The sequence below is a fragment of the Heloderma suspectum genome, chromosome 3 (genome assembly GCF_057233095.1).
Source record: "Heloderma suspectum isolate Gila_16-S chromosome 3, 16-S_ref, whole genome shotgun sequence".
Lineage (NCBI taxonomy): Eukaryota > Metazoa > Chordata > Lepidosauria > Squamata > Helodermatidae > Heloderma > Heloderma suspectum.
Genome location: NC_139460.1, coordinates 196,808,533 through 196,872,422, shown reverse-complemented (window position 1 = coordinate 196,872,422; position 63,890 = coordinate 196,808,533). Strand labels below are relative to the sequence as shown.

General features: G+C 45.0%; 3 protein-coding genes across 5 annotated transcripts; 2 read left to right on the top strand and 1 right to left on the bottom strand.

Moving 5' to 3' along the window:
• Window positions 1-2,047: 2,047 nt before the first annotated feature.
• On the bottom strand, window positions 2,048-4,671 carry LOC146350603 (DPY30 domain-containing protein 1-like). 2 transcript variants are annotated; one of them, XM_084845277.1, is made up of 5 exons: window positions 4,484-4,671; window positions 3,749-3,795; window positions 2,544-2,709; window positions 2,309-2,431; window positions 2,048-2,109 (listed from the first exon to the last, which is right to left on the bottom strand). In XM_084845277.1, the coding sequence occupies exons 3-5, from the start codon at window positions 2,694-2,696 to the stop codon at window positions 2,095-2,097; spliced, it is 291 nt and encodes a 96-aa protein (XP_084701403.1). In that variant the 5' UTR covers window positions 2,697-2,709; window positions 3,749-3,795; window positions 4,484-4,671; the 3' UTR covers window positions 2,048-2,094. The 2 variants fall into 2 exon arrangements, with proteins under 2 accessions (XP_084701403.1, XP_084701402.1); XM_084845276.1 differs by lacking the exon at window positions 4,484-4,671 and adding an exon at window positions 4,199-4,326.
• Window positions 4,672-4,695: 24 nt separating this feature from the next.
• On the top strand, window positions 4,696-18,296 carry DYDC1 (DPY30 domain containing 1). Of its 2 annotated transcripts, none has more exons than XM_084845275.1 (7): window positions 4,696-4,806; window positions 8,873-8,959; window positions 9,447-9,640; window positions 11,279-11,401; window positions 14,933-15,028; window positions 17,224-17,340; window positions 18,074-18,296. In XM_084845275.1, exons 3-7 carry the CDS (start codon window positions 9,494-9,496, stop codon window positions 18,128-18,130), a joined length of 540 nt encoding a protein of 179 aa, XP_084701401.1. In that variant the 5' UTR covers window positions 4,696-4,806; window positions 8,873-8,959; window positions 9,447-9,493; the 3' UTR covers window positions 18,131-18,296. The 2 variants fall into 2 exon arrangements, with proteins under 2 accessions (XP_084701401.1, XP_084701399.1); XM_084845273.1 differs by lacking the exon at window positions 4,696-4,806 and adding an exon at window positions 4,865-5,040.
• Window positions 18,297-34,945: 16,649 nt separating this feature from the next.
• MAT1A (methionine adenosyltransferase 1A) lies at window positions 34,946-63,575 on the top strand. Its single transcript, XM_084845272.1, has 9 exons — window positions 34,946-35,359; window positions 47,724-47,801; window positions 49,013-49,135; window positions 50,176-50,288; window positions 53,110-53,253; window positions 55,575-55,793; window positions 58,385-58,567; window positions 59,634-59,767; window positions 61,005-63,575. The coding sequence occupies exons 1-9, from the start codon at window positions 35,263-35,265 to the stop codon at window positions 61,105-61,107; spliced, it is 1,194 nt and encodes a 397-aa protein (XP_084701398.1). The 5' UTR covers window positions 34,946-35,262; the 3' UTR covers window positions 61,108-63,575.
• The last annotated feature ends 315 nt before the right edge of the window (window positions 63,576-63,890 follow it).

The window sequence follows — 63,890 nt, the reverse complement described above, 5'->3', positions numbered from 1 at the left end:
TCCACCTCTCTGTATGAACTCAATGATCAATTTTAAAAGTAGTTGGTAAGAGGAGCTTATTGGCCTAGCCCTTGGGTCTCCCAAGCAGCACATGTGGGTACAAAAGTATACATGAACACCTCCCCCAGTCCCTGCTGACTGCCTTTACCCCACTTCGGAAGTAGGAAGAGAGCAGTCGTGTCATTGTAAGAGTGGAGAGGAAGTGAGAAGAGATCACTCCTTTCTACTTTCTCTTTTATCTCTAAGTTCTTTTCTAGGCTGACATGAGCAGCTTGGCAAGAGTTAAAGTGATCAGGATTCACATTGCAAAAATACTGAAAAAGAAATTGGGGGTTGGGGGGAAGAGTGGAGCAGCTCAATGGGGGCGGGGGTGTGATGAGAGAAGGAAAAAGCAGAGCGTGTCTGTTTTCTTTTTCTTTCTTTGTGTCGCTGTGGTGCCCCATCCCGTGTGTGCCGTTTCCTACCCCACAATTCCCTCTCTGGGTCTGTGTGCTTGAAACTCCCCTTTTGGAAACAAGCTTTTTAGAGATGTGCACATTTTGGACATTAGATGCTGACCATCTGCAATCGGACATTAATGTTCAAATTACCCAGACCCATATAATTCACAAACAAAAAGGAATTGGCTTAAAAGTAGTTTTAGTTCTTACTGCTTCTTCGCATCAATAATCAATGTATTATTTCATAATACATTTCATAAATATATTTCCCTCCCAGGGAGGTACTGCTAATTTACATCTCAACAAGGAATATTCCATCCACAAAGACAGAAAACAAACCTAGTGAAAGTTCTTCTTATGGACAGGGAGCCATTCTGCGCACCCCTGTTGTTTACTCAAATTCTAACTTTTTCTCTCCTTATGTTAACTGTTTTTAACTGCTGGAAGGCTGGCTTGATGTTGCACTGACTGCCCTCTATAAATTTGGCCTATTTGTTACATCTTTCCTGTTTCAGGGTGGCCTGACAACCACTTTGTTCTGTTCTGTGTCCATTACAGATGTTTCCTCTCTGACTCAGCCATCCTGGAGATTGCTCAGGAGTTCCCACCTTACCGGAAGTGGCTTTTCAGCCCTACCTTCCTGATCCACAGGTTAAACCTAACCCAACAAGGAATGTCCTCCTATCTGCAATAACAACAGAGAAGCTCACTGGATAGAGGGTTTTGTTTTTCCCCAGACTTGTAACATTTCAGAATACAAGTAGAAAAGTTGCATGCAGTAAGCCTCCTTGCGCATACAAGGCTACCATGTTGAGAAGAGTTCCCCCTAGTCTTCCCCTAAACATGTTATTCTGCTATGTGCAGAAAACAAGCAATATTTATGAAGCAGGGACCCACAACACAAAGTTGCAAATGCAATATATTCCCATTGATCTCTGTGTATCATATGCATACATCATAAATATACCTATATCTCAGAATAAAGTTGACTTGTCTGCACTGCTGCTTTTATGTCCTAATTTTTTAACCTGTAGTTGGGGGACATTTGATAATGTTGTGTACTTGGAGGGCAACAGTAGATTAAAGGTTAAAACCCATTGCGTTAGACCACTACCAACCCACCGCCTTAGGGTGGAATTGAGCGATACCCACAGAAAACAATGGAGAAATCCAGGATTTTAGCATAGCCATGTGTCTCCCCACCACCCCAAACAAAAAGTAGCAATAAAAACAGGAACACTGAGCTTTCAGCGTGAAGACTGAAATTCCTTCTTCAAGCAATGAGCTCCTGTAATATTTTCTTATCTCTATACCCACAACATTCTGTAGGTTTTGAAAGTTCACAGATCCTGGAAGTTCACAGGGCCATTCTTTTTATTTTAAAATATTTTTCTTTCACAGTTTTTTATTCCTAGAGAGTCTCTGGGGTACACAGAAACCACTCCCTTGGTTTGGGGTGGGTTGGTTTTATTCCAAACTGACATTCAGCCACCCAAGTTTACTATTAGAGGGAATTATAACACGATATATTCACATACATGTTGTTCTGTTTGGTACTCACTTCATTTAAACTCTTTTCATCCCTTTCTTTAACAGTCAGCAGATCTGGTGCATCATGTGTCTCAGTTAATTTCGCAATAGTATTTTCTGGTTGTCACTTTGCAAAGTTCTTTATAAGTAAAAATGTGAATTTAGTTAACTAAAACGAATTACCAAAACGGTGACTCGTCTATCTGGTTTAAAATCCAATGGCCGTAGACTACAGTGGTATTGGTCTATTTTTGGCACTCTACCTATAACTACACCTCACATTCAAATGGTGAATCGAATATTACTTTAAAAAAAGTTTAAGGTTAGAAGACTCAAACCTGCTGCTGCTCTTCAAATTTCTGGGAAACCAGAAGTTGTTCTGCTTTCAGCTTCTCTGTCCTCTCCAATTCTGCAAGGACTTCTTCATGTTCACATTCCAGCTGGGCCTTTTCTATCTTCCTCTAAAAAAGCACAAAGCACAAGAAAATTGGGAGAAAGATGGATTAAAATTCAGTCACTTTGAGACTGACTTGCTTCAACTTTTGTTTTTTTTAAAAAGGAAAGATGTATCACCTTTTCTTCTTCGTTTATTTTTTTCTTGTAGCTGTAAATCCAGTATGCTAGGAAATTGATTGGGTCCACCGGCTGACAGTCGGCTACCTCAGCAAGTCCCTCAGCCAAGCATTTTCCTAAGCATTCCTTGAGATATTCTACATCCATTCCCATCTTCTACCAAACTCTGCATTGATAGTATGCATCAGATTAGTTCTTACAATATTATATTAATGTCTACCATGTTAACAAGATAAAATCTCTTCAAATCATTCTGGGGAAAGAACCTCTGCTCTAACCAAGATTTTTTCCCCTGTTGCCATTGTAAACTTCTTTCAAAGAGAAACCTGTGCTGAAAATTACTTGTATTTTCAAAGCACACTTTTCATTTTGCATCTAACATAAACAACCACATTTAGGAGCCAAATCAGTTGGACTCCCTACATGCACTATTACACATATGCAGGCCTCCTACCTACACACCTCTCTATGCCCAAGAGAGCTGCTGGCAGGGGACTCCAACACAGACCTGGTTTGGATGATTAAACAAGCCACTGTTTGTTAAACAGCCCACAGTTTGTTAAGTGTGGTTTGTTTGCAAACAGTTGGGAGTGAGGGAGCTGGCTCCTGACCACTCACCTGCTTCTGCTTTGCTAAACAACCCAGGAACATTTTTGGGTTGTTCGCCTGATGTCCGAACTGGGCACTCTGGGCTGCTGAAGGAGAAACACCCCAGAGTTTTAACTCAAGATCAAGCCATGGCTTAAAACTCTGGATTGTTTCTCCCTCAACAGCCCAGAGTTCTGGGTTCAGACGTCATGGAGAACAACCCAGGAATGGGGCGTTTCCTGGGTTATTTACCAAAACAGAAGTGAGCAAGCAGTCAGGAACCAGTATATTTGCTTGCTCCTGCACACTTAAAACAACCCACGATTTGTTAACTGTGGGTTGTTTAATCATGTGAACTGGGTCACAGGGTAGCTCATGTGGAAAGGTAAAGGGAACTATATATGCAGGGGATGGGGAGGGCAGGGGAAGAGACTGGATCAGTGAATTAATATTTACACAGCAAATAGTATATATTATCTGAGACAGTAATACTTATAACAACCTTCCAAGGGAAAACAATATTATCCCCATATCATAGGTGAAGGACTCTACATACAGCGATATCATTGTTACATGGATGTCAGACATTAGGACATGCGAAACAGATAGCACCTTACCTTTTACCAGAAAAAATCTGTTGTAGTGCCACACAGTTGACAAAGAACTGTTGAGAAAGCAGAAAGAGTTTACAAAATTTCGCAAGGAACAACTTAACTAGGGGTGTTTCCAGACTGATGGAAATGCCACCCATCAAAAGACAGTGAGCAGCTACTTTCCCTCCTTAACAAATTTGGTGGGGGTGCAGAGAGAATGGAAGAAGCAGTAGGAAAACAGGGTAGGGTTACAAATAAAAGAGCACATCATCTGGACACTCACTCCCCCGCCCCCCCACGAGGCAGGGCAATTGCACAAGAAAAACCTGGACTAGAAGCATTGTCACCTCAGTATAATAATAATAAAAAAAGTAACGGTTTAGAACCTTTGTAGCGAAAAACTGGCCAACGTTTTTACAAACCAACCAACCAAGGGTGCTTCCAAAGCAGGCTTTTGTCGTGCCATCACCCTACCTTATCCACGGAGGCCAGACGATGACATCTCCCGCTCATAGTCCTCCATGCTTCTTCCACCGTTTTTCTTGCAGTGGAAAATCCGCTAAAATCAACAAGACGAAATACCTGCACAATGCCTTTTTGTGGGGGGCATTAGGGCCCCTCAGACTAGAAGCACCCTAAATAAATAAATCCCTTTGGGGGAAATTCAGAGGAAATGGTGGACCTTTATATATATATATATATATATATGTGTGTGTGTGTATACACACACACACACACACACACTGATATTTATATTACTCTTAGTCCAAGCTCAGCCCGGAGGGGCGGCGGGGAATTCACATGCCACGCAACCGGCTAGCCAAGCGCCCACCGCCTTTCCTTCAGGCGCTACCCCTCCGCCCTGGCCCGGGGGAGCAATGAGGACTACGCGCCTGCAGAAGCTTTCGACCGCTCTGAAAGCTCCGTCGCTCCCCGCCTCGATCCTCCCACCCCCGCGCGCCGCGTTGCGTAGGAACCGGGCGCCTCGCCCCACGCCGCCCCACCCACCGGCGCGCTGCGTCACAGACGCTTCGGCTCCGAGGGGGCACGCGGGAACCTGATTGGCTTAGGCAGCAACCCCCGTATGTGCCCTTACGCGGGCGCAAGCCCTACGGAAATCAGCGGGATTCCCTTTCGAGTGGCCTCGGGGAGGGTTGCGCTGTTAAGTCCCGCGCGCCCCCTCTTTCCGCCTCCGGCTCTCGGCTGCACGGCGGCGGAAGGAGAAAGGCAGCCTGTCTGCCGGTGGAGGCGCCGATGCCAGTGGGGCCGGGAAGCCGCTCTGGGTCTCCGTCCGAACTCTAAAGGAGCCATCCGAGGTGCTGGACCTATTTTGGGGATCCGGTTCAGCACCGTGGGCAGCTCCTTCAGAGGCCTGGCTGGTTCTGAGTGAAACCCAGCGCGGATGCACAGCCCCACTGACCACGGAGGCACCAGCCTCCACTGTCGTCTCGGCCTCGCTTGAGGTCTAGCGTTGGCCACAGAAAGGGAAAGGCAACCCCGACACCACCTTTCGAGTCCTGTTTGATTTGGGAATCTCCATCTTACACTGTTAGAGGGGTAAAAACACACACTGGCATGCAAGTGAATGGAGCACAAAAGTGTCTGCATTTAACTGAGCGCTGGCTTTGAGTTGAAGGAGCCATTTAATTAGCATTACTTTTGTTGCTAACTCAAGTGCGTATTTTTATTTTGCTGGAAATCCAGAACAGTCGCAGATGGAAGGTGCTAGGGTGGGAAGATAATTTTTCCAGTTAGATTCTCACTAACGATTTCATAAAAGAGAATGCTAAATGGCTGTGTGTTCAAAGCTCATGATTTCTAAGCCTGTCATGATTAAACGTTAGTGAGCAAACATTTCACTGCTGATACTTAATAAATGTGCCATTAATTTCAGTGGGGGAATTGAACATATGAGTAACTCCCATTGAAAGAGCTTTCTGCTTCCATCCTTCTCTCAGTCTGCAGCCGTCAAAAGGGTGCAATCTCTCGTAATTCTTGGAAGTGTTCTCCCAATGGGCATTTCTACATGATGCTTTTATCCCACACCTTTACCATGGCTTCCAGAGTCTTTGCAGGATTAAAATCTGCTATTTTATACCTGCTTTTTTTTCCAGGGGTTTCTTTCTCTGCCTTTCTGTATGTTTCACGATACAACCACTAGATGGTGCTGTGGTATAACAGAACTGCAAAATTCCGTGGAAAGTTTTATGGCACCATTCAGGATATACCAGACTTCATTAAGGAAAAAAAAAATGGTCACAAAACATGGGGGAGGCCCTAGAGCATAACTACAACATCATATAAAGGACCTGCAAACTACTATGAGTGAGCAGTTACCAGAGCACAATAAAAGCCTCATGTAGAAAGGCTCAAAGAGGTTTGCCTGACTGTAGCCAGGCCAGATTTTATGCTCCCTTCCCGTAAAGCTGGGAAAACACAGGCAGGGTGTGGCCAAGCCACAGCTGTTGTCAGTCTGGCAAATTACAGTAGCCAAGGTCCACCCAGATGTTAGCGTAGAACAAATAAATTAAAAATTCAAGGAGCACAAGACTATCAATAGCTACTAGTCATGGTGGCTATGTGTTACCTCCAGAATCAGAGGCAATATGCTTCTGAATACCTGTTGCTTGGGAGTACAAGCAGGAAGGTGTTTTGTACTTCTGGGTTGCCCACAGGCATCTGGTTGGCTGCTGTGGGGACAGAATGCTGGGCCAGGCAGGCTTTTGATCTGATCCTGTGTGGCTCTTTATGTTCTTATGTTCAGTAGCTGCAGTGAGGACGGCAAAAGGAAAGTTGTTCTTGCCCCCTGCTTTTGCTGAGATAGCTTATGTTCCCTGTGTTAGCAGCAGAGATGACAAATGGACGGGCGGCCAGCTTCTGATGCCTGGCACAGTTGACAGCTAATGGATGTTATATCCACTCTCTTGATTATATTGTGCAGACACTTTTAGTTAGTCATGAGGCATCTGGAAATATTATCTCCCTCTCTCCAATGCAATATATACATGCAACTAATAAGGGCAGAATCTACTACCAGAAGATTTTCTATCACCTGAAAGAGGGGCTTTTACATAGAGGGTTCAGTCCCCTCCAACCACTAGGTAATAGTCACAATTTGGCTTCAACTGATATTTTTTTTACTTAGTGCATGACCTAAAATTAATCTCTGGCTTTGCCAATATAAAGACAGTCACATTTCTCTGTACTTCTATTCCATGCCAACTTAGGAACTTGTGTGTTCACCCAAAGCAAGAGACAGATCTGAGTTGCAGTCAGTCTTTATGTTTTCCGAAATGGAGATCAGCCATTGCTTCTCTGTCCCAGAATCAGGGCTAGCATAAGATGTGGGAGGATGTGCCACCACCCTCTCTTCTCTTCCCTGCTGCTGACAATCACAATGGCAGTGGCAGCCGCCACCTTCCTTTCTTCCACCATCCCCAGATGTGCACCACCTGCCTCTCCCTCAATACATTCTTCAGGGCCAACTCCCCACCAGTGCCTCACTCTGAGGAAGGACCCCTCAGGGTGAGACAATTGTGTCAGGCAGACTTTCTTGAGCCATGCTGGCTGTTCCCCTGAGAGTCCCAGAGAGTTCACCCACCCAATGCCTTCTCTGAGGAGTCCTCAGAGTGAGTCATTGGGCAGCCGGTGCTCCAGAGACCTGTGCCGGCAGCTCTCCTGCTGAGGGAGGAGAGCGATCGACATGGCTTTCTGGAGCACAGAGTGGGCGGATGCCTTGCTCTGAGGGGTCTTCAAAGCATCAGCCCACCACTCCAGAGAGCTATGCCAGTCCCTCTCTTTCTTTGGAATTTGCTGTAGCAGGAGAGCAGCTGGCAAGGCTCTCTGGAGTGACCACCCAACCCTCCAGAATGGCTGCCCACCATGTTACTTACTCTGAGAGGTCCTCAGAGTGAGGTGTAGGGCAGATGACAATGGCCACTCTAGAAAACTGTGCTGGCTGCTTTCCCACTGTGGCATTTACGGCAGCAAGACAGCGCCCAGCAGGGCTCTCCAGAGTGGCCACCTACCGTATGCCTGACTCTGAGAAGTCCTCAGAATAAGGCATCAGGAGGCAGCAGGCAGGCCGCTCTCCCAGTGGCGGTAGAGCATGCAAGGTCTGCTGCCTGAGATGGGGGATTGACTCCACCTCATTGCTGGGACAGCTCTGCCCAGAATGCATTGCTAGGTGTAATCGAATACCTGCTACTCCTCCAATGCTTCATTTAGTCTGCAAATATCCATTTTGAGACTGGGTCTAAACTGCAGGCCCCATTGCCACAACATCTAGCCATTTGGGGGACTTTTCTGTTTCTTCCCCCATCCCCTCCTTTTTGTCCCACAAGACTTGATGAAGAGAATTCAAAAGCTCGTACACTTTTGTAGCATTTAGGTCCTATTAAATGTATTGCCCAGCAGTGGAATTAATAAGGGATGAGAGATAAGAAAAAAGTAAGGTACTTTACTTTCAACTCAAACCACATATAATTCCCCCTCCTATTATTATGGGCAAAATTGATCTTCTTTCTGTCTCTTGATTAAATAATTCTGTATCTCCCCCTCCTTCTTAGATATATATAATTCTTACCTTTTTATTTTCTTTGTTTTGCTTTATTAATTAGATTGAGACATCTTCGCAGCTATACATATACCAGAGGTTAAAATGTTTAAGTTGCATTAGTTTCTGGTTGGAAGCCTGTATAATGTGGGTAAAAACACATATCTGTCATTTTTTGTTGTAAGTGCAGTGCCTTATTGCATTATTAATATAGGTAATTTTAACCTACCTTTTTATTTCAACAAAGGTAGAGCTTTTAAAAAAATGTATTCCATTTACAAATATAGTAATGCACAAGTGAATTTATCAGTATTGCACTTATACCAGAAATAACAGATACATTTTTTTTAATCCACGTTATACAGATACCCGAGAAGAAACTAATGCAACATAAACATTTTAGTATGTATGTAACTATGAAGACTTATCTAGCCAATTAATCACACACACGCACAGGGTAGGAATAATGCCTGTCAAAAGAGGGCAGGGGAGGGAGATACAAATTCTTCAGGGAGATAGCTGCACAGAGATAGAACATTGGTCCGTTGCTAAGATACCAAACAGCATCCAGAATTAACTGTCTTCTTCTCTAGATACCCACAGAGCTTATTCTTATTGAAGAGGCTAGAGTGAAGAAAATACCTGTGCATCAGGAATAAAGCTGTTTTTCTCATATGAGCGTAAGTTTGTTTTTAGAGAAGTACTCTTTCCATGTTTGTAAATAGATCTCATAGTCAAATGGCAGCTGAGTAGCTTCTATTTGGAACAGGCCTCTGGAATTTGCACTGAGTGAATTCAACCGTGGTCCAGTTCACGCATCAATTTCTGACATGGTAAAACCACCACGGGTCCAATTCATCCCAATTGCTTTTTCTGTGCTATTGTGCAGCACTGAAGTAACAGGAAGATTTCAGGATGGATAGTGTTACATTAATACTCTGGTGTAATTCTTCTGAAATAATTGGAGCCTTTAAGTTCGAAAAAGCAAATCTTTAATTATGTTTTCCCCTCAAGTTAATGATAGCTACTAATTTCTTGGTTTATTTACTTAAGTGTCTCAGCAGCTTTTTTTGACCAACAATGGTCTTCAAAGCAGCTTGTAATAATTGAACAAATAGAAATATAATGGGAATCTACTGCTCAAAATGTGTTTTTTCCTCATTTTAGATCAATACGCACATTAATTCCTGACACAGATACTTTGGCAACAGGAAATGGAGACTGCATACCTCAAGAGATGCCTAGGGGCATGCTTAGCGGAGGGTCTCGCCCAGGTGGCAGAACATCGGCCAGCAGACCCAGTCCTGTACTTGGCCCACTGGATTTACAAATATAAGAAAAATATGATTGAAGAACTACAGGTGAGGCCTCTGCTTCTAAACTCACTGTGGTTAGGATCTTCAAAGATTAAATGCTAATACTGGTTGTTGTTGTTGTGGAAATGAGATTGTGTTGTGTGAGGTGAAACGATGACTACTCTAGCCTTTTGTTTTGCTTGATGCTTGCCATTAATGAGGGTTGAGGGCCTGAAATCAGTAGTTCCAAGTCCCAATGCGAATCTGAGGTGCTTCCAGACAGAGGGCTCTTCTGTCTTTTCTTTCTTAACAGCATGGCTGGCTGGGCCATGCTGGGAGTTGAAGGACTTTTTTTCTGTCTAAACATGCATAGTATTGTGCCTTCAGAGAAAAGACAGAAAAAACTGTGGGAAAATATGGGAGGGTTGACAATGGTTGAAGATGACAATGGGCTGGTGCCCACAATCGCAGCAAAGGAAATAAGCCGCAGAAATAACCCAACAGCAGCACATGGGTTATTTGAAGGTTGCTGCCGCCTCAAACAAACCATACCGTTTGGGTTTGGACAACATGGCAAGCCATGCCATTAAGGGTAATTAAGGATATTTGGCCAGCATGCAGCCAGCATGTGTGGTGGGGTTAACTGCTGAGGGATTTTATTATATTAGGGGTATATAAGTGTCACAAACAAACAAACAAAGACTCGTTAACTGTGCCACGATCATGCGAACCGGATCAATGTCTGCACCCTGTAAATTCTGTGAATGAGACAGGGTGATAGCGCCATAGAAAACTCATCTGGAGATACCCTTGGTTGGCACTTGCATTACTAAATTAAAAGGTGGTCACCACTTTCATTACTAACATCACTCATACAGTGAGCTTTGCAGAGATGTCAGGGCTGAGCTAGTGACCCTATGACCTGGTTCGCACAATCAAAAGAAGCATGCACTCTGTTTTAAATAAGCCACTGTGGTTTATTTAAATCATGGCATATGCCAGGTGTGTGCAGGGCATGATTTCCTTAATCACCACATGGCTTGTGTTGTCCCAAACTGGGTGTGTTGTAGGGTTATTGGAGTGTTGTTTCCCCCTCCAATTAGTCATGCTGCCTGGGTTCGAATGACACAACAAGGTGCACCTGAATGGTTATTATAGAAATCACAACCCACACACATCTGGCACGTGCTATGATTTATTTTGATTGTGTGAACTGGCCATATCTGTGTCCAGAGAAAGTCATAGGTAATTTCAATTTATACTGGAAATTCAACCTCTGTGAGAGTGTACTCTTTTTCTTAACCCTTTGTCTGGAATTATTGGGTGGAAGGCATTCAGGGGAGAAATAAACAAATATTTTGTAGATTGCAAAAGAGAAAAAAACTTGAGTTTTTGCAGCTGGTGATTAAGGTGCAGCCTTGGTGAACTCCAAGGGTATGCAGTTGCTTTTGGAGAACTGATATTGGTTTAAAAACTAGCACTATGTTTGGGTGGCTGTTTGATCTAATTCCCCTCACCCACTTTACCCCACTTTACTTGTACACAAACAGATATTACAAAAACACAATTCATTATCCAATACTCTCACTTAACAAGGCAGCTGAACCTCTAACAGGCTATCCCTGAAACTTTCTGCTACTCGGAGAAGTGGCAAATGTGAAAGTCCATATCTATTTTTCTGGGTTTTTTTAATTGGAACGCTAGAGGAAACTGGAGAGGGATGACCTGGAGCGAGAGCGTGAGGAAGCCCAAAAAGAAGTGGAAATGTTAGAAAAAATGAAAGAAGAAGAACTTTTGATTCAGCAGAAGCTTGAAGGAGAAAGACAGGTAGGACAATGCAAAAAAAAAAAAAAAAAAAGTGCACCAACCAACGTTGTTCTCTTTTTCTATGTTGGATTCCTCAGCTTTCAAATGAACTGAGGATTATTTGATTATATTATTTCAGATCAGTGACTGTTCCCTACAATAAAATATTTTATAAAATAATTATATACTGTTTTGGGCCCTCAAAAAGGCTCCCAAAGTGGTTTACAGCATTAAAATAACAATAAAACTACTATATAATCACAACGTTATTAAAATAAGCTAACAGAATAAGTCCACAGTAAGTAGGAATTAAAATCAGTTAAAAAAGGAAAGAAAGAAAAGTGATGTAATAAAAATGTCTTAGGGTGCAATCCTATCTGGGTAAGCAGCCACCTCCAAACTTGGAGGCAACCACCTATCCAATGCAGGGCAGGAGAAGCGCAGAGGGGATTGTCCCCTCCATGCTTCAGCTGTCCTGCATTTGCGGCTAGACAGCTGATTTCGGCTCTCTAGCTGCAGGAAGTTGGAGTGGGGAAAGCGGCGGCTGGATGACGCATTGGATGTGTCGAACATGCATTTCTGAGTTCCCCGCCCCGGCACACTCCCAGGAACTCCCCATTTTTGCTGCTCCGTGCTCCTCTTCCGAGCCGGGGCCATTCCACGCTGCCTGCAAGGCAGCGCGGAAGGAGGTGGAGGTCGGTTCTCTGGGAACTGACCTCGGAGCACGGGCTCTGAGGTCAGTTCCCGGGAACCGACCTATCCTATGCCGCTGACTAGCGGTCTAGCTGCTGACTAGCGGCATAGGATTGCTCCCTCTGTTGCCTGCCTAAGAATTAGGCCAAAAGACCCATATAGCTAAAAAGATTAAAAGAGCCCTCCATCTATAGAGGATCAATCCCTTAGGATTGTGCTCTGAATCTCTGTTGGGAAGGAGTTCCACAAACAGGGTGCCACAGCCAAGAAGGCCCTGTCTCTTAATGCACAAACCAAACTATATAGCCTTCTCCTTTTCTCCCTGTCAAAGCTAGAACTCATTATGCTAGTTTTGAAAATAGAAGGAATGTAGGCCAACAGGAAAATGTAGTCTAACAATTTCAGTAACAACAACAACAAATAAATTAATGCACTAATTATGATGATGTTATTTCTTCCTGCAAATGCTTAAAAGTTGAGAAATGACAAGTTCAGGTGTTATCAGCCAGACAGCTACACTAAGGGCTCCTTCACACTGAACTTTTATCCTGCTATTGAAATTGCTCACTCACAGAAGTTTGCGGGTCCTTTTCATGATGTCGTTAACCTCCAGGGCACACCCAGAGGTATTTCTTGGTTATTTTGCTCCAAAAAGAACTGGAATTAATGAACCATTTTTTAAAGTTGGAATGTAATGCGATTGAAACAGCCACTAGATGGCGCTGTTTCATTGTGTTCTACAGAACCTTGAAGATTAAAAGCTGCTCCTCTCAGCAATCACATGGTCGCTGTCTGGGAACCCACAATAAATGCGGAAAGTCTCCAGAATGGGGGCGGGGGAGATGTCTTTACTGTAAAGGCAGCCTAAATATACTTCATGGGATATAAGAGGGAAGGGAGTTTTAAAATCTAGGGTCTAGCTGGGAAATGGAATATGTATCTTACATATAAAAACACACAACCCCCCCCCCCGCCCCCAGTTCACTTATAGCTGTTATTAGAGGGAAATCTATGTGTTGCAACATTGTTTCCATCCTTGACATTCCAATACATTGCAAAGAAAGCCCAATTTTCCATAAACATATTGTCTAGCTGATTTCCTTCACCTCCTCTCACTTAATATGTCAATTTAATCATGAATGCCATTTCCACAGTTAAAAACAACCACCACCACCACCACCGTTCAGAGGTTGACAGATCACCACAACCCACCGTGGCTTATTTAATCCATGGTCGGGTGCCATGCATGAATATTCAAGCTGTGGCAGGCGGCCTCTGTGGCTTGTATTGTCATCTGAACCTGGCAAGGGTTGATTGTTGGTGTGGCTAACAAACCACCCAGAACCCTAAAACAGCCCATTGTGGTGGCATTTTTGCCCCCCCCCCTCGCTAGGAGTATCTACTTGGTTCACATGACATGGCAGCCCATTGTGGGTTAATTTACCCTTGAGGAGCTATGGCATTGTGCTGGCTGCCATTATGAACATGCAAGCACCAACTGCGGTGTGCCATGGCTTATCGTGTCATGCAAACCCAGCTGGCAGGGGTTATTTGAGGATTAAACAACCCTCTCATAACCTGCGGTCTGTTTTAGGGCTATGTGAGGGTTGTTTAACCCCAAATATCCCCTGCCGGCTAGGTTCAGCAACCTCTGGTCAGGGCTTGCATATTCATAATGGCAGTTGGCACATGCACTGCAATGCCTTGAGGGAAAATTAACCCATGTTAGGTTGCAGTCTCATGCGAACTGTCCCACTGATTACAATCTTCTGTTTTTCCTTTGCCTGTCATATTTATTGATCTCCATCCCAATTTAAAACTCATGACCTAAAGCCATGAGCTGTAACTTGGGAGAGCTAAATTGCTTGTTATATACAAATATCTATGACAAAATCCTGGCAGTCCCTTCTTCAAAGGAAAAGCAGTTTCAGGAGGAGAAATTTGCCTGACCATGCCCGTCTCACTGGAAAAAAAGAACAAAACACTGGGGGCGGGGGAGGAATGTGAAGCAGAGAATCAGCTCAGGAGGGGAGGAATATGAAGCAGAGAAACAACTGAGGAGGAAGAATGAGAAGTAGAGGTGTTTAACCCTGTTCTCCATCTGCCACTCCTCCATTCGAAAGTAACCTTCAAACCACTTTTCAAAGGCCAGCACTGTCCTATCCGCTACAAGAACGCTGTTTGAAATTAACCATCAAGTCTCTTATCACTCTTTCATTGCAAACCTCTTCTAGCAGGGTCCATTGCTTCTGTGTTTTCCATACTACCCAGCACACTAATATAGGTGAAGTACTAAAATCTCCTGGATAGGCTGTGAGTCTCGTCCATACATACAGCAGAATGAGATGATAAAATCTTAAACTGAAAAAGTCCCATTTCAGACTGCAGATGGAGGATCTCCTTTTTGAATGCTCCCCCACATTAAGAACTCTATGCAAGTTATTAAAAAAAAAAGTAGCACGTCAGGGAGCAAAGTTTTATCCTCACCACATCTTTTCTGTGTTAATTTTTTTACTTGCAGGGAGTTTTCTTTTACATAGGAAACATTGTTTTAAATGTGATCCTCTACCTGCAGTCTGTCGTGGTACAGTCCTTTTTGCCATCTCATTCCCACTTCATTCTGCTGCATGTCTACACCAGGCCTAAGTATGGAGCTTTTGGAGTTCAATTCCGCCTCTTTATTTCAGTAGCCATTTTTCTTTGTATTTTAGTTCTCTGTTCTCAGTTATTTGCTCTTCTCCCAAACAAGAGAAAACTCATAAACAAAACATCTGTAGTTTAAACTGTTCTACATTAGCTCGCATGGCTCTAAGGTAATGCCTTTTCACTAACTGGAACACTTGCATGAAATGGCTGCAGGCACAGATGGAACGAGAACGTGAAGAACGGGAGAGGGTAGAAAGAGAGAAAGCCGAAGAGCTCATATTGGAGCAGAAACGACTAGCAGACATGGAGGTAGGAGAAACATTATCAACAGTCCTTTTTACTGTATGTGTCAACACTCAAACAGCCTTCTCCCAAACCATGCTCCGCTTGAAGGATGGCTTATTTCAGATCTCACCTATCATTGTGTTCACCTGCTATTTCATTGACAGGTTATTATTTAAAAATCATATTTGTATTCCACTCTTCCTCCATGGTGATCACATCAGCACACACAGGTTTATCCCATTTCTACCTTCAAAATAATCCCATGAAGCTAGGCTGAAAGAGAAAGTGAGTGAGTGTGATTGGCCCAAAGTCACCCAAAAGCTTCGTGGCTGATTATGGACCTTCAAGCGATACTCCCAATCCTGTAAGAGCAGCAGACACGAGAGCATAGCCCAAATGGTGGACACCAACATGCAGATCACTAAGATGCATCTCTGCACGTACTGAGGATCCATGTTGGAATGGCTGCTCTGCACGTGACCAGGAAGTTTTCCCACATCTGCACAGGCCAGAAACCACCGGGGGGTGGGGGGAGTGGATCTCAGGCTACCTTTGGGATAGTCCGGGTTTTCAAGCATGGCGTGTCCCCAGACGGAGCAGATGAAACTTCGATAAAAAGAGCAACAAAGTAGAGAGCAAACTAAACCCGTCACCACGCAGATCCCTGCTAGATTTGCCTGGATATAAGTCTGAATGGTTCATTCACTACTACACTGCACTGGCTCCCCAGATATTGCATTCTAGAAGCAATTTGTCCAGAAGTGTAGTGATCAGTTCTGAAGTGCAGCCACACATCATGACAGTCCCCTGAGCTGCGTAGTCCACTATTACATATTGATTCCACTCCTTTCATGAGGCAGGGGAAGAAGAACGATACCACTGTTCTTATCTTTTCTGTTGTATGCTTCAAGCTTTGTTCTCAAGACCTTTACTCTGGCACACTTGACCCACATGTCCAGTAAGCCCAATAATACTGCTCCTGAAGAGAACGTTTTGAGGGTCAAACTAGGCATAATTGAAACAGCCACATTTGTTCTTCGTGTATCTGGCCTATTCACCCAGGAGTGTCTGATTTTTTTGAACATCAAAACTTTCCCCCTTCCTGCACCGTACCTCACTCTCTGTCACATAAGGGATTTTCTTGTTCAGACTGATTTGCTCCCGATATTGGAGCCACACTGGGAGAAAGGTGCCTGAAGTGACAACATATGTGGAGCAGGTACAGCTCCCCTCACCTACCTGCCTCTTTTGATGTTAAAAGTAGACACTTTCACACACCACTTTATAAATGAATGGCATTGGTATGTGAATAAGCAAACATCGCTGCCCCTACCGTATCTAATTTGGCCCCAAAATCTGTAGATTTAAAATACAATACTGGCCCTATTGAACTCAACACCCCCTGACGCTTCTACTTCAGGAGCAAATTCGTACTATATCCAGTATCCACAGGACTAGCCTGTATTTCAGTGTTGAGCAGTGGAAAAGAATTAGGTCACATCTTGACAATTTCTTTAAAATATTCCTAAAAGATATCTATGCTTTCATTAAAAAAAAAAAAAGAATCTAACTAGCAGGACTGGCCAGTACTGTCTATAGCAGGGATGGACAACCTCAGATCCGGCCTTCCTGGGGTCCCAATCCAGCCCTCTGGGATTGCCCAGACAGCCACACCCCCTTCTGCTGACCACCAGTCATTTGCTGGTGTTCTGGTTTTGTGCAGCTTTCTCCCCCTTCTAAAAGGTTGAAATGCCTCTCCTAAGGCTTAGGTACTGGCAGTCAGAGCTTTAAGTTAAAATATGTTGGTATTTTTGGCCCCACCCCTTTTGTCATTGGTCCCACCCACCACTGGAATGTGGCCCCCGAGAGCTTCTCGGAAATTCAATTTGGCCCTCAGCCTGAAAAGGGTTCCCCACCCTTAGTCTATAGTGTCTTACTCACAATGCAAAATTCAGTAGGTCGGTATAGGAACAATGAATGGGAACTAAATAAAGAGCGCTACTATGTTCACACACAGGTCCCATTCATTGCAGTGGGATTTAGAAAGGAGAACCTTTGTGTGCAGGAGATACTGCCCATTCAGCTCAATGACCTAAAATAGCTGGGGAATGGTTTGCGGTTTGACTTGATTAGTGTATGTCACGTCAGTTTTGTTCAGTTTAATATATGGTTGAATTGCTTAATTCATCATGGTCTTGAAAATGAATGTTGAATTCTAGGCAAAGGCAGCAGCCGAAAAGGAAGCAACTTCAAAGACATTAGCTGAACTGACAGATAAATATGGTGCTCCTCATTTGAGCAGAGTTGATGAGATAGATGAAATGGAACAATCTGAGGTAAGTACAACAAAATGACCAGTACAATTGACATATTCATAACCTGCTGGATCAGACCAAAGGCCCATCAAGTCCTCCAGCCTCCTATTTCCCACAGTAGCCAACCATATGCCCAGATAATGTTTGTTATTAGGCAGATTAATAACAATAAGAAATAAATAAGCCCACAAACAGGGCATGAAGGCAAGAGTCCCCAGCAATTAATTTTCAGTGGCATATTGCCTCTGAATCTGGAATCTCAAGATGAAATGTGGAAGGAGGTTGCCAACATTCAAATGATGCTCTGCCAAGCACTGTGATGGTTTCAGGTATCAGATAGTCCAACATATCTGGAGGGCACCAGGTTGGGGGAAGCTGTTTTAAATAGTTAAAATGGGCCCAATTCCTAGGTATTCATGCCAAAAGGCACAGATCAATTTGCTCCAAAGAAAATATGAAAGGTGCCTTCTGTTCTACCCTAATAACACTGCTAAAGTTTTTACCAAAGAAAAACAATAAATGTTCCCCCCCCCCGCCTTTAACCTTGAACGTATCTGAGTTCAGGCTGTTGGAAGTATTGATCAAGTCGAAGGAAAAAGCCCTGAAACACTCATGCGGAGTAGGAGCGTGTATTTGTTCGCTGAGCAGTCTGAAGGCCAATTAAACACTACGTGCCTTTTACAGATCACAAGTTCTAATAATCATAATGGTTAATGTATCTCTTTTCCTCCCTCTCCCTTTTCCTGGCTTCTAGCATGCACTGACTGCTATAACCGAGTCTGAGGATGAAGAGGAAGAGGTACCATTCTGATAAAAGAAGATCTTTTCCACCTGCTGCTTTGATTCAGTGCTTACTACAAACATGGATGATCCACGTCAAGAAGATTTACTGATATTTAGGGCTAACTGATACAATGAGTTAATGCAGTTAAATGGTAAAGCCAACCCCACCCCCATTGGAAAATAAAAGCAGGTACAATAAGGTAGTTCCTGGTTATTTATTTCCTGGTACTTCCATGGACAATATAGCCTAATCACTAGGTGGGATTAACATAGATGTAACTCCAGTGGCAGGATCTGGACCAAGTTAGGGTGGTCCTCTCTGTTGCCTTATCAATTACTGTGGTCGGACCCCATGTTGCCAAATCTTAGCTCTCAGAAATACTGGTCCCTGGGAAAGGGTCCGGAGGTAGACTCTGGTAGATAGAGGCTGAACCAGGATGGAATGTACTAGTCATGATGGTGATATATTATCTCTAATATTGGAGGTAGTGTTCCTCGAAACTGACATATCCTATGGCAGTCTAGCCACTGTCTAGCAGCCATAGGATTGCTTCCTTCCGTTCCTTAATTGTGCATTCCCCTCTCCAGTTCAGTACCTCTAGGAGTAGAGTTGCCATGTGTCATGATATGGCCCCAAATGTCAGGATTTTTGCTTCTTTTTCAGGTTCTCCAGGGGAAGGAATACAATATCAAGGCAAGCAGCTCAAATTAAGAGCCAGGCTATTTTCCACTTGGCTTGATGAGAGATTTAGTATAACTACATCCCCACATCCCAGCGGCTCCACTCCTGAGACAGCAGGCATAACCAGGCTCTGCCCCCTGCTTCTATGAAGTGGCAGGTGAACCCCACAAGGTTTCACTTGCCTCTTTGTCAGGCACAAGATGTAAAGCTCCAAGGCTGCTTCTCTTAAACTCATGATCTGCATTTCAGCAGACCTGGCATTCCATCCATCATAAACAACAACTCATTCTTGAAAGGCTAGCCCCTCCTTCTCCTAACAATTGTATCAGCATAAAGCACCTATTGTGGTGTTGTGCATTTTTATCATATTTGGGGTCATTTAGACCCCAATACTTTGGATGTGTTTTGTTTTTTGTCTTCATTCATTTGAGTCCAACTGACCTCAATTCCCTTTTAGTGCAATTCTGAAAAGAATACACACACACATGGGCAGGTGGATAAAATAACACAGAATAATTGGCCCCTTTATAGTAGTAAGAAAATAGATGGGAATATGAAATAGCACAAGAGAGAGAAAAAGTGTAAAATATTTCTTAAACCCCTAGGATGATGGGGTTAAATTTGGAGGAAAATGATATTACTGATGAAAACATATTTGATTTTTCCCTCCCTCCCTTTTTCTAAATGGTTCTTGCAGATTTATTTAGCTAAACCTGAGACCCCTTGTGCAGCCAGTGCAAAGAATGTGTTGATAGTAATATGCCTCTCACAGCTGTTGCCATCCTACCAGAGCTGAAGGGGGTGTATACGAATGAAAACAGATATGAGGCCCAGAATAAGGTCAAACTGGATTAAGCAGCGTAACCAGCCAGACTCCTATCAAAACTAGTTCATGTATATAGTGCAAAAGACTTATCTTCTATAAAAATGGATCATCTTTCTACGCAGCAAATCTTGTTGACCTACTGCTCTTTTGCTTAGCAACACATTTCCCAGTCAAGATTATTTTGCCTTAACTGTCTAAAGAATGTACTCTTTCTACCCATTAGGGATTGATATCGTAAACCTCACTAATGGCAATGGGAAGTACATGCATAAACCTGTTCTGTATCAGACTCAGTCTGTATGGTAGCAGCTTATATGGGCTGAGCAAACCTTTGCTGTTACAGTTGTGATCTTCCTTCTCACTTGTTGCACATGCTGGTATTTACTCTGCATTGCAGCTAAAGTTAAGCACTATTCATTGGGCAAAGTGGGTGCAATCAATGCATGGTTGGGCAGTGGGATTACTCCTGGGTCCATCTTGCTTCCATGTGCTAGATCCCACATGTGACTGATGCACTCTATAGGCATGGGCCTGATAACATGCAAACTTTACAAGATATCATGTTATGGGGCTATATGTGTTGGGATCTATATCCATACATGTCAGATTGATGTTATGTCCAACCCATAGAGACAAGGGGAACTTAGGGGTGGGATGGGTATGCCCAAGACCAGGACGGGTGGGCAGGCATGATTCTGCTGTGCCTGTGCCTCTGTGTGTTGGTTATAACTAGTTTGCTAGATGTTTGCACAGGGCTACAGTATAACCAGTGAACCACTGAGGATGTCCAAATTTACTTGTATAATCCGAAGTAAGATAAGCTGAAGTTCTACAGAGCTAGAACAAGTAATTTCCACTTCAAGGCTTATCTTCACAAGGAAATGTTTAAGAAAAACAATATATACATTGTACATGGTGAGTTTGTGTGTGAACTGGCCCCATGTGGGAAGCTGTTATTGTGGACCCCCACAACACCCACATTTCACTGACTGCATTAATTTGAATGAAATGTCAAATATACATAGGATCATGTCACAGACCCCAAAAAGGGCTTATCACCACATTACACAGCAGCTCCATGACGTATTTTTCATAACATTGGATAGGGAACCTAGGGTTATCAGCTTTTATCTTCAAAAAACTGGGTCTGGTGTGAAGAACCAGAACAAGCACAACCAGGGAAAAAGCTGATGGGGCCAGAGAGGAGCCTGGCGGTCAGGGATGGAGCCAGGATGGGTTTGGGTGGAGTATGGGTGGAGCCCAACATAATCAGAGAGAGCATGGGGCCACAGTGAGGAAAGTAATCTGCAGAACCCACAGTTTACTGTTTTCAGGATTTTCCTGTTCCAGTTACCTGGCAGAACCATGACTAGTTGCACCAAAAAAGTACTGACTGCTTGCCAGTGGTTGGCAACCCTATACACACACACGATTGCCAGAGGCTCTAAGGTATGCTTCCTCTCCATCTTTCAATACACAGCTCCCCCTTTCAAATGCCACATAAAAGCACTGCAAAATGCAGGGACTCTTCCTTTTTAGTAATATGTGAAGCAGATATCATAAATATTAGCAGATTACAAGTTAGTATCCTGCTTCATCAGGATTTGGGGCCTGAAAAGAAGAGGCAAACCGAGGTGAACAGATCTGGGTTGAAGTGAGTCAGTCCAGTCAAGTAAGGCAGGTGGAAGCCAGACAGATTATATGGCAGTTCAGAGTAGTCAAGTTACAGTAAGGCAGGTTCAGTCAAGTCAACTCAAAGTCAGGTTGAGGTAAATCAAGGTATGACAGACAGCTCAAGGTAAGTCACTGGCATAGCCACAGCAAATTTCAGTGAGGAGCAATCAGGACCCTGGATAGCTCCCAGTGTGTTCTACTAGCTGAGCTCTAGAAAACTGTTGTCTCAGCAAAAGACTAAAATCATCTGAAGCCTTAAGGAGGTTGGCAGGGCTTCAACATTATGTCTGTGCCCCCCACACGCACACACAGAAAAGATGTAGTCCTCAAAGGGGCCATGGCTGATTCTGCAGCCTCATGCAGAACTCTGCAGCCTGTATGGCTGTGGGGCAGGAGAGGCCACAGGGGAATCACCCTCAGAGGATGATGGGAAAGCCATGTCATCAGGCCAGGATGATATAGAGGAGGTAGTTAAGGGCCCCCCATGAGTGGGGTAATCCGAGATTTGTCCAAATCTGAATCCCCAGGGCAATGCTGGGATCTGGATGCAAGTGTCGTGACCGTTAGCACTTACAGGTTGCCATCCACAACCACTCATATGGCACTTTTGGGAAAGGAAACCTTTTCTCATCTCAATAAACATGAAATGCATAACTGTTACTCCCATTACTCAGATGAAGAACTGAGGCCCAAGACCATCTGATGCATCAGTGAGTCAGCAGGGACCTGAATATAGGTTTCCAAAGTTGGACTCCCAACACTTGACAACTACTTCATACTGGCATAACCATTGTGAGTTCATCACTTAGTATGGCACAAACCACAGATAACAGGGTTGCTCACACATGCTCTGTATGTAGGTTGTACATGCAGCTGGATATGGAAATGAGCCTGAGGTTTGTGCACCCTTCCCCATTGCCCATAGACGCTTTAGTGTGAAATGGAAGCACATGTATGGTTCCCCCCCCCCTACATGTTTAAATAAAATGCAACTCTTTGGTTCCTCACTAGGCTGTATGTGTCTGGTTAAATGCAAGAGCCTTGACTGAGAGGAGATCTGCATGGGAAGAAACTGCAGGATGAAAGTGAGATGAGTCAAGCAGTGAAAGCGGACACAGGTCACAGGAATAAATCACATTTGGATGCCAGCCAAACAATTCCAGTTCCCTGCAGTTCTGCCTCATAGGAGTTTCTGGGTGGGTGGCAAGAAGCTGTCCAACCACTCCTCTCCATTTTCACCCCACCTCCCAAGCCGGCTTTCTTGCAGAGGCTATTGGCTGCATTGCAACACACCTCTTTGGTTCATTATTATCTCAGACAATGTTGTTTTTGCCATTTGTATGTGGTTCAGAGAAAGACAAAGACCAAAAAGAGAGAGTGTAGAGTGGGTGGATTTATTTATTTAGCTGATAACTGCAAACTTGCAAAGAAACATGTACTGGTGACTTTTTATGATCCTGGCCTGCTTTGCAGAATGCTCATTTGTTACAGCAAATGTGCAAGTTAAGGGGAAGGGAAGGATGCTGATGCTATCAACAGCAGTTAGAACATCCACAGCCTGTGGGAAGGATCCAACAATGTCCTGCTGCTAGCACTATTGATGTTGCACTAATGGAAACCAACACTTGGACAACATCAATAGCGCTAGCAGCAAAGCATGGTTGGATCCTTCTCCATGCAACTGTCTCTTTATGCAGATAGATCTGTGTTCTCTATTTTGATTCTGAATATTGGGCACCTCTCCTTCTCAGGCCAAATAGCAAGTGGGGTCCACAAATAATCACGGTCTGAAAGGGTGGGCAGAAAGGGAGGCAAGAAAGAAAGATCCCTCCTGCCCACCACTGACGTCTCAGAGCCCTGTATACATTCCAAGGTGGCAGAGCAATACGTCTCCCTTGCTCTGCCTTGCTTTTTGGGAGAGATGGGTGCTGTTGTGTGGGAAAGGAATGCCCTCAGCAATCTGTTCAGAAGTGGAAGTTGGTTGAGTCTGCTCCTCCTTTGATCACCACCCCCAGAAAGCAATAACAGGGTCCGGACTGGGCTTAGGGGAAATGGTCCAGCAGGATGCACTTTTTCCCCCAAGCTGAACTCAGACATAGCCCCCAATGATCACTTTAGGGGTGGCTGTCAGCTGGATCCCCCACTTTTTAACTCTCCAGTTTGTATCCCCAGTCATCCACAGGGATGGAATTTCACAGATGCAATACAGATTTGGAAACAAGCACCTCAGATGTAATTAAAAAAAAGAGAGAGAGGGTTAAAACAGTGCCTGTCATATGCACCTCTTAAGAGTTAACACTTTTAACTCTTTAGAAAACATGTTGTCTGTCTCCAGTCAGGTACATCAGCAAAGAGTCACAAAAGGGGGCTGTCATCACCAGGAATGTTCAGGATTGGTGTGCCAGTATAGCAAGTGGTTCTTTCTCCCACTATATCTCCTCTTTGTCTTCTTTTCTATTTACATAGGATCCATATTGTTATGCAGTGGTATAGTGGTAAATTTGGAAGTGCAGGAGCTCATCATGACAGTCCCCATAGCCACGTCCCCAAGGAAAGTTCAAAAATGCAGGCAGCTCTGTTGATCCATATCAACAAACCATTACAACACAGATAGCTCACAACAATATATTGTTGCTGGGAAAATCCATTCATCCCCGCCCCACTGTGAAGATTGCAGCTAAGTTCAGAGGGACGAGGGACGCCATAAGCGGGTGGCAGATGACATCATCTCCACTAATCAAAAAATCCTGGTGCTTCAACCCTGTGAGCTCTGGCTTCACTATGCCACTGTTGCCACAGCTTGTAAACATTGCCCTTGAAGTTGTCCTGCTGCTCTGTTTTTCAGCTCACATCCAGAACACAGCAGTGCAAAGCACTGCCATGATGTAATCTGTTCAAAGTCTCCCTGTGCTGGATTTTAGAAAATAGCTGATTTTGCTTTATTGGACTTGCTGGGAAGACTATTGAGAAAATGCTAACCTGCCTGTCATAAAACAATATAGGATGTCTTATTATGAAATGCAAATGCCAAATGTTCAATGATACATATTTAAGAATTTGAAAATGTAAATAAGTAAAAAGTAATAATTGTATTAAAGGAAAGATACAGGTTAACAATGAATTTTGGGTAACTAGCATAAAAAATTGTCACGTTGACCTGGGTGGTATTGAATTAAAACCTGTAACTTGGGCTAAAGACTTACTTGAGTAATGAACAGGTGTAAGACGGTATTATTCCAGGCCAAAAGTGTACTTAAATTTTTCATTTATCAATTAATGAGCAAACAATATTGTGTGGGGTATATACATAAAAATGCTTGATATACAGATGTCTAGAAAAATGTACAGACTTCAGTTCAATTAGCAAATTTTGAGTAAGGAGTTATCTTCTCAAAGGTATAATTCAAAATTGATTATATCTAGCCTGAAAGGTGTATGTATAAGGCTTTTATATATGTTCTAATTTTTTTTAACCATGTTTAATAACAATGAAGTAATTAAGATTGTGAGCCCGAATTTATGAGACACAGATAATATTAGTTATCAGGTAATTTCTACACAAAAAGGTATACATATGTGCTGATTTTAGAATGTGAGAGCTTTTTATTAGAAGTTCACCAGGCCTGTGTACCTGTCAGCTGAATAGCCTATTCAGTATTGAATGGGGAACTTTGTATTTAGAATGAGATCTCTCCTGGTATGAGGACTAAAAGTCTAAGAACAAGGAATGTTTAGGAAATTCTATTTTCTTTTTAAGCTATTAAGGGTGCAATCCTATGCATGTTTAGACAGAGAACATGCATAGGATTGTACCCTAAGAGAACAATCTATGTCCCCTAGACAGCATCTGGGGGACATAGGATTCTTCGGTTTCTTGGATATGAGGTTGTAGACAGGGCTCCGACCTCGTAGCCAGAAAACTGCGCTCCCCGCCTGGCGATCGATCCACACTCTGTAAAGGGAGCATGGAGATGGGGAAGGGGGGCATTCCTGGGGGAGGGGAGGAGACCAGGGCGGCTGGCTTACACCTTTTCCTATTGCTGCCCCAACCTCCTTCCCTCCCCGTCCCTGAAGCCTCAGCTAGACAGGCAAAATCACCCATCTAGCTTAATGCAGCGTGGGAGGCAGGAGATGCCTCCCGCTCTGCAGAGGATACTTGTAAGCCTCCGCATTTGGTGGCTTACGAGTACCCAGGGTGCAACCCATAGGATGGTGCCCTAAGATCTCAAGGTTTTTTTTTTTAGCAACGCTCTGTTTAACAAAAAATGTTTTTATATGCACAATATATTTTTGATGTAATGCACAAGTACATTTCTAATCAACATGAAAAATCAGAAAGATTTTCCTTCACTAATTCTTGTTAGTACAAAACCAAAACTAAATCCACCTAAAGCAATTGTTGGTGTACACTTTGTTTGAAGTTAACTGCAGCCAAAGTTTGCCTAAATACTGGAACTATAGACAGATAGCTCAAACAAGGTATATCCGTAATATCCCTCCCACCCCCAGCTTTCTTTCTTTTTTTTTTGCCTCTGCCGCTATTGCTCATATTGATGGCCTGAACTTTTTTTAAAAAAAAAACCTAGTGTAATAGAAATTTATGGAAATTGCTCATTTTCTTCTCGATTCCCTTCTTGTCACTTATCAGTGTGTGTCGGTGGAGAAGTGCGGTCCCTCAGCACTTCTCCTCAGTTCAGTGAACAGTATGGCTATCAGCAAAGCACCCACATTGTGGAACTCCTTAACTAAGGACATCCATTGGGCTCCTTTATTGCCCAATGTTTAGTGGCAGGTATTTCAAAACGTTTTCTCCATCTGACATCCTGTGCCTTGATGTGAGGCTTTTCCAGTGATGCTGCTATTTGCTTTTGATTTTTTTATACTGCTTTTTAATTTACTTGATTGACAATGGTGGCTGATGCCCATTGGGGCTGGTGAGGTGAGGGCAAGGGCAGATGATTGCTCGAGGAGTATAGGAGAAGACCGCATAGGGCCCTTGTAAGCAGTGGAACAAATGTACCTGGTTGTGGGGAGATCTCTCTGCTATAAGTGCATGGGGGACAGGCACTTGGCCCAAATATAGAGCCGCCTCTGTTAATTATCTCTTTTTTATTCTTGTAAATTTCCTTTAATACTAGGTCATACAAAAATACATAAATAAACATAGTGGACAGTGCAACTCTTATATAATTATTAAAAGGGTTGCCATACTAGGATTCTTTTTTTCCTTAATGAGTGCCCTCTAGAATTTATTAACTTTATACAGCAAAGTCCTAGTAGTTTCACAACTTCCAATCATGGAGCAGTGGGCTGTATCCAATATTAGTCCTACTTAAGAGCAGACCCATTTAAATGAATGGGGCTTAGGTGAGACAGACATTGGATATAACCTCATCTTTTTTGTTTCTGTATTAAATTCGGAAACATCCTTGACTTTAATACCCCAAACAGTTAAGGGCTGCATTCCATCAGAGGCAAACGTTCAGAGGCTGGAATCAGGAGTGGATGGGGCTATCCCTTTGCGCTCTCTCTGCCATCCCATTCTTTCTTTCTCCCACTTTCTCCCTCCATCTCTCTGTCCATCTCCCTTTCTCACTAGCTATGCCACCTCCTCCAAATTTCCCCCTTGCATGGAAATTAGGCTTAAGGGGGGAAAAAGCCTAATTTATAAGCTGGGGGTGGGGGGCAAGGACAGGAGACAACGGGCCAGATTTGGCCCATGGGTTATTTGTTCTCTATCCTTGGTTATCACCACTCATTGTTCTAGACAAGCTTCCAGATTGGAAATGGGAACCCAGCAGGTGGATGATTCCATTGTATCTCTACACTGGGAGTGATTTAATGATTGCCCCTCCCTCCGATTACACGAGGATTAGGAGGCAAGAACAGTGAATTGTGCAGAAATGCAGTGGAGAAGGTAATTTACAAGAATTAAGAAATACAATTAAGTACAATAAAAATGGTATAAACAAGAATTAAAAGCAAAGCAGAAGCATCACTGAAAAAGTCATCACCACATCTTTGTGGTAGTAAATTCTGTTAGTTACACATTGTGTCTGCCCTTAAACTAGTGCTAATCACGTTTGTTGGCTGACACTGAATTAGAGCAGGGTTGGGAAACGTGTGCACCTCCAGATTTTGTGGAACTACAACTGCCATCATCCATGACCATTAGACATGCTGGCTGGGGATGATGAGAATTGCTGTCCAACAACATTTGGAGGGTCACCAGTTCTCCACCCCTGTTCTAGAGGTGTGTGTGTCTAAATCCTTCTTTCCATAGCATTCATACTTTGCCATCAAGCACCATTCTCCCTTTAGTACTTTCCCCTAAGCTAATATGCCCTAAACAATTCACCTGTCATTGTAAGGGCAGTGTTCCAATCCACGGATCCATTTAGGGAAGGATTCAAACATGATTTTTTTTTAAAGACCCCCTTGCCCCCCCTCTGCACAGAGAAATAAATGATATCCATATTCTTTGAAGTGACATTCCTGTATGTCTTTGCATTCTATATGCACATTTTAAAAAATGCAAACGGCAGCCACTGTGGGGGAGGGGGTGACAAGAATTATCAGGATTGCAGCAGATGGGGAAGGGGAGAGCGTAAACCATTCTCCCCTGCTGCAGTCCTGATGAAAACTGCACCTCAGAAGCTGGCCTTTTCATTGGGAGGACATATATCTTGTTAGGTCCCACTGAAAAGCACAGAAAAACAGAACTGAAAAGCATAGTTTCTCAGTATTGTAACTCAAAAGGCCCAACATTATGAAGCCTTAATTAAGGGCACAATGCCATGCATGTTTAGACAGAAAGAAGACCTGCGACTCGTGGCATTCCCCAGCCAGCCATATTGTATGACCTTTTCTGTCTAAACATGCATATGATTGTGCCCAAAGGCTGCCATCTTATACCCACTTATCTGGGAGTAAGGCCTATTTAACTCAATGGGACTTGCTTCTGAGTAGATATGTGTGGGATTGCACTTTGTTGTTGTTCAGTCATGTCCGACTCTTCGTGACCCCATGGACCATAGCGCGCCAGGCCTTCCTGTCCTGTGCTCTCTCCCGGAGTGTGCTCAAGTTCATATTCATTGCATCGGTGATGCTATCTAGCCATCTCATCCTCTGCCATCCCCTTCTCCTTCTTCGGGCGTCATATCTTTTAGCCTTGTGATATGTTCCATGGGGTTTTCTTGGCAGAAATACTGGAGTGGGTTGCCATTTCCTTCTCCAGTGGACCACATTTTGTCAGAACTCTCCACCATGACCTGTCCATCTTGGGTGGCCCTGCACAGCATAGCTTATGGCTTCACTGAGTTATGCAAGCCCCTTCGCCACAACAAGGCAGTGATCCATGAATGGGAGGATTGCACTTATAAGCATCTAAAATCTTCTGAATGATGCTACTTGCAAAAGTGCTGGATACATCCTTAAAAACACCCAACCAAGTGTCTTTAGTTTTTCTGAAGAATGCAGGACCTTGTAGGCTGAGATTATTATTACAGAATATCCATTCCCTTTACTTAGATGGCAGGGATGGAACACCAGTACCAACGGTCCGGTGGAGTGCAGCTTTGCTTTATTTCATAAATATTTAACAAACTGAAGAGTGAATCAGGATGAGAAGCCAAATTAAACATTTTGTTAGGAGTTCATGATTTCAGCAACAAAAGTCTCCAAGATGAGCAGGCCAAGAGATCCCAGATATGGATGGTTTTATCATTGTACCTGAGTGGAGGTCTCTCAGATTTTTTCCTTGAAGGCAAATTTCGCAGAGCACGCAGGGTCAACACTCCAGTTGTTGGTCTGGGGGTGGGGTGGCAGTTGTTGTTTTCCTCTAGAATGATCCATACTCAAACCCAGTTGACACATGCAGCCATATCACAGGATTACCATACACTTGATCAGCATGCAAATTCATTCAATTGAAATGCACTTTAGGGTGCAACCACAGCATCCCTGACTGAAGACCATCCAGCCTCTGCTTAAATACCTCCAGTGAAGAAGAACCCAACACCTGAAGATCCTGTCTGCAATGTCTTATCTGTGATGACCCATTCACACATACGAGTCATCCTTTGATGTTCCAGTCACCAAGGGACAAACATGTGTGAACTAGGGGTCAAGTATCTGCAGCACATCACTCTTGTTTCTGTTGAATGCAGACCACATATTGGGAGTCTGGGGTAAATTTGGATGCTCTAAAGGGAAGCACTGGAGGGCCTTTGCTTCAAATAACACACCTGGCCATATCCCCATATCCCTAGGACAACCACATCTTATCCACGATAGAAGCTTCGTGGTGGGATTGGAGGGTCGTGATGAATGAATGCCTATCAGAAACCTCAATGGCGTATGGAAGGGGCAGGATTGCAGCCTTCTTCACTCACATTGGGTTTCCAATGAGAAAGCTAAGGTATATAGTTAGCTCAAATCAACAGAATGTGAATGTGTATAATTTAGGGCACAATCCTATGCATATTTAGACAGAAAAAAAGTCCTACAACTCCCAGCATTCCCCAGCCAGTCTGTCTAGGGAAAGCTGGGAGTTGTAGGATTTTTTTTCTGTCTAAACATGCATAGGATTGAGCCCTTAATGTTTTGTATGCAGGGCTGCATTTGAAAAGTATCTGGAAATTGCTATTGGTGCAGAATGTGGTGGCCAGATCATTAACTGACCATCACGAACATATTACGCCTGAGTTAAAAACAGTTTACTAGCTGCCCTAAATGGCTTGGGCTTGAGGTATCTTATAGATTGCCTTCTGTCATACAAACTTTCCCATTAACTGAAACCTTCTTTAGAGGTTCTTCATGGTGGGACCTCCCACAGCCCACTCCAGGTTTGGGGAGGGGCTTGTTTTGGGAGGGGGCCTCTTGGGAGCCCCTAGCATGCCAGCCCCCCCCCCTCCACCAATGTAGGTGCATGGGCAGCTCCTTCCCCCTTTCTCTTTATTTCCATTGGATGTGTTGACAGCAGAGAGGGATGACAGCGCTGGTAGTGGTGATCCTCTAATTAATACTAGGCATTGATTATTGTGATTGCCTACAAGGCCCCACAGCAAGGTGGCATCAGTGTGGAGCACTGTGGGCACTCATTGAAAATGGGGGGCAGAGTAGCGGTATCAGCAAGTGATAGGTCCTCCCCCCAAATTATGAGCTCTCCCCACCCTGACTTGTTTGCCTGGTACCAACGGAGCTCTCCTCCTACTGCAAACAGCAGGCGCTGCCCCTCCATTTCTGATTAGGACCGTGGTGGGAGCAAAGCATTAAAGCCTGCTCCCAAGACCATACTTTGGTCTTCCCCATGGCAGTAATTTAATGAAGAAAAAATGCTGTAGGGGCAAACTATGTAACAAGCATCTAGTTTGGTCCATAGACTTCTGTTTCTTTAGTTGGCTACATTCTAACAGTCAAACTGTTTTCTCCACTAAGACCCAAGAAAGTGGAGCATGTCAAGTATATAGTACCCAGCAGCCACCAACGCTCATTTAAGCAAGCATGTACTAGCCATCTCTGCCTATTACTAATCTTTAGGTGCTATGTATACAAAAGACTAGAGAAAAGACCATCTCCTCTCTTGATAGCCATAACTACCACCCTTTTCAGCAAGCACTGTGAAAAGGGAGAGACCAATGTAAACTGGGAGTAATTACACTTACTGAAAGCAGTTAAAAGATGGATGAACTAATAGCAAAATAATTTCCAGAGAAATAAAATATCTTGTAAATATTGCCCCAAAAGAGGGAAGCTCAGACGAACCCTCGGTACCCAAGTGCAGAAGAGCCAACACAATCCACACTCCACTTTCATTAACTTAACAGCCAGATATCAGTTACATATCCATATCTTGTTTTCCCCCAATGAGTCCCTTACAGGTTCAGTCCAACTGCATTCCACAGCAGTCCAACCTTCATCCATAAAAATTCCTTTAGCTAGTCAAGGCCCTTTTAGAGGAGCTGGAACATTTCCTATATAGTTATCCTCCAATAATAATAATAATGATGATGATGATGATTAGAGGAGCACTGTGTCCAGTTCTGGGCACCACACTTTAAGAAGGATGCAGACAAGCTGGAGAGGGTTCAGAGGAGGGCAACAAAGATGATCAGGGGACTGGAAACAAAGCGCTGTGAAGAGAGACTGAAAGAACTGGGCATGTTTAGCCTTGAGAAGAGAAGGCTGAGGGGAGATATCATAGCACTCTTCAAGTACTTGAAAGGTTCCCACAGAGAGGAAGGCCAGGATCTCTTCTCGATCCTCCCAGAGTGCAGGACACGGAATAATGGGCTCAAGTTACAGGAAGCCAGATTCCGGCTGAACATCAGGAAAAACGTCCTGACTGTTAGAGCAATATGACAATGGAACCAATGAACTAGGGAGGTGGTGGGCTCTCCCACACTGGAGGCCTTCAAGACGAGGCTGGACAGCCATCTGTCAGGGATGCCCTGACTTGGATTCCTGCATTGCACGAGGAGTTGGACTCAGTGATCTTATAGGCCCCTTCCAACCCTACTATTCTGTGATTCTATGATGATGATGATGATGATAAGTCAATTCACATCTAACTGCTATTGCTTGCACTAATACAAGGTACAGGAAGAATGGACTCTGCTTTAATTATGAAAAGGGGGGGACAAATGTGGGAAACCTGAAAAAGCAGAACAGCAATTAGGTATGTACTTAATGAATTTCAGCTGCATTCATATGAAACTCTCAATGGGCTGGTTTGCACTTCCTGGCAACAGTACAGGAGCTGCTCCTCTCTGAGGCTGCTTCCCACACTGCTCCAATAATGTAAAACTGGAGAAATCACAGAGGAGGAGGACTGGAGTGTGTTTATCAGCTGGAACTGATTTACCAACTATATCCCCATTTGGGAGAGAGATTTGGCCACTGTGATACATGCTGTGGTCAGCTCAAGATCAGTTACAGTTAGTAACGCACTCTACATCGGGCTCAGCTGGTTCTGAACAATGTCCAGAAACTGTGGTCCAGGACACAGCAGCTACATTAACAAGATCTGGCTAAGAGAGCACTTTTCCAACTGTGCTCAGAGCCTTATGCTGGTTACCAGTTAGCTTCTGAGCCAATCCTGGTCTCTCTTTGAAGAAGAGACCTCTTCTGTGTATGTCAAGGCTGTTGCTGGTCCAGAAGCAAGTAGCTGGTGGAGTGGCCATGTGTCCTATTTTACAGAGAATAGTTTGAAGGGCTGCCAGAGGACTGTCCTGTGTTTTGAAGGTGTCCTGGGCCCTAGAATCATAGAACAGTAGGGTTGGAAGGGGCCGACAAGGCCATTGAGTCCAACCCCCTGCTCAACGCAGGAATCCAAGGAATCCTTGAAGTTGCTCATCAATAGTTAGCACCTGTACAACAGACTGAGCAAGGTCAGCTGGTCACAGTCTTCCATCCAATGGTGAGTTGTACTTCCTGAGTACAAGTGGGAGGAACCAATAGGATGTGGCCCTATGGTGCTCCATACATATATACAAACAAACATATCTGGAATAGCAGTGATGTGAACCAACCAGCCACTGCCTCGGGGTGGGGATGGGGCAATAAGGAGACAGGGCAGTTTTCACATTGCTACTGTGTCTCACTGACCATGTTCTCCCCAAAGGCAGCGTCAGATTGGTTCAGATCGCTGTTAGTCAAAATGTATGCGTGAAAAACTTTTAAAACCACGCACCATGGGGTCTGTTGACTTGGCTGGACGGGTACCACAGCACTTTGGCAACAGAGCCAACCATCTGATGGTGAGGAGAAAAAGCTCTGCCGTTGCCCGTCCCGCACAACCAGGTAAAAAAAGAACCAGGGGGAGGGGTGATCGGTCAGTCAGTCAGGCTGGCTGGCTGGCAGGGTGGCTTTGGCAGCAAAGCACCCCTGCAGCTGCTGAAGCTCCCCACCAGCAGTACTATTTATTTATTTATTTATTTATTACATTTATATCCCGCCTTTTTTCCTCCTTAAGGAACCCAAGGCGGCGTACATAGTCCTCCTCCTCCATTTTATCCTCACAACAACAACCCTGTGAGGTGGGTTGGGCTGAGAGTCTGTGACTGGCCCAAAGTCACCCAGTGAGCTTCCATGGCCGAGTGGGGACTAGAACCCGGATCTCCCGGCTCCCAGTCCAACACTCTAGCCACTACACCACACTGGCTCACTATACTGAGGGCCCACTGGGCTCTGGCACCAGCCCTGCATAAGAGGGAAATATCAGCTGGCTTGAGGGAACCGCAAACCTTGCAAAAGTAGGGTGGGGGGGAGGGGGAAAAGCTAAGGGGGGGGGGAGGAAATCCCAAAACAGTCCAGTGAGGACTAAGCATGCTCAGTGGCCATAGAACACCGAGTGTCTTTGGGACTGAAGGAGTAGAAACATGGGGGAATGGAATGGAGTGTCCTGGAAAAGGGTTTCGATGGGTGGCTCCCTGAACAAGGGCATTTCACACTGTAACAATTTACTGCAGGCTCCGCTTGTTTATACATATACATGCCATATTTGGCTATAAATATAAATCAGGCGGTGATAAACATAAGGAGCTTAAACAAAGGGAGCTAAAAGAAGCTGGAGGGTACCAATCAGTCCTCTTCCAATTTTTCAAAACAAATGAAGGAACGGGGGATTTTACAAGTTTGTACTGGGCCCAGTCCTCATAAAGCTGTTTTTGTGTCCACCCCACCCACACACTAAAGAGGTTTTTTGGCAATTCTTCAAACCAAGGTTTCCCCAAGCCTGATGATCCCTATGTGTAGTTGGTGCCATTTGGGTTGCATAAGGAGCCACATTCAGAGAATGAGTTTACTACTAGTATATATAGGATGATTATTCTATAAATGAAAATAATTTGAGTTCTCTTCAAAAATCCACATATAACTGGACCTTTGACGCCTCCAGTGGCCCAAATTTTTAGTTCGTTTAGGGCACAATCCCATGCATGTTTAGATGGGGGGGGGGGAAAGTCCTACAGCTCCGAGCAGCTCCAAGAGGGCATGGATGGCTGGGGAATGCTGGGAGTTGTAGGATTCTTTTTTTGTCAAAACAAGCAAAGGATTGCACCCTTAGGCTGCAGTCCTATCCGGTTACTCGGGAGTAAGCCCCATTGAACTCAATGGGGCTTACTTCCGGGTAGAACACGTACAGGAGTGCAGTCTGTTCTCTCTTCTTAACAACGTGCGCGGAAGGGGGAATATGTCCGTGAGAAGATCATGGCTTTCAGGAGACTGGATGAGAGGAGAGGTGGTGGAAACGGAGAGACGAGGGCAAAGTTACATAACTCCCCGCACAATCTCTCTGAAAATTGCATCAGCTCCGAAGAATCCATCTCGCTTTCCGAAAAGTAGTCACACCCGGCCATTGCCAGCTCCGTTGTACAACCGCAGCACAAACTTGGGGAACTCACTGCTCCCTGCTCTCCTCGCCCAAGCGCAGCCCGACCGCGAGTTGCTGGCATCGTCAGGAACCTGCTTCGGTTCCTGTCGCTACAGTCTATCTCGGGCCAGGGCGAGTTCAAGCGCAAGTTCAGGGGAGATTCTTGGATCAGGGGAAGCGCTTTCTCCCCGCCCCCAACAGAGAGTTTCCTCGCTTCCCCCTCTCCCTGTGAGGAAATGGGCTCTTCTACTGGCCTCACATGATTATCCAGGCACTTTCGCTTTTCCACGGAGAGACATATAGATATAGATATATAGGCAGCGGGAAGACTGACAGCTCCAGCAAGAGGGAGATCCGCCGCTCCTGCTGCACGCGTAGTCAACGCGCGCACACAGACACACGTTTACGTCGAGGGGTGTAACTTGAAGCCACGCTTTAAAACACACGCGCGCACACAAAACAGCCCAGTCTTTTGTGGCTGAAAAGGAGAGAGAGCCAAGCGTCAGACTTCGTGAACTGCGCGATCTGAGCGATTTCCAAGCGGACGGCGTACAAAAAACCCGCCCCATCACCATCACCACCACCAACAACAACAATACTACTGCCATGAATGGGACGTTGAATAGCCTACACGACCACACGCTGAATGAGGACGAAGGGGCGTTCATGTTTACTTCGGAGTCCGTGGGAGAAGGGCACCCAGGTAAGGAGGAGCTCGCACCGGCCGCGATAGCAGCTCGTCCTGAAGGTGTTCCAGGGAGATCACGCACCAGGGGGGCGCATGCCGCCTGTGGTAATAATTAATTGTCTCCTCTCCGTTTCCTCCGCTGCTTGTTCATTTAACAAAAATCAGCCCCCCTCGATTGCCACCACAGAACTGTCTTGAGACACCTCACTCCAAAGGCATGCCCGCCTGCAAGGATCATGACCAGCCGCAGTCCTTATTTCTTTTGCCCCCCCCCCCCCATGCTTCTTTTAGACCCTTTCAAGAATATGCCATGCCTTAGATGGCTCCAGATTTGGTATTGATACAGGCACACAATCCAGCCAAAACTGTTGTTCAGTCGTTCAGTCGTGTCCGACTCTTCGTGACCCCATGGACCATAGCACGCCAGGCCTTCCTGTCCTCTGCAATCTCCCGGAGTGTGCTTAAAAAGCTCATAAACGACACACAGCCCAATGTTACACACGTTGACTAGGAAGTAAACCCTCCCGCCCCCAGGTTTAATAGGCCTTACTCCCAGGTGCATGGTTATAAGATTGTAGTTTGAAGTCTCTTCTTGAGGTCAACAGGATTTTAAAAGTGCGGGATCTATTGTAGTGACAGTACCAGAAGACAATAGATTATTTCGGGGTGGTGGTGGTGGTGGTGGTTAGAACCTGGTTAAAGTGATTATTTTCTCAGACCCGTTCTTCCTGTTGGTGTGAGAATAGCCTGCACGGCCTTCATCAGCCAAAGTGCATTGCTGGCCAACATGCTTTAGTTTCCCGTTGAAAACTTCTGCGTAAAGAAAGAAAGAAAACTGTTGCTACACCAACAGAACTGGGCTCATTAAGAACACTGGTTCCCTTTAGTAGCTTTAGGTGGGGGCTACATTAATTTCATCTTGATCTGCAAACCCTTTTCACCTTGTGGAATTCTCCCACATGCTTACTCTATCATTAAACTCTAAATCATTGCTGTAGCAGCTGTGCAGGATAGTAGTACAACTTACTCCGACCTGCCTCCCCCTTCCTATACAACATTAGGGTGGTGGGGGCAAGGGGAGGAGAGGCTAAGGAATTGGTCCTTTATGTCATTTCCCTAATAATTGTAAAAGTAAAGTAAACGGTTAATTTAACCCACCCTCCCCCCCAGAATTGCTTAAGCAGGCAGTGGGTAGTTATCTGCCAAATTCCATGTGCTGTCATTGCAGCTCAAGTTTATGTTATCTGGTAAGTATGAGCGTACAGGCTACGTGCTTACAGCAGATGCAAATAGACAAATGTTCCTTTGGACAAGGCCAGGGAGGTATCAGAGCTGTTTGATTTACTCAGATGTGTATTTGGCATTGTAGGGCTTGCAGCATGATTCAGGGCTTTCCTTTCGATTATATAACAGTAATCAGAAATTAAAAACACCCACACAAACAACCACATCTTATCCACGATGGCAGTTTCATAGTGGGATTGGAGGGTTGTGATGAATGCCTCCTTGGGTGGAGAGGGAGGTCTACCCACAGATGCCTCCTCCCAGCTGCTGTAGAAAGGCTCACTGTTGTTGCTTCTCGGCTGTCAGCGCTCTGTTGGTGGAGAAGGCAAAAAAGGGGGCATTCTGGGAGCAGAGTGGGGGAAGTTTGGGATCTGCAGGAACCCGAACCCTCTAATTTCCCCAATATCCCTCTGTAATGGGGGGCAAATGACACTAGCTTTGGAGCTGGCTTAGTTTATTTCCCTCCCATTGTTCTCCAAAGTTAAATAAGAAAGTAATGGCCAAGAAAGACCCCAAAAGTGGGAAAACACCCCACAGACAGACATGTTTGGCCCTGCCAGTGGAAGCCCAATAGGGCTTTGGATTTGATGATTCATCCATCCCAGCATCTCCTTCCCTCCCTCCCTGGATGTAGGATTGCCCTGTTGGTTATTGGAAAGTAAGACAACATTCAGTTGTACGGGAGAAGTGCCTGCAGAGTTTGCCTGTATTTCAAAATGCGCTCTTTCTCTCCAGTGTCTTAACTGGGGATTCTGTGCCACCTCTTCACCTAATGTAAAAGAACCTCTGGTGACTATAGAAGAGCTATGTTAGTCCATAACAGCTTTTTGTCCAATTAAAAGGGGCTGAATTAATGACACTAGGGCAGAACATCATCTTAGGCGAAGGTGCTTTCATCCATTTTTTTTTCAGTGACTTTGAGCCCAACATGCTGACTGGTCCTTTTTCTTACCTTATTGTAAGATGGTTGAGTGTGGGCAGTTTGTTGAACAATGGGTTAGTATGTTGTCTGAATCCAGGACATTTTCCGCAGGGTGGCTTGTTAACCATCTGAACAACCCAACAACAAACCATGGGTTCTCAAGGTGGCTTGTTTGAAAAATAAGCCACACTGCATGGTTAACAAGCCATAGTTCAACAACAACCCACACTCAACCACTGAGTGTGAGTTAATGTGTTATATGACTGGAAAAACTTCCTGACTGTTAGAGCAATACGACAATGGAACCAATTACCTAGGGAGGTGGTGGGCTCTCCCACCCTGGAGGCATTCAAGACGAGGCTGGACAGCCATCTGTTGGGGATACTCTGACTTGGATTCCTGCATTGAGGAGGGGGTTGGACTCGATGGTCTTGTAGACCGCTTCCAACCCTACTATTCTATGATTCTATGAACAGCCCCATAGACTCTCGGAATTACATTTGAGCTGTTATGTGTCTAAGGATTTGACAGCAACCAAATTAGTTCAGCTAAATGGGCCCCTCTCCTTTTCCTTCTCTGTCTCTATTTCCTAAATTTATCAGCAACTTAGGTCTGATTCACTTATCAGTTTCTCTGATGTTAAATTTGCAATGGCCCATTCACACATGCAAGTGATTAATGATTGATTTTCCTAAACCACTTTTCAGGACATAAGTCCTCACGGTGTACAATGTTCAAATAAAACATAATATATACAATCCTCAATCATTAAAAATACATATGCCACTTAAAATGAACAGTCCAAATCAATCCTAGGGACAGTAATAAAATGCAGATTGAAAACAAGTCTTCAGTTAAAATACAAGTAATTTCTAGGGGGAGTGAATTCCATAACATGAGGCAAGTGCCTAAAAAGTCCTGCACCTGGTCCCCATCATTGCAACACTTTTTAATGATGGGCCAGAGGACAGGATCTCAATGCATATGCAGGAATGTATGAACCAGCCTTGATTCTTCTAGGTGAAATTCACAGGTCCATTTTTTCTTCAACTCCACTAAGGTACACTGGTCTCTTATCTGTTCTTAAAACCCAAATGTTTCCCTAAGATCCAGTTCCCAAGCGATCCCTTAATTTACCAAATTCTCCTCTTGCTCTCATTCTGGGCAATTCAGGTTGTATATGCCTCCCCTTTTTCACGCCATATAGATAAATGGCTCTCACCACGCTGAACTGGTCAGATGCTGTCAGCCTTCAGGGCCAGCCTAGCCCAAGACATTTTGCTGCCTGAGATGGGGCAACGCTGGAATATGGTCTATGTCTGTCCGGTGTTGCCAACATAGACAATGGTTTGGATCCAGACTTAGTCATGCTTTGAGTGACCTATTAAAATCATTGGGACTCAAGTTAGTCATGACTAACTTGAGTCCCATTGATTTCAGTCAGGGTGTGTCCAGATGAGATTTTTACTGTGCAATCGGCCTTCCTTGTTCACAGAATTTTATGGGGGCGTCCAGACAACACCGTCTTCAATTTGTAGCCTACTTGTGCTTTCCCACCACTTCCTTTTTCATACCAGAAAAAAACCCTGTTAAGGAACAAAAGATGGAGTAGCTGCACAGTGCCTTCTGACTAGGAGCCCTCTGTCTCGAAGCACCCTTGCTAAATCTGGATCCAACCCAATGTATAGGAGTTGGTGTAAGTTCCTGGTTAGCACCAATCTTACAGGAAAATGACTGAGTTGAGGGTGATGGGCCCCAAACCCGGTTGCCAGCAAGTTCTGTTGTCATAGCCATCTGTCACACACCCCTCTTGCACTTTGGATGGCATATTCCTCAAGGGGAGGGGGCAGGATTTGGTCCTAGGGTCTCCAGTCGCTGACCTCTAGTGTGTGAACAGAATTGTTGTTGTTGTTCAGTCGTGTCCAACTCTTCGTGACCCCATGGACCATAGCACGCCAGGCCTTCCTGTCCTCCACTCTCTCCCGGAGTGTGCTCAAGTCCATATTCATTGCATCGGTGATGCTATCTAGCCATCTCATCCTCTGCCGTCCCCTTCTCCTTTTGCCTTCAATCTTTCCCAGCATCAGGGTCTTTTCCAGGGAGTTTTCTCCTCGCATTAGGTGGCCAAAATATTTGAGCTTCAGCTTCAGTATCTGTCCTTCCAATGAGCAGTCAGGGTTGATTTCCTTTAGGATTGAGTGATTTGACCTCCTTGCAGTCCAGGGGACTTGTAAGAGTCTTCTCCAGCACCACAGTTCGAAAGCATCGATTCTTCAGCACTCAGAGTGCAAAAGCTACAACATTTGTGGAGAAATAAGCAGGAGGAGAAATCAGCAGAAGCGTGTGTATATTTTCTAAGTGAGAGGAGGGGTGATGGTGAGCAACCAGGTGGATGATGCAAACCAAGGCAAGGCACCCCACTGGATAATCCAGTTTCTCCTGGGTAAGGGTGAAATTCTAGTTCATGTTATCTTAACATCAGACTAAAGGCCACTTTATACAGAAGTAAACAGTAACACTTTTCCTGGGCTATACCACTTCAGGCAGCAGGTGGTGGAGTTGTACGTTTGAAAACTAGCACAGTTAGGGAGCAGCGTACATTTCATCTCAACGTGATCCCCCTGCCCCACTGTATATGCAGGAATTTTTTGTTTGTTTCTAATAGGGGAATACTTGGACATGTCTGCATGATTACCCACCCCCTGCAGCTAAAAGTACTACAGCTTGGGGAAAACTTTATCACTTGATTCTACTGAATGTCTATATCTACACCGACTCATTGTGCGATGGGGCCAGAAGGAAATTCATTGACGTGAAGACGTACTTTTGGTAGGACGGGAATACATTTGGGTCCTCGCTGTTGTCAAAGAACAACATTCTAGTAAAAAACCAATAAACACTCAGTTCAGAGGCAACAGACAAGAGACTGCGATTCAGCCTCCATTGAACTGCACCCAAGGCTGCAATCAGGGCTGGCCCAAGACATTTTGCTACCCGAGGCAATAGAAAAGATGGCGCCTCCCTCCAGTCCATGTACAAAAGCCACCCAGAGTCCCAGACTAGCTGTTGGATCCTACTTCAATGCTGGAGATGGGGCAGCATCTTCCACTGCATCGGAGATCAGCAGGCCAGCTTTGAGGGCACAGGGTGAGCTATGTGGGACATATTCTGTCCATGCCCTGCGCCTCAGCAGCTGCCACCTGAGGCAGCTGCGTTGCTTAGACTCAGGGATGGGGAATGTCTGGGACAAATCCCTCCCCAGAAGCCACTTGGAGTCACACCCCTCCCCCCCCCAAATGTGCCACTGAAATGCAGCAGGAAAACCGGTGGATTTTCCTTTAAAACAAGGACAAACAGGCCCTTTTTTGCTGCCATGCTACTGCACTGCCGAATTTCGGCAGCAAACTGCTACTTTCATAAAAACAAGGTAAAATTGCCCTCCCCTTTTTTGTGCCGCTGTGCCATGATTAACTACTGGCTAGGTTGTAGCCTAGTCTGTGGAAACTGATTCTGTAAAAGTCAAGTGTGTTTTAGCCACACTTGGAACCATGCTACAAATCTCGTTATACAAAATTTCTAGATTAGACGAATGCAGTAAAGAATCATCCGGGGTGTTCTTTTTTTATTTAGCTATGTTCTTCATTTTTGCAATAGGTTTCTAAGAAGCGCAAGGTCAGCTGTCAAAAGTTCTTTTTGTAATAGTCCAACAAACTCATGTGTCCCAGTCACCTAATGTCAGGGAAAAGCGCACAGTGAATTTGGGCAAACATGTCAGCTAGGACAAACTGATTACCTTAAATGACTACTCAGTGTCAAAATTCCACTTTGTTTTGGCAATATCAAATTGGTGCTTTTTAAAAAGTTAGACACTGGCACAAATTCAATTTAAACACCACCTCTGCCCCCAAAGCTTCACTTCCTTTCAAATTTCATCAGAAATGTCAATAGTTTCCCATTTTGTAATATAAAACAAAACCACGATTTCAGGAAATTCAATTTCCAGGAGGTAGCCGCTTTAGCCTATTGCAGAAAAAACAAAAGAGCTGCCCTAGTTCTTGCTAGTCACTATCTGCCCTGTTCACGTGTCCACCTGGTTTGGACATGGGCCAGGGAAAGCAGAGTTCAAACTCCTACTCAGGGTCAAAAAACAGATGTGATGTGGCTGACCTGTGATTAGGTCTCCCACTTTTCTTTTTTAAAGTTAAAAGCAGCTGCGGATGAAGGGAAGAATTGAAGATTATACCTGTCTTCTTTGCCCTCCAGGAGTAATAGTAGCTTGCAGCCAGGGGGAAGAAATTTAAATTAGGGAACTGCACAGGGGAAAGGATGAAATCCTCTGCCCCAGCACCATATTCCCTCATCCAATTCAGCTTGCCACTGTTGGATTTAAAACAGTCTTCTCCAACTGGGTGCCCTCCAGATGTGTAGGACAACAACTTTCAGCATCCTGGGAGTTGTAGTCCAACACATCTGGAGGGCACTTTGTTGGGGAAAGCTGATTTAAATGGTTCTTGACATCTTAAATTTGGCAGGGGAGATCCAGTCACGGATCACCTAGATCACTAGTACTTCGACCCTCTGCCACAAAGTACAGTGGGTAACCTTGGGTAAGTTACTTTCAGCCCAAAATTTTTCATAGGGCTTTTAGACTCACCTGGGATAAATTCCAGGGAGGCCTTGGTGATTGCTTTGGATGACAAGCAAACTACAAATGTGAAAAGAAAAACAAAGGTCTTCAGGATTTACCATTACATGGACATAAAACAATGGAAGGAGCAATCCTATCAAGATCGATGGTTGCCTCCGACCCCAGGGGCGACCGCCTATCCAGTGCAGGGCAGGAGGAGTGGTGAGGAGCGGATCTCCTCTTCACTCCCCCAGCCCTGCTTTCGTGGCTAGACAGCCGATTTTGGCTGTCTAGCTGTGGGACCTCAGAGCGTGGGAAGCGTCAGCCGGACAACACATAGGATGTGTCGTACCAGATTTCTGACTTCCCCGCCCCGCCCCTGGGAACACCCTATTTTTGCTGCTCTGCGCTACTCTTACAAGCGCGGAGTGTGGGGCTGATCCGCGCTTCCTACGAGGCGGCGTGGGAGGGGGTGGGGGTCAGTTCTCCAGGAACCAACCTATCCTATGGCCATCTAGCTGCTGACTATCAGCCATAGGATTGCGCCCTAAGGGCACTTTCAGATATATAGCTTAAAGCAGTGCTTGGTTTGATTGCTTTGTAATGCAAAGATGCCATTTAAATCTGCCAGGAGGCTCACTTGCACTACCAATGCCTCTTCTTCACTTCAACAACAACCAGACTTTGAAATAAAAAGAGGGGAAAAGGCTGAATGGTGACTTCTGACTGCAATCCTATACCAATATTGGTTCATTTTGTCTAAGGTTAGTGGACAGACCAGGTTGTGCCCATCTGAGCTTTCACCTTTGACCTTCAGGGCTGTTTCTCACAGAATCAGATAGGAAGGCTATTCTCAGAATGCCCTCCTGGTGGGGCATTTGGGATTCAGATGTCCAAGAGGTCTTTTAAAAGTCCTGTGGGGTTTGTGCTGCGTGGTGTTCTCAGTCCTGCATGCATCCCATCAGCAGGCATCCTTCATGTCTTTAAAAAGGAGGGTTCACTTTTATGTGAAAGATAACTGTACACACCTCCGGAGAGCCTAGCTTTTACTTTCGCAAACACTGAGTGGAAGTTGCGTTAGCTCTGGATTCTTTGTGGTAAAGACATGGGGATGTGGGGGTGGGGGAATGCGCACACAAAAGGTGTGCATATGACCAGGACTGAAAACTGTCGTAAGTAAGGGCCAAACTGACCCCCTTGAGCAGGGCTGGCACCAAGGGTAAGCTTCACTGGGCACCTATCGAGGTCCACATCGCAGTAGGGCAGGGGTGGGCCACTTGTGGCCCTCCAGATGTTTGAGCCTACCACTCCCATCATCCCTCACCATTGGCTGTGCTGGCTAGGACTGATGAGAGTGGTAGGCCAAAACATCTGGAGGCCCTCAGTTGCCCACTTCTGCAGTGGCGGGTCCGCTGCCACACTGGAGATCCCTTGGTGCCTGTTCACCTGCCTTCTCTGAGCATGCAAGCAAAGATAAGAGTGAGGAGGTAGAGGAGCATCCTCTACTTCCCTCATGCTCTTCCTCTGGGCAGTTGTGTGGATTGGGACCAGAGGGAGGGTGCAGGTTAGTGGGGCAGCAATGCTTTGGAGAATGAGGGGGCACAGAGAGCACTTTTCCTGAGTGCTCACACCTTGCTCCTCCTCAACACCCTTGCAGCCTGGTTGTTCACCTGCCTCTCGCTCTGGCCCAGACAACAATGGCGTTAAGAAGGAGGAGCTGTAGATGCCATGGCCTGCTTGCTCACTGGCTCTCTCCCTGTCAAGCAAGCAAATGGTAGGGAGGATGAAGAAGAGGAAGAGGAGCAATAGCAGATGGTGACAATGGTGGTGAGAAGATAGAGTTACTGAGCGAGGGGCCCATTGGGGGTGTCTTGCCCAAGGGCCCTCAGAAACCTGAAGCTGGCACTGTGTGGAGGTGTCTGGGGGTGCTGTGGTCCCCACTCACCATAGAAGATGGATTTATTAACAACCATGAATTCACCAGACTAGCCAGACAAACTTGCTTGCCTGCTTGCAAATCAGCATTCATTATTATTAAAGAACTTATCACCATTTAAAACTAACGACTGAACAACAACAACTGTTAAATACTACAAACTATATAATTTATCACATTGATATTTTTATGTACTTAAATATGCAGCGTTATCTACTGACAGCATTGCCGGGAAAGGGAGTGGGGAGAGAACCCAGGACTGTGTTTTATCCCCTAACCTGAAAGTAAGACCCATTGAAATGAGTGGGGCCTGTTTCTGAGTAGGTGTATATAGGAGTGTGCTGCTTGTCCTTATGTATAGAACTGATTCAAGAGGCACGTGCAAAGAGTTTTAACTGCAGAATCTCTGGCGAAGCGCATTACCCAAGTTAAACCAATGTTGTGATGGATGTTTTGAATGTAATTGCTCTCCTGTGGCAAACAGCATGCTGGTCTGGTGATCCAAGCTGGGGGTATCATATGCAACAAGCACTGTCTGTTTCTGATTATAGGGTCAAAGTTCTAAGAGATCACTGGTCAGGGAGTTAATATTGGCCCATCGTCTCATATAACACCATCTAGAAGCTGTGATTAAATATCTTCTGTCCCAGGACTGAGCAGAAAGGGGAGCAGCTTCTTGCTCCGTGAATAGCTGTCACTTTAACTGGGCCATCCTATACATGTCTACTCAGAAGTAATTCGCCTTGTGTTCCATGGGGCTCACTCCCCATGCATGTAGGTATAGGATGGCAGCCTCAGGAATTTAAAGATCCCCTCAGCTGCTGCTGGGTGAGGCTTTCTTTATTTGTGAAGGGGAAAAGAAGTCTCGAGTATAGGGCTGGTGAAGTTAAAAGCCACAAGCAGCCCTCAGGGAAAACGCTCCATTTGGGCAGCTTTGCTTTGTGCCATGCAGTGGAGGCTTTTTCCATCTGGGTTCAAGAGGTTGAGGAAAACAGAACAAAGGATTGACTTTCGCTGGTGGTCTATGTTTCTAAAACACATGGGGCTGGCTTTATTTAATAATAATAATAACAACAATAACAACAACAATAATTAATTTACATTTCTATACTGCCCTATAGCCAAAGCTCTCTGGGAAGTTCACAAAAATTAAAAACCTATACTACATGATAAAACATAACATCTTTAAATTAAAAAAACAGAGTAAAAAACCAGCAGCAGGAAAGGATCTAAAAACACAACACTTTGATTTCTATTTTCTCCTTCCACCAAAAAATGGCACTCGAGGTGGCTAACAATAATAAGACCAAGATTAAAACAAAAATGTAATTAAAACAACCATAAAAATGAATTGAAAGCTCAAATATAAACAGAACAATAAAAGAAATAAACAGCATCCAACCCAATAGAAGCCCCCACTCCCTTCAGCAGTGAACCAGCGTACATGCCAAAGGTATGCCTGAATAAAAATGCTTTTTCTGCGAGCAGAAGGACTTGGTTTCCTCAAGGCCAGCTTGAATTAGGAGGACTGGGGGATCCCAATCCTGGTAAAATGTACTGCTTGAGTCATCTCTGCCAGCAGCTGGGACCTTAATAATATTTTATCTGTGTAGGGATATTCCCCCCCACAGAAACACACCCCTCCCTCTGTATCTTGCTTCTTTTTTGGCTGGGTCCCACTGGACCAATCACCAATGGAAGCAAGTTGAATTCCCATCCACCTTTGGTCCTCCAAAGCCTTAACCCTGGAAAAATCTCATGGGAGGGGCTGGCCAACATCACAGTGCGATGAATGGAAGCCAAATGAGAACTGGGATGTTCTTTTATGTAAGTATGCTAGTTGCAGATGTATTAGTAGTAGCTGTACCTCATGCAGGAGCTGCTCTAGGCATATTACATTCACATTTCAGCCGCTCAGTGCGTGCGTGCGTGCATGCGTGCTCTCAGTAGCAATTGCTCACATCAGTATGAGTTTTCTGCACTGCACGGCAACTACAGTATGGTGGCTTATCAGTACTGATTTCCCAAGTACATGGAAAAGATAGCTGCTGTGGAAGCCAGAAGGGAATAAAATGAGGGGTATAGACCCAGATGAGTTGCTCAAGGGAGGGTGATTCACACACTGGCAGCAGGAATGTTTTCTGTGTTTGCCAGACGTTTCCTGCTGGGAACACCTGTACTCCAGTCCAAGAGGTGTGCTGTGTGTGCATTTCTTAGAGCTAAAAAAATCAATCAGGCTTCTCTTCACCATCACTTCTCTCTCTCTCTCTCTCTCTCTCTCTCTCTCTCTCTCTCACCCCCCACACACACCTCTGCTCACCCCTTCCCCCTGGCAAATGGATGAGCTGCAATATTCGGGGCACCTTGGATTTTTCAGCTTTGGGTAATTCCTGCGTAGCATCTCTTTGCTATGTTTTACCAGGATTGCGATCCCACGTCCTCCTAATTCAAGATTCCCCCGCTTTTTGTATTGGAGCTGTAAAGTGTGAGGAGCAAACATGCACCTCCAAACGTAGACATGTGGCAGGGAGCTGTGACCAATGGTGGCTGAAATGGGGCATGTGTTCCATGTGCCCCCAAGTGTTGGAGAAATGCATCTCCTCGGTATACCTTAACTGCAGGACACACTGGTGTAAATACAAACACACCTGCCATCATAAAGTGCTAATTGAGCTGAAGGGCTACAATATTTATTTATTTATTTGTTTGTTTTGTTTTGTTTCTATAATGCCCAGTAGCAAAAACCTACTAGGCATGATCTCTAATGGGTCCTTTTCTGACTTCCGTAAAGATTAAAAGGAGTTTGCCCTTGATAACTACCAAAACCAGACTTTGTGGTTTGTACAGCGTGATGTCTCAGCAGAGCAGTATACTCTGTACCTGTGTTAACAGAGATGGGAATCACCGGGTCTGCAAAAGTCTGAATCGGGCCCTTGGAGGGCAGCATTTTGGGGAGAGGGGTGTTTGAAAGCCATGTTAGGATCTCCTTTTGCTAGCGAGGTGATTACTCTTGAACATAAAACCGACCATGCACAGAATGTATTCCCATCTGACTCGGTCTTTACTTTGGTTTGGCTTGGCAAAGTGCAGCTCAAGGACTGGCTTCTCTTGTCTTTGACCCATTAACTTATTTCTGTAAGGGGATAGGTGGTGTGCATTTGGCGGATCTATATGTGCCCCTGACATAAACATTAAAACAGCGTTGCACAGCCTTTTTGGCCGCAAGGATCCCATGCGATGCTGGCTCCGGGGGAGGAGTCCACAAGCACATGTGCACATATGCACACAGCCTCAGACTCACATGCGCGTGCGTGCGCAACCCCCCCCAGTGATATTGATATGCATTAGTCTTTCCTCTCTGTTAGCAGTGGTAGGAAAGAACAATCTGTATGAGGATCTCTGGGGGAGGCAGTGAAAAGTACAGGCAGTGGGGAAATCAGCTGGAGGGGATTTGCTAGGAGTGGGGGGGTCGGGACATCATTATGGGGGCACGGGTTGTGCATCCCTGAATTAAACCTTTTTTCTTCACAATTCAGTGTGACACATGCACTCCATATTTTCTGATTATTATTATTTTTTTTGTCAAACACTCAACATCGGTCTCTTTCAGACAAGATATGTGATCAGATCAGTGATGCTGTGCTCGATGCGCATCTGCAGCAGGATCCAAATGCCAAGGTTGCTTGTGGTAAGAGACTAATTCTTTTCTGACGTGACAGCTACGATGCATTGACTAGCAAAATGCCCATCATGGAGAGAGTTTGTGGGGGAAGTGGAGGAGCCATATATTGTGAGGACCCCTAGCAGAAGCATCAAAAGCAGGAGGAAAGTTTTACTAATTTCACCAAGCTGTGTCCCAGGTTGCATCTCCCTTTCCTTTGTCCCATGCAGAATTCAGTGGAAGCCACTTAAAAACCCCATCCAGTGCTCCATCCCTCGGCCATGCCTGACTGTGACAAAGATGGAACCAATAAACTAGTAATTATACATTTACAAGTGGGGATCTACAAAGAAAGAATGGAGAGTGGGGACAGAAGAGAGGCAAGGCAAACAGAAGGAGATCTGTCTCTATTTCCACCTCCATGATTTCTTTGCTGGCCCTGACTTCAGAAATTTTGTCTTGGGCTCCGAGGAAGAGAGTCCCCTTGATGGTTTCCATCAGAAGGAAGCCTGATCCTCCTCATCCTTCTTTGGCCCTGAAACAATCATGGGGTTTTGTCTTGGGCTTGGGAGATGAATATGGGAGCTCTTATTCTGTGTGTGTGTGTGTGTGTGTGTGTGTGTGTGTGGTATTGGACTCCAGACAACGAATGCCTGGTTTCAAAAGTCTGCCTAGCCATTAAGCTCAGTCCTGAGGCTGTCATCATTTCTCGCCCTAACTTATCTCAAAGGGTTGTTGTGGGGATGAATGAAAGACAGGAAAGGGGAGCCAGTGTGGTGTAGTGGTTAGAGTGTTGGACTGGGACTCGGAAGACCCGGGTTCTAGTCTTCACTCAGCCATGAAGCTCACTGGGTGACTTTGGGCCAGTCAACCTACCTCACAGGATTGTTGTGAGGATAACATGGAGAGGAGGAGGGCCATGTAAGCCACCCTGGGTTCCTTGCGTGAGGGAAAAAAGGCAGGATATAAATGTAATAATAATAAATCAGCGTTAGTGGGACGGGAACATGTACAGTGCCCTGAGCAACTCGGAAGAAGGGGGAGATAAAAATGTAATAAATACATAAATAACAAATGAAATACTTCTATTGGGAAAGTGAAAGAGCAGTGGAAAATTCCAGTGAAGAAAACAAACTGGGAGAGGATGGGAATCCCAAGTCCCCAGGTGCATAGGCTGTTCTTCTTGTCAGTGAACCCACCCTAAGAGGGTTTCCCACTTCTTTTCCTTCTCCTTTTAGAGACGGTGTGTAAAACAGGGATGGTGTTACTCTGTGGGGAAATCACATCCAGAGCTGTGGTGGATTACCAGCAGATTGTCCGAGACACCATTCTGAACATAGGTTACGATGACTCAGCAAAAGGTTGGTGGGAAAACCGGAGGCCCCCTGCTGCGGAGTGGCCTGGCTGCTCTGGTCAACCAAAAGCTGCAGAACGAGTCCATCTCGGTTTGGTCAGCACGGAGGAGGAGGAAAAGCCTGATGCAATTGTGCCCGAGGAATGCTCAGACATTTCCAGGAGACCAACACCAACTCCTTTCATAAGGAAAAGGAAAAACTATTTATAGGGCAGTCAAAGGTTATCTCAGGGTCAGAGCCCAGGACGTCCTTTAACTTGGGCCTGTTGTTGAGGCATCCCGGCTAGACTTGATCTCTTCAGTAATGTTGTTTGCTGGGCCCTAGTGGCTGGCCTTCCTGAGGCCAAAGCTACATATTTGGTGCTACTCATGAATAAGGCTGCTGGCCAGTGGCAGCGAATAACCAGAGTAGGGGGTAGGTGGGGAGGGTTGCAGACAGCGGTTTGGGCACTAAGGGCTGAAAGTCACACTATATTAAATATGTAGTGTGCAGCTTACCCTCTCTTTTTTTCTTACAAGTAAGCATGCAGGGCCCTGATCCCATAACGGGAGCCATTGCCGAAAAGGCCCTTTCACTGCTTGTTACCCACCTCACCTGATTTGGCAGGGACACTCAGAGCAGGGGAGATTTTAAGGTTTGCGGAGGTACGTATGGGAGAGGGTGGTGTTTCAGATAACTTGGGCCCGAGCAATTTGGGGCTTTAATGTTTTAAAAAGCCCGGCCTTTTAAATTGGTCTCGGAAATGGCCTGGGAGCTAGTGCAGGTGGCAAAGCACAGGGACAATGTGCTCAAACTGCCCAGTCCCAGTTAGTAATCTGAGTGCCCTATTTTGGACCAATTGCCGTTTCATAATTTTCATTACTCCTGAGATTGCTTTGCTCTCCCCTTCGTGGACGTTCATACCCTCCTCAGAATGAGAACTTGTAAATCCTGCTGGGGGGATATCTACTAAAAATGCCCCATGCAGTCCCGCTAAACAGGATTCTAAAGAAGAAGAGGGGAGGGAGGAAATAAAGGCAGTCATAGTTTGGAATTCTGCTCCACAGGCTTTGACTACAAGACCTGTAACGTTCTTGTGGCGTTGGAACAACAGTCGCCTGATATTGCCCAGGGTGTTCATCTGCACCGGACTGAAGAAGAAGTTGGTGCTGGGGACCAGGTAATCATCTCGCCAAACTTTTAAGGGAACAATCCTCTGCGTGTTTGTTTAGACAGGAAAAGGTAGGTGGCTAGGGAGTGCTGGGACTTGTAGGACTTTGTTCTGTCTAAACAGGCATAGGATTGCACCCTAGGAACCAAAAATAGATTTCTACCTCTATTGTTGCAGGTATTTAGCATGAAGTGCCAATGAACAGTGAGCATCTTGATTTACCTAGTGTATTTCAGGATGCAGCTCTCAGGGACAGGGAGGCAATTATGCCGGGATCAGTGCTGTAGGTCCCACATCTGGTGCCACCACCTTCTTGCCCTTCCCCTCCAATCTCCAGTTGCCAAGTTAGAGACAAGAGTTTTGTGGGTGTGCAGGGACTGGTGGCTGTGGCAATGAGACATACTGGCAATCTGGAAGATGGGGCGCCTCCTGTTCACCACCCCTTGCTCTAAATGACTTTCCTGTTAAAAACTAGTTGCCGACCAGGGCACTACAGTATTGCACTGATGATGACGATGGCTTCAGTATACATGGCACTTTACAGAGTAACACAAGTAAAGCAGGTCCCTGCCCCAGGGAGCTTACTGTCTAATTATGACAATGGGGGAAAGAGCACAGGGAATGGAGGAAAGGATACTGAGAGATGATTGTAACCAAATGTTACCCATACACTGGCTGAATTTCAGTGGGTGAGGAGGACTTAGGTCCTAAGCCAAAAGCTTTGTGGGGAAAAAACAGATTTTGAAGAGGGGTTTGAAGGCAGGAAGGGTCGGGGGAAGATGTAGAATGTGTAAGTGTCCTGGGAAGGAATTACAGGCATAGGTGACAACCACTGAGCTATCTAAGAGACCAAGGGAGGATGTACACCGGAGCCCCTTTTGTTTGTGAGGCACTGCTGTGCTGGTATTTTCTCCAACTGCAATTGCTGCTTGGTGGGTGCACGTTGATGAATACAGCGTTGTATCTGCCGAGCTTAAAATACAATCGAGTGCCATACACCAGTGCATAGTGTTCTAGTTGTGGGAGAAGGAGGAGGAGTTTGAAAGGTCACATGACTGGAGTCATGTCACTTTATAATGCAGATTTCTGTCACAGGTTGCTTCATAGTGCTTGCACTGTATTCAAAGTGGGAGGGATGTTTATTTTAAAATTACGTTTAGGCCACCTTTAAGGGTGAACCCTTTTAATGCGGCGCACAGAGGAAAGCCATACAAAACAGGTGCAGTAAAATTCGATAACAACATATTCATTAAAAACAAAGGTTACTGATAAGAAATCAGTAAAAGCAGAAGTTACCTAGAATCAGCAGGATGATTGCTTTTTAAAAAACAATTTAATGCATGTGCACCAGTGAAGGCCCACATTATTTTAACCAGAGAAGAGGTTTTTTTCCCAGACAGTGACTGCCTTTATTTTCCCCTCTCCCACTCCACCTAAAACCGTTCTCCAATCCACTCTGCTAACCGACACAAAAGCCAATGCAGCCTTCTCCAAGGCAGCCCCTATGGTTATGTGCTCAAGGGTGGTTTTCTCTTGCCCTGCTTGGGGCCAGCGCTACCCAGGAGTAAACACCATTGAAGTCAATGTGATTTCTGAGTAAACATGTGTTTCCACACTTTGTCAGCCAGTAGTTTTTTTAGGCAAGGAAAAGAAAAGAAAAAGGGGGATAGATGGGAAGGCTTGAAAAGAAATTGCAGTATTTTTTTTTCAAAGGAGGGAGGGGTGTGAGGGGAAGCAGCATTGACCTCACTCACCATTTCACTGGGCAACACAGAGATAGAGTGAGGAAAAAATTATTATAATTTATTAAATAAAGTAATAACTAAATGCAAGAAAGAAAGAAAGAAAGAAAGAAAGAAAGAAAGAAAAGAGAAAATGGAGATGGGGAAGCCCTTCAGGGGAAGGGAGATGAGAAATCTGTTGAGAATGGCTGATGGCTGCCCCTTTGTCTCCTCTGAGCCACTGCTGTTTTGCTTGTAAGACTGCAAAGGTGTATGATCAGCCTTTTTTTTTTTTTTTTAATTAGCAATGTTTATTGAAATGTACCTGCAAAGCTCCGTACCTGTGGAGGAACCATTTAATAGGACAAATGTGTTACTTGCAGATGTGGAACTCTGTAGGTGCTCATTGACAAATACTGTTTAAAAAAATTAAATGGTTGTTGATACTCCCTTGTCTATAATGGTTGGCAGATGGAGGACAAAGCCTTACTTCCTCCCCACAGAGTCACCCCCACACACACACACACACACAGAAAGGTGAAAGGCAAAAGCAAGAAGAAAGGTTGCTCAACCAGTTCTGTGGGCTGAAGCCACTCCCACCAGGATAAGTTATAGTACTGTGAGGGTAGTGTGCACAAGAATTTATGCCAAGTAGAAACTGCAAAACATAAAACATGTCATTAAAAAAGTCTGAGGAAATCTGTGATATAAGGGCAGAAATCGTGTGAGGAGAACGGGTTGGGGAGTGTGTCGTGTGCTGCACAAGTGAGCCAGGCATTACAGTGACTGGGGTGGGTGGGGGGAGGGAACTCTTATGTAAATTGGCCCCAAGAGACTTTTGGCTGAGTGAGGTTGATACACATAAGAAGTGGTAACAGGCAGGGATGTAATGGGGACATGATATGTGCTGAAGAACAGGACAGAGCAAAACTTACTTAAAAGAGCTTTAAAAAGGAGGGGTTGGGAAGCCAATGTTGTAGGTTTGAGCTGGGGTGTCACATGGTCTGATTAACAAGAGAGCAAAATGATTTTGGCTGTGGAGTTTTGGATGGAGGGAAGAGGTGGTCCAGTTTCTGAAAAAGGGTAACCTAATTTGCCTCCCACTGCAGGGCCTGATGTTCGGCTATGCAACTGATGAGACGGAAGAGTGCATGCCCCTGACTGTCATGCTTGCTCACAAACTGAATGCCAAAATGGCTGAGCTGAGGCGCAGTGGGGTCCTCCCTTGGCTTAGGCCTGACTCCAAAACCCAGGTAAATTTGGGGTTTGGCCCCATTTTTCTTTTTTTTTGGTACTAGGGTCAATCTATGTGACTGCTCTTGGCTACCATGAGGCAAGTTAGAGAAATCTCATTTCCACATGGTAGGGTTGAGATGTCTGCCAATTGGCTGGCTAAATATTCCAGGGATATTCAAGAATGCCTCTGTATTAGGGATGTACAACAATTTTGTTTCCATTTGCAAATCATGTCCCATTAGCAATCCCAAATGTGAGCAGGAACACTTTTTTTGAGAAATGTTTGCAAATGCCCGAATTTGCAATCACATTCAAAAATTGCATTTTTAAAAAAATGCACTTTGAAATGTGCATTTTTGAAATATATATATTCATTTTCATGCTTTACTCAATAGGGGGAAAGTGTGCACTTTTGAGAAATAGGCACAGAAATGTGCACTTTTCCTGTTCAAGCAAATCAAAGAACAGGTCGAAAATGAAAATGGGAGCAAGCTTCAAAGTGACATTTGGAGAATTTAGGTGAGCTTGAAAATCACTGGTTCTCCCATCTCTACTCTGTATAAAAAAATAGGGCTGTGCATCACTTCAATGTGATCAGGGTGATTTGGACTGAAGTGGTCCAGTTCCGGAGTGGGTTGGAATCGGGCCAAAGTGGGTCAGGATTGATCTGAAGCGCTTCAAGCTGCTTTAGCCTGATCTGGACAGCTGCCCGCCCAGCCGTGTGAACCCCCTGCTCCTTACCTGGATCCATGCGGGATGTCTGCAGCAGTCACCATCTTGGAGGGAGTCGCTATTTTCTTTTAAATGGACCATTTACACCTGTAATGTTGCGTAGATGGCCCCTTTACAGCCGCAATCCATGCAACATTTAATTACTGGAAGAAGAGTCGCCATTTTAAAAGTAAATGATGACTCCCTCCAAGACGCCAACAGCTGTGGGTGCTCCCCACAGGTCCAGGTGAGAAGCAGGGAGCTCGCATGGCTGGGTGGGGGGTGGGTACAGGGCTCGTGCGGCTCGTGTGGCTGGGCAGTGGGGGGCTGCTTCAGCTGCCCAGATCTCGCTTCAGATCTGGAGGCTGAGGTGGGTCAGGGGGTCCCTTCACAGCCCTAATAAAAAACAGCCTATCCTTGTTTAAAAAATTGCATCATGGGGTCTTGTGGCAGCAGTGAGGACTCATGGTCCCCTAGTCCTGAAGGCATCAGGGTGCACACCCCTCATTTAGAAACTGGTGCCCTTTGCCCTGCGACTCTCTCCAGAGAGCTTGTTCTACCCCTGCCAGTTAAGCCGTGTGGCCTCGCTTCTCCTACTGGCTGTGTCCTAGCACCACAGATATTCTAAACAAGAACAGATGGTTCAGGAGAAAGCTGTAAACAAACACAAAATCATCACAGTTTCTGGAGGGGAAGCTGTTAGTCTGGCACATCAAACAATAACCACCCCTTACAAGATGAACAGATTTATTATGGAATAAGCTTTCATGGACCAACAGCCCATTTAATCGGAAATCACCACAGTACCACAGGCCACAAGTGCCCAGGCATCAAGATGACCACTGTGTCTGTCACACTTATTGTGAGGACGAAGGGCCTCTATCTCCAGCAGCTCAGAATATGGGATTCATGGGGGGCGGGGCGCGGTGTATATCAGTGCTGGTGATTTCACAATGAATGGCAGTACCAAACACTATGTGCTATTGCTTGTTTCTACAACCCCTCTACTACAATCTTCCACCAACATGATGCCATCCAGATGTGTTGGACTGCAATTCCTAACATTGACCAGTAGTGAGGGATAATAGGAGTTGCAATCCAACAACATCTGGAAGGCCATAAGTTGCCTGCCCTTACTGTAGATGTTCTTTTGAGCAAATAATTCTCTGACAATTGCTTGGATCCCAAGATCCATCCATGGAAGGAAATTTGTCCTTGTCTGCTGGGGGGCATCTGGGCCACCCCCAACCCCAAGCCTTTCTCGAGGGTTTGGGATCACTCCTGAATGGTGTGGGTTGAGGCACTGGGGGTGGGGGGGCGCTACTGCAATGGGTGGGATGGGGGATGGGGGTTTGCTGTGGGAAGGGGGAAATCACCCCGAATTGGATAGACCTATTTTGTTCAAGCTTCTACAAAGTGCCTCTGCCTAGTTTTGGGCAGGATAGCAGCTGAACATAGAGCTAAGTCAAAAGTTCTCAACTGAGAACACTTGAGTCAAAGGCGGGGGGCAGGGTAGGGAATAAAAAAAATATTTGCAACTGTTGGAAAGGCTTTATTGGGGAGTGCATTTTTCTTTCTCTCCTTTTGCCACTGCCCTATGATTCATCCTTTCTTCTTTTGCTTTCAGATCACGGTTCAGTACATCCAGAAAGATGGCGCCGTTATCCCAGTGCGTGTTCACACCATCGTCATCTCTGTGCAGCACGATGAAACCATCTCTCTGGAAGCCATGCGCAAGGCCCTGCACGAGCATGTTATCAGGGCTGTGGTTCCAGCCAAATACTTGGATGACAACACAGTTTATCACCTTCAACCCAGCGGCCGGTTTGTCATCGGAGGACCCCAGGTGTGTGTCTACTTTTCTGGGTCTTGGAGAAAAGTCTATCCGTGCTCATCCTCTGCTTTCCTGAAGCAATAAAGTCACACATTTATGTTATGACAGGTAGCCTCACCTGATAGTCCAGTATCTCTGATTTTTTTTAAATTTAGCTGAGGCACCTTTCCCCCCTCCCAAATTTAAACTAGGGGCACACTTCCCCTCAAAGGCAGGCACATACCCAAAGATACATGCTAAAATATACACAAGTAAGAATGATCCTCAACTGCACTGGTTTTCAAGCTTTCTAATTTCAAGGAATGCTTGCACATTTGCCACAGAACCCTTGTGTGTTGCAAAGGATTCTGGGAAGTGTTCTGGGACATGTACACACAGTATCGGCTAGACTGACTTTGCCTTAGTGTTTCTCTGTGTGACTTGAGAATGCCCCCTAGTGCACACCCAACATTTTAACCATTTTAGAGGACAGTAGGTAGTGGTGAGTCTTCCATCGTTACTTCTTATCTCAATGAGGAACTCCTGATGTGCTTCAGAGGAATTCCAGCCCCCGCTCCTCCAGTAGAGTTTGACATCCATTGCTCTAGTGATCTCACAAAGGAACTTCTCCTATATGAGTCTTCCCAATTACTGTGATCAACTCAGAAGGCTTTGCTGAGAGTTTCTCACTCCTTGGAGGTCCATGTGGAGATTAGCCACAATTTGGCCTTCCCAGTGGTGTCACCAAGCTATGGATGTCTTTCCCTCCAGAAGTAGCCCATCAGGCTACTTCCTTAAGCAGCTTTAGGGGGATTAGAACATAAGAATAGCCATGCTGGATCGGATCAAGGGTCCATCTAGTCCAGTATTATGTTCACGCAGAGGCCAAACAGCTGTGGATGGGAGACCCACAAGCAAAACATGAATGCAACAGCACCCTCCTGCCCATGTTCTCCAGGAACTGGTGAACATAGGCATATGCTTCTGATGCTGAAGGTAGCATACAGCCATCAGGACTAGTGGCCACTGATAGCCTTTTCCTCCAGCCCTATCTAACCCCCTTTTAAAGCCATCCAAATTGGTGGCCATCATCACATCTTGTGGTAGCAAATTCTGTAGTTTAGCTATGTGCTCTGTGAAGAAGTTTTATCTGTCCTGAATCTCCCACCAATCAGTTTCATAGGATGACCCCTGGTTCTATTATTTTGAGAGAGGGGAAAAAAATGTTCCCCTATCCACATTCTCCACGCCATGCATAATTTTGTGCATAGCTAACATGTCTCCTCTGACTTACCATTTTTCCGTGCTAAACAATCTGAGCTGTTTTAACCTTCCCTCATGGGGAGTTGCTCCAGCTGCTTGATCATTTTAGTTGCCCTTCTCTGCACTTTTTTGAGCTCTCCAATATAATTTTTTTAGGTGTGGTGTGACCAGCACTGTACACAGTATTCTAAGTGTGGTTGCACTTAGGCACTTCAATATTGGTAGGGTTTTTTAAAAAAAATTTGGCTTGTCAAAAACTTTCTGTTTTGTTTGGCTTCTGTGGTCTAAGATTGCTGCCTCCTGCTTTATTGTGACTGTGGTATCATCTTACATCTTCATCTTGTCTTACTAAGTTTTTTTTAAAAAAAAAATATTATATGAAGGTTTGACAGATTTTAGTGTTTTACTTTTGGGCACCTTCTGCTAGAAAAACAGTGGATAATATTAAAATAAGAATGAACTAGCTGATAATTCTATCCTAGCCCAGCAAACTCAAAAATGAATCCTATTAGTTTCAACTGACTTATTTGGAAATATGTTTACTTAGGATTGCGCATTGTTAACATTCCCAAAGCATAATTGTCATGATTCTTAACACACAGTTCCTAATGTGAGTTAAATACCATTGGTGCTAAAGATAGGAAATCCAGCGCAGTTTTCCACAGCATTTCCTTCCATTCCAAGGTACCTCAAGGAATGTCTCCCCCTATAGCAACCTCCCAGGCCACTATGATCTTCAGGGGAGGCCCGTATCTGTGCCATGTATTTTTGTTTGGCTGCGACATGGAGATAGGCCTTCCCTGCAGTGATGCCCACCCTGTGGAAAGCATGTTTTTGGCATTTATTGAAATTGTAACTATTTCCTTTGGTTTTCCCGCAGCCATGAGGTATCTTTAAACTAATCTCATGATACGTGTGTGTCTGTGTGTGTGTGAGAGAGAGAGGGAGACAGAGAGAGAGAGAGAGGTTTCTCTTTGCTTGTTTTTATTCTTTTGTAAATCACTTTGGGATTTGTTTCAGATGAGAGGCAGACTTTGTCATGGTCAGATAACTTCCGGCTGAGGTTTAGACTCTCGGCAGCCTTTCCCTTCTGCAAGCGTGGGGGGACCTATTGAAATGGTCCATCCCTGGAGGCTAACGGATTCTGATGGATTCCAGAGGGCTCTGGGGGATTTTCCTGCTGGTATGGCTGGTGCTCCTGTCGAAGCCCAGGTTGCCCTATTGGGTGGTATAGAAGTGAAATCAATAATAATAATATAAATATTGCTAATAATAAATAAATTATTTTGTTGTTCTTGCATTCCCCAAATGACCGTCTCATGACAAACGCGGAAGTGATATTTGCCACTGTGATGTTACAGGGTGACGCTGGAGTTACGGGCCGGAAGATCATTGTGGATACTTATGGTGGATGGGGTGCTCATGGAGGCGGAGCTTTTTCAGGCAAAGACTACACAAAAGTTGATCGGTCGGCAGCATACGCAGCCCGCTGGGTTGCAAAATCCTTGGTGAAAGCAGGGCTTTGCCGTCGTGTCCTGGTCCAAGTAAGTTCACTGTGGTCTTCTACAGCCTTTGCTAATCTTGCAGCTGTAAAATGGAACTAGAGCCAGTGTGGTGTAGTGGTTAGAGTGTTGGACTGAAACTGGGGAGAACTGGGTTCTAGTCCCCACTTGGCCATGATGCTCACTGGGTGAGTTTCGGCCAGTCACTGACTCTCAGCCTAACCTACCTCACAGGGTTATTGTGAGGCTAAAATGGAGAGGAGGAGGACCATGTAAGCCACCTTGGATTCCTTGCAAGAGGAAAAGAGGTAAGACATAATGTAGTAGTAGTAGTAGTAGTAATTATAATAATAATAATAATAATAATAATAAAGGGCATCATGACAGACATGTGGACCTGCTGATTTTCATGGCAAGGCGTCACATTTCCTTCTCCCCCCACCCCAATACGAATCATATGGCAGCACTGGTTCGTTGGCTGCCCCTTGCAGGAGCAGGAAAATTTGCAGCACAGCAGGGTCACATGTTTTTGTATAATTTGATGAAACTAGGGAGAGAGTGAAAAAGAGGCAGAGGGTATACATCTGCAGCAACCACCAGTTCCAGCTTAAGAGACGTGGCTTTGTGTTGGGAGATGTGTTCAAAGAACTTTGCATATATCATCTCAGCAATCCTCACAACAACTCTTGTCAGGGAGGCAAGTCCGGGACTCTGATGGTTCAGGTCTCTTCACCCATGCATCCCTTCTTGTTTTTAAAATTGGACCCTGGGAAACAAGAACATAAGAGCTGTGCTGAATCAGAAACAGGCCTATCTAGTCCAGAATTCTGGGCACACAGTGGGCAACTAGATGCCTGTGGGAAGCCCACCACAAGTAGGACATGTGTGCAAAAGTGGCCTTCTGCTCATGTTTCCCTTCTTCCCCTTTTTCTACCCGATTGAGGCAGTTCTGTGTTTGAATACATGGAACTGCCGCCCTCATGAATGGTTTGGCCCTTTGCACTAGCCCCTTCCCATAAGCAAGTATTCTCTGGTTGCCGCGGTTATCAGGTGATGTATACAGCATATGTGTTAACCAGGCCTAAATGTGCCACCTTTTCACTCGCAGGTGGCTTATGCCATCGGTGTGGCTGAGCCACTCTCCATCTCACTGTTCACTTACGGTACTTCCACAAAACCTGAGCAAGAGCTGCTGAATGTCGTCCACCAGAATTTTGACCTTCGACCAGGAGCCATTGTGAAGTAAGCACTTTATAAGGGACTTTCTGTGTAATGGGAGCAAACGGCTGTAGTCCTCCTGCTGAAAGGATAAGCACCCAATAGTGTCTATTGCTGAATTTCAAATGCTGGGAAAAGAGAACAGTGAATGCATTTTCAGACATATCGGCTTTTTCCTGTTCTGGTTGCCTTCAGGAACTTAAAGCTTCTTCCAGGAAAGCCAGGTCCCCACTGGAGTAGGGATACGTTGTGCTGTCCCCCCACCCCCATCATCTTCTTATCCCAGAAGATTCTGCTGCTGCTCTTTGGGGGCGCAGAGTTTCACTCACAAAGAGAAGCAAGAATAATCTGTCTAAAATTCACTGGGCTCGATCCAGATTCTGTCCAAAGTGAGTGGCAGGCATGTCATGCAGCCGCAATGTCCTTTCCCCTGTGTTACGATGTGATTCCGGCATACTGGGTTTCATGAGCACTAGGCTTTTGTGCAACGTTGTGGAATGTACTGTATGCTCTTACTTCGAGGCCAGATTTCAATCTGTGCCAGTTGTGCTACATGCGTAACATTTTTGCAGAACTGTGCACCACTATAAGTCTTCCATGATCGCATATCTGGATCCAACCCGCTGTTTGGGAGACCTCCAGTTTCATGTTGAAAATGGAGTTGGAAAATCAGCTGCAGCTCATGCAGAATTCTGCTGGCTGGGAGAACGCCTCGGTTCCAGACGCTGGACAATCCCACAGATTTTAAACCTGAGCTCTGATCAGGTGGCAAATGTACACAGGCTGCAGCAGATCTGCTAGTGAGGCAGGGCTTCCTTTTCAAGCGGGAGCCTGGTGTCCTCCAAGCCAGCAGATCTGATAGCTTAAATGGTATAGTGCTCCAGACATTTCCAACACAAGGAAAGGTTGTTCCTCTTTAAAGAGGCTCCTACTTTTCTGCAGCCAACCAAGAATGATTCATGAAATGAACAGGATTAGCTGTGCCCAGAAAATAAGCTGATGCTAATGGACTGATAGATTTCCTCATGAGTACCCAGGTCCATCACCATGCCCATAGCAGCTGTTTTCTCTGAGACATACGTAGCCAGTAGCTCACTAACTAGGCATCCTAGGCTTTTAAAGCAGTTCTTCATAGCTGCTATTATGGATTTTCTTTCAGGCAGCTTCCATTCCATGCAGGAAAAAGTAAAGTAACGTGTCATAGTTTTATGCTCTCACTATTAATGACCCCTTCTTCTTTTTCTCTTTGTCAAATAATTAGAGATCTGGATTTAAAGAAGCCTGTCTACCAGAAAACTGCCTGTTACGGTCACTTTGGAAGAAGTGAATTCACTTGGGAAGTACCCAAGAAATTGGCCTTTTAACCATTCTGGGGCCAACCCTTAAGCTTAAAGGGAAAAGGATTCCAGTACAAAGGGTGCTTCCATTGACCATCCTCTCAGCTGAGAAAATGGGGGAAGATCTGTTCGTGGAAATCACCACCGTTTTGTATTCCCACACCCACACACATGCAGAAGATAAAAAGTGCAGTCGGATGCCATTTTTCATTTTTCCTATTGCTGCTATTTTTTGTTTCCATTTAGAAAGGCAACTTAGGACTTGGACCCACAATAAAATAATGGAGTGCTTGCCTTCAACCCAGCTCCTCCTACATTCTGATATCCTCCGCATGGGAAGAGAATATTCCCTCAGGTTCAATAATCTTACTCACTGTGACTGGACAGTTAGAGATTCTGGGTTCCAGTCTCCTTACTGGAGCTGGTACTGCAAATTGTTGCCAGGTTCTTGGTGTGGAGAAGGATAATTGGCCTATACCTGAGTCTTATCCAAAGGGGTTGTCAGGCTTTTAAGCATCTGTCTTTGGGGGGGGGGGATTCCAACTTTCTCTTTTATAGCAGCCTTGCAACAAAACATTTTAAATGGGTGCATGTCTGGTGCCTTCTATCTATATGGTTACATACTGGTAAAGTTGCTTGAACCCATTCTAGGCAGGGCTATGTTATATATAAAGGCTTTTTAAAACAACAACAACCACAAACCCAAACTGTTGCTTGCAAGCCATACACCTCTGCCATTGGCCAAGCTGCTGTGACTTCATGGAATGTTCATGACATTCTAATGGCTTAGAGGGAAACAGTCAGCAATAGACTTAATTAAATCATGTAGCTTCTGTGAGGGAAGTAAAAGGTTAATTGGGGATGGTGTTCTGTGTGGTATTGGTAAGAAGAAAGGGTAACCAAGGGCTGAGAAAACTGAATGGGGAGAGGCCTCCAGAGGCAAGGTAGCTGGAGGAGATGAGGCAGACTAGGTGGTAGGCTAAAAAAACAGGGAAGTGTAAGAAGGATGGTTTGAGGACAAAAAGACTTGCAAGGCAGTTGATGGTACACTAGACCAAAAAGATAAATAAACGGGACTGCCCTTGCCATGCAGCAGGGTGAAGCGACCTACTTCAGGTGGCATCATGAGGGGGAGGGACAGAGGAAGACAAGAACTGTCTGAGTGATGTAACACAGCATTTTAAAGTGCTGGCCCAGCAGGGGGGGGGGGGGCATTTGGGCTCTGCTTCAGGCAGCCGAGTGTCTAGGGCCAGCACTGAATGAAGGCTAGGGGGAAAAACTCACGTAAGGCCTAGAAGAAGAGGCACTGTAGACAGGCAAGGGAGTTTTGGATATTTGGAGACTCTGGTTCAGGGGGCCAAGAGGGCATAGAAATGGGGGGATCCAGATCTATAGTTTGTCCTTTAATGGTACCACTGCAAGGAGAGGCTTAGCAAGCACAGTTTCCCCCATTGCAGATGCACTTTTAAAAAGGTAACACTGCACCTAAAGAATTATCTTTCTGCCAGGACTCTAAAAGGAGCAGAAGCCCATCCTGGAATAGGCTATGGCACTTCTGCGCATCAGCTCTTCAGACTCTTATCTCAGTATTTTACTTTACTATGTAAAGCATCACATACACTGGATGGTGCTATATAAATTATTATTAATAATATTAATAATATTTGGCTGGCACGTATCATCGCCGGAAGCCAATCTCAGTATCATGAGCACAGTTTGCTAGCAATGCCGGTTTTTCAACCCAAGAAAACTGAAAACCCTCCCAGTGCCTTTGGAACAGATTTCAGTGGTTTGTTTCATACGTATGCTTTCCCCTCCTCTCCCATGTGATTTTAACAGCAGTTTGCATGTCAAAAGAATTTTACTAAAGTGTTCTGCCCCTTGTTGTTACGTTCTTCCCCTTGTTATTATAGGTTTGGAAGCCATGTACATTTTATAACAGACACTGGAACATTATCTTTTGGATACCAAACAGGCAAAGAAAGCTGACCTTTAATTTTGGAGAGATTTCCAAGATGTCAGTGAGGAGGCAATGGCTGAACTTTCCAGTAGATGGCAGTAAAGCCCACACTTCATTTACCAGGCTCTAAAGTAGTTGAAAATTGGCAGATTTTGTCTTACTATTGCCAGCGAGCCAGCAGCTTAAAAGCAGCCAAGTTTACAGGCGGTGGAAGTGAGGTGCTTTATTCTAACAACAGTAGCTGAGGAACGAGCCACCTCTAGAGTGCTGCTTTTAAAGTGGGGACCGATTAAAGTGTATGGAGATTTTAGAAAATCTCCAGGTTTGCCAGCTGAAGTGAATTCAGCTGTGCAGTTGAGGAGCTTTTGAAGTACCCCAGCTGACAAAATTTGTCAATTGAAGAGACTGTATTAGCTTTCCTAACTCCGCTGAAAATTTTGGAGAGTTAATTGCTGCGAGCCCTCACAGGGCAGCCCTTTTTGGATAAGGGGGAAGGAGGAACTACAGTCTTAAGTTGGTTTAACAGGCGTTTTGTCTTCCCCCCACAAAAAAAGGAACCTCCCCACACACACACACTTCCCCACCCTTAACATCAGCTTTGCCTCCTTTCACTATAGCAGCTTTCCCCAGCCTGGTGCCCTCCAGATGTGTTGGACTACAATTCCCAGCATCTCCTAGCCAGCATTGCCAATAGTGAGGGATGATGGAAGTTGTAGGCCAAAACATCTGGAGGGCCAAAAGTTGCCCACACCTGCCTTAAATTCACACAGTCTCTTCTGTTCCCCTCTCCCGTCCCATTTTTTTACTTCATTCAGGAGGACCTCTCCCAGCTCCTACTCCGGGTGGAAGG

Bases quoted from the DNA above. Each gene is read 5' to 3' on its own strand.
- LOC146350603 (XM_084845277.1), bottom strand. From the start codon at position 2,696: ATGGGAATGGATGTAGAATATCTCAAGGAATGCTTAGGAAAATGCTTG. The intron at 2,432-2,543 runs GTGATACATCTT...GTGCTTTTTTAG, and splicing joins AAATAAACGAAGAAGAAAAG to AGGAAGATAGAAAAGGCCCA.
- DYDC1 (XM_084845275.1), top strand. From the start codon at position 9,494: ATGGAGACTGCATACCTCAAGAGATGCCTAGGGGCATGCTTAGCGGAG. The intron at 9,641-11,278 runs GTGAGGCCTCTG...TTGGAACGCTAG, and splicing joins ATATGATTGAAGAACTACAG to AGGAAACTGGAGAGGGATGA. The intron at 15,029-17,223 runs GTAGGAGAAACA...GTTGAATTCTAG, and splicing joins AACGACTAGCAGACATGGAG to GCAAAGGCAGCAGCCGAAAA.
- MAT1A (XM_084845272.1), top strand. From the start codon at position 35,263: ATGAATGGGACGTTGAATAGCCTACACGACCACACGCTGAATGAGGAC. The intron at 50,289-53,109 runs GTAATCATCTCG...CTCCCACTGCAG, and splicing joins AAGTTGGTGCTGGGGACCAG to GGCCTGATGTTCGGCTATGC. The intron at 53,254-55,574 runs GTAAATTTGGGG...TTTTGCTTTCAG, and splicing joins GGCCTGACTCCAAAACCCAG to ATCACGGTTCAGTACATCCA.